Source organism: Argentina anserina, chromosome 2 (assembly GCF_933775445.1).
Source record: "Argentina anserina chromosome 2, drPotAnse1.1, whole genome shotgun sequence".
Taxonomy (NCBI): domain Eukaryota; kingdom Viridiplantae; phylum Streptophyta; class Magnoliopsida; order Rosales; family Rosaceae; genus Argentina; species Argentina anserina.
This window is the reverse complement of record NC_065873.1, coordinates 8,484,538-8,551,760: the sequence shown is the minus strand read 5'-3', so window position 1 is coordinate 8,551,760 and position 67,223 is coordinate 8,484,538. Positions and strand designations below refer to the sequence as shown.

The 67,223-nt window shown below is 39.3% G+C and overlaps 2 protein-coding genes, 1 long non-coding RNA gene, 1 other non-coding gene and 1 pseudogene across 4 annotated transcripts; 3 read left to right on the top strand and 2 right to left on the bottom strand.

The window, feature by feature from the left end:
* Positions 1-8,423: 8,423 nt before the first annotated feature.
* On the bottom strand, positions 8,424-10,619 carry LOC126783923 (auxin-responsive protein SAUR21-like). Its single transcript, XM_050509455.1, has 2 exons — positions 10,604-10,619; positions 8,424-8,689 (listed from the first exon to the last, which is right to left on the bottom strand). The coding sequence occupies exons 1-2, from the start codon at positions 10,617-10,619 to the stop codon at positions 8,424-8,426; spliced, it is 282 nt and encodes a 93-aa protein (XP_050365412.1).
* LOC126782981 (auxin-induced protein 15A-like) lies at positions 9,891-10,181 on the top strand. The gene has a single exon (XM_050508355.1). The coding sequence runs from the start codon at positions 9,891-9,893 to the stop codon at positions 10,179-10,181; it is 291 nt and encodes a 96-aa protein (XP_050364312.1).
* Positions 10,620-23,092: 12,473 nt separating the features above from the next.
* LOC126783922 (uncharacterized) lies at positions 23,093-26,175 on the top strand (annotated as a pseudogene).
* Positions 26,176-38,124: 11,949 nt separating this feature from the next.
* Positions 38,125-39,283, top strand: LOC126782982 (uncharacterized). The gene is made up of 2 exons (XR_007670828.1): positions 38,125-38,369; positions 38,535-39,283. It is a non-coding gene; the product is annotated as an uncharacterized LOC126782982 (long non-coding RNA).
* A 14,279-nt stretch (positions 39,284-53,562) lies between these two features.
* Positions 53,563-53,669, bottom strand: LOC126785562 (small nucleolar RNA R71). The gene has a single exon (XR_007671092.1). It is a non-coding gene; the product is annotated as a small nucleolar RNA R71 (small nucleolar RNA).
* Positions 53,670-67,223: the final 13,554 nt, after the last annotated feature.

Genomic DNA, 67,223 nt, shown 5'->3' with positions numbered 1-67,223 from the left:
GACTAGTGACTCGCGAGTGTCGTATGGTCTCGTGTTTACTTCCCGGGTTAACGTCATTATAAGGGTAAATTTACACGGTTCAACGTTTATAGAATGTTGTATGATTGTTGTGATCCCGTCGTCTTAGTGGGTCGGGGGGTTGCGGTATAGGATGAGCTACGAGCTCTTGGGGTCTAATAACATTAGGTAACGAACGTGGGATACTTTGTCATACTTTTTGAATTATATTTTTGAATTATGTTTGTGGAGTTGAAAGTTTGTGGAGTATGGTGGCTCCAGGTGTTGAGGTTGGATTTGAGTTATTGGGAGTGTCTTTTTGTGTAGGTTGGGTTGGCTACTTTCAGGAAAGACTATGCCGACATTTTCGATATATCTCCTTTCACTGTAGTCCCCGCATGATCTGCCTCGATATTAGGGTATATTTTGGGGCGAGTCGTGTCAGTAACAACTGAACAAAAATGAATCTTCACAACACAAACAACTAACTAACAAAATCACACTCACTTCTCCACAACTTGTAGTTACTAACCAAAAACCCTTGCACTCCTCTCCCTTCAAAACTCACGAGTTTAACCCCAAAACTACACTAATATAGCAGCAAACCGCCGGCCTCACTTCCCAAAACTTAACAACTTAAATAAACTCACTTCCTCAGAACTTCTAACCAACACCAGCCAATATGCTACTCCCAAAACCGCCCAAAACACAAAGGCACTTCATTCCGATCAAACACCAACACAACCGTCCCCTTTACTCAAAAAAATTCTAAACCTCAACAACTCTTGGTCTCATCCCAAATTCTTCTTTCCCACCCACTCAGCCACAAAGACACAACAACCAGCCACTCACCTCCACAAAATCCCCAAACTCTTCAAACCCTCACTCTCACTAACACCCTCCATTTCACAACTAGCACAAAGATTGCTCAAAACCTCAAGGTCTTAACATAAACATTGTAGAATACAACTAGATAGAGATTTCTTTACCAGCCTCCAAGCTTGAATCAGCTGGAAAGTTGCCGGAAAGCTCCCTAGAAGCCGACTGTGACTTGAGCTTCTAATCTCCCTCTTGCAGCTCAATTTGAGCTAAGGGAAGGTAAGAATCATGACCAGCGGCCAAAACCCAGTGGGGAAGATGCACCCCTAAGCTCCGTGTCGACGGAGGCGGCGACGCGTCACACTAGTAACTTGTGGCGGTGGCTGCGCCGTCGGTGGTTGTCACCAGCGTGCAAGGCGTAGCTCAAACGATTGAGATCGTCGAGCCTGTTAATTTGGTAGGTGGCACGACACAAGGCGGCGTCGGACAGTGGAGAAATCGGTCGTAGAAGGTTTTGAGAAATTTGGGCTCGTGTGAACAGTAACCGAGCTGGGTTTGGAAAAAAATCTAATTTTCAGATTTTTCTTAGTTTCTACTTTCCTCTCTTTCCTTTTATACTAATTCCAAAATCGGAAACCAAATTTCCGCTGCTAACAACTTCCACATACGGCATCCGATTAAAACGTACCGTGCGTCTATGAACTCGTATTGACGAATCATACAACTTTCGTGAAGGAAGTTTTCTGAAACGAGTGACAGATTAAAAGTCAACTCTTAAGTCAATTGAATTTAACCCAATATCGACTTATTAGTTCTAGAGCCAATTTCTACTTTGAATGAAGGCTATTTAAAAAGCGTAGAATATGGATATAACTAAAATAACATTTCATTAATCTCAAGAAATTACAAGAAATGTAAATCAAAGTTTGGGTTATTACAAACAAGATATTGAGGAAAAATCCAAAGGATTAGAGTTATCTTTTGAATAGATAACTTACCTATATAGTAGAAATATGTAACTTACATATATAGTAAAAATAGATAACTTACCAATTTAATGTAGTAAAGATGAATCCTCCCTCCGAGGCCGGGGATAAAGATAATTTATTTTTTAAAAAATAACATACCTACATGGATGACCAACGTCATTTACGAAGTTGAAATAAGTTATTTTCATAAATAACGTACATATATAAATAACTTACATATATAGATAGTATGACTAATTAAAATAACTTACCTATATAGTAGGACTAATTAAATAATATACCTATGTGACATAATTAAATAATTTATGTATATAGTAGGTTTAATTAAATAATATACTTATATGGTAAAATTAAATAACTTACATATATAGTAGCTTTAATTAATATACCTATATGGTAGAATAATTTACTTATATAGTATGTTTAATGAAATAATATACCTATATGATAAAAATATTTTTAATTACAAAAGAATACATTACAGCTCATTTAACTTTGGTTTACAAATCTAGATTTCATGACTTTGACACAATTAATAATTACATTAAGGCTACGAATTACAAATTTATGATTAATATTTATTTTAATGTAATAAGCTTTGATTATGAAATAGATTAAGTTAATTATTAGTAAATTAGGTAGGTTACAAATTTGACTTCAATGATAAGTTTTGTAATTTTGAGAGAATACATGTTTTAATATTAATTATGCATAACAACTTTTTGGTGTAAATTGAAATGAAAAAAAAGACGAGTTTAATTGAAACTCTCTTCTTACAATTGAGTGTAAATTAAATTGCCCCTTGGAAAAAAGAGTTCAAACAGTACTAATATTCAGTAACATTCAGAAAATTGAGTTAGCAAGAGTATTATTTCAATTAATTCACTCGCCAATTGCAACGTCGAAGCGACTTAATTACTTGCATATACATTGTGATATGAGTCCCAATAAATGGGTCGTAAATATATGTCTAACTTAACTGACACTGCTCAGCATTTGTGTTTCATAAACTGTAAAGACCCGATTTTTCGGGATCAATTTATTTATTTTTGTAGGAATTAATAAACTTTGTACGAATATTAAAACGTTTGTTTCGCTTTGCGACGTTGAAAAATCGAAAACGGAAACGTATCGGAACCTTAAATTAGAAAACATTAGGTTTCCGCGACGTGAGAATCGACTTTTACTCCGTCGCTCGTTTGTGAAAACTTCCTTCACGAGAGTTGTAGACCTCGTCGATACGAGTTTGTGGACACGTTACGCGTTCTAATCGGACGTCGTACGTAAAAGTTATTAACGACGGAAGTTAGTTTCCGATTTTAGAAGTGGGTATAAAAGGAAACTTTTTAAGAGTAGGGTTTCTATTTTCGGAAACACTCTCTCTCTCACCTCACCCCGCCTCCCTCTCTCTCTTTCTCTCTCTCACCCCGAGTTTCCCCCTCCCTCGGCAAATCTCACCTCCGATCTCCCTCCTCCGGGCGACGTGGCCCTCACCGCCGGCTCCAAGGTCCTCATCAGCTCGACACTACTTCCCTCCGAGCAAGGTACGACTTCCCACGCCGCCGTGAAGCCATGCCGGAACTCACAAGAACCGAGCACAGTCGGTCCGAGCTCTCGGACGAGCTTTGGTGATCCCAAATCGTGAAATAGGTAAGGGTTTGGTTAATTCGATTGTTGATTTGATTGTTGGTGGAATTGTGGTTGTTTTGGAGTGGTTTTGAGGTTGATCGGAGGAGGAATCAATGGAGGACTTACCACCGCCTTAGGCGGCGCGTGTGGGTGCGTGGAGGAGGTAAGAGACAGCAGGAGGCCGCGGAGGAGAAGAGGAAGGAAAAAGGAGAGTTTTTGGGGCGGCGGTGGCGTGCTACGTGTCGGTCTTAGGGTCGGCGCGTGGGCCCCATGCGCGGTCGCCAGAGATGGCGCGTGTACCCCACGCGCCACCACGTGCGGCAGCGCGTGAATAGTGTTTTCGAAACAGTAATTTTGTAAAAATTTATTTTTACGTACAGTAAATGTAAAAGTGATTTACGTACGGTAAATGTGAATTTATTTTACGTACGGTAATTATAAAATGTAAATTACGTACAGTAAATGTAAAAGTAATTTCGGAAGGGTAAATCGTAATTATTATTTACTAAGACAGTATTTACGATTGAATAGTATGTATACGTACAGAAATACGTAAATAGTATGTACTCGTACAGAAATACGTAATGAATATGTATTTGTATAGTAATACATGAGTAGTAAATATGTGAATAGTAACTACGTGAACAGTGATTTCGTAAAAACAAAAAAATGCTGAACAATAAATATTATTACTGTTTCGACATTTATGGTTTTACGTATCGATTCTAAATCTGCTTCTTATCTTTTTAAGGTGATCGATACTTCAAGTAAAAGATTCACATTCGGAATCGTGGAATTACGCTCAGGATTATAAGGTTAGTAAAATCTCACAATGACGAATCTACCCTTGCGGAGATTCAGGAATATGCTAAAGTTTAAAGAATGAACTATGATATGTATTTGATTTAATGGATTGTATATGTGTATAAATGGTAAATATGTACATATATATGGTTTGCTATATTATATACTATCGAAATTTCCGTTGTGAATAAGTTCATTTTGGTGTTGAGATTTATATATTGAGCATGTTGATTCGATTTGTAGAATATAATGTGATGATTATTGTATGTGGTTTTAACATGGAGTTTGTTAAAACGTTTTTGTCTTCGGATGTGTTGTATGTCTTCGGACATGTTTTTGTGTCTTCGGACCAGTCTTTGAATGTGTTGGCATGTCGGAGCCTAGGCTTTGGCCGGACGAAAGTTACGATACAGTTAGAGCTCTAGTCTGTCTGTCGGGGTACTGCATAAGAGGTAACAGATGGGTTATCAGCTTATGAGTACCCATATTTTTGATATTGGATAACATGTGGTTGTCCAATGTCGGCGGCGTATTACATGAGGGGTAACAGAGGTGTATCAGCGCTCATGAGTACCCGGATTATAAATGCATTTGGGTAAACAGAAGGGTTGCCCAACTTCACATGAGCATATATATTTTCACATTATTAGACAACTAGATGAGCCGTCTAATGAGTCATGAGTGCATTTATAATTGATGTTTTGTGGATTTTTCGTATATATGTTTATGCGAGTTGTACTTGTTGTTTTACTCATACGAGCTGCAAAGCTCACCGGGTTTGTGTTTACAATCCCGGTGCACCTATTCGATGGTGTAGGGGATAATTCCGCAGGTGTGGATTAGCGGAAATCGATGGACCACTCTGAGGACTCGAAGTTGTTTTTATCCTATCTGGTGGGGAGGATTTGTGTGGATTTATGTGAGGATTTTGTGAGGATTTTTACATTTCCATTTCATATAATGTCGAATTATAAATTTGGTTTGTAATAATCGATTGGACTGAGTTGTATTTTGAACTCAGTAATGATCCGCTGTGACCTTAAAATGATTTCGAATTTATTGAGATTGTTTTAAAGTTTTTAATGACTTCAAAATTAGAGTTTCATACTCGAAATTTTGGGGTTGTGACATAAACAACTGTGTGTCCATCTAATGGGCACATAATTCGATTTGCATTTGTGGGCACATAAGTATGTTGCATCTGCATTTGATTGTTTGATAGAACTCTCATTGTACGATGTCGCATAATGTCACGATCCCGAAATTTCAAAAGATAAAAATTCGAATTCGAAGTTATAAAATTTTTAAAACAATCTCAAATAGTGTATCAAAACTGAGTTCACAATACGACTCAGTTGACTTGAATAATACATAACCAGTTTATACCTCAAGTATTATAACAAATGTGAATGTAAAATTCACTCAATCCTCACCACAAACAGAAGAAAGAAATCTTCAGAGTAAGCCTTCTAAATCTGCTAATCCCCACCTGCAGAACTATTCCCTACACCATCGAAATCCCGGTAAGCTTTTCAGCCCGTATGAGTAAACAACATTATAACATACATCGCATACAAAAGAAATATAACAGATAACATCTTAAGACATGTGTACTCGTGTGACACTGGCAACCCATATGTTACCCAATATCATTTCAAAATATGTGTAATCATGAGACACTGAGCAACCCATCTGTTACACAAAATCATTTAAAAACATGGGTACTCATGAGACCCAGGTACCCATATGTTACCTCTCATTCAGTACACTGGCAGACACTGGGCAACCCATATGTTATCCAATATCATTCTAAAACATGGGTACTCTTGAGACCCAGGCAACCCATCTGTTACCCCTCATGCAGTACATCGACAAACAGACTAGAGCTCTAATTGATCGTAACTAACACCCGGCCAACGTTTGGTTCCGATTTAATGCCAACAACGTCCAAATACCAGAAAACATTTTAACAAGACTCAATGTTAAAACCACGTACAATCGACAATCAACACATGTTTATGTACTACAACCAAGCGACTTTTCCACAACAATATAATCTCATATTTGAAATAAACCGTAACATTATATAATATACCAACCCATATATATATATATATCGTATTTACCATTTTTGTACACATACACAACCCACTATATTATATAGCTGTCACAGTTCACTCTTTTTAAGAAATCGAAAATATGAGTCACCGCCAAGTGTTGACTCGTCATAGTGAGATTTACTCACATTCACCATAGTGCATAATTATTAAAACCTTTTAAAATAATTTATTAAAATAGTGTTTCACTTACCCATGAACCGTAGATGATCAAGTTCACGTAATTTAAACTAAAACATATTTTTAGAATAATTTTTATAAGCTAGTGATGCAATGACTATGTTAACAACTAAAACTAAATTCAATAATTATAACACTACTTCGATCATGATGATCATTGTGAGGTTTACTCATCTTAGCTCCCGCTGCATCTTCTACTCAAAATAAGGAAGATACTAGCTGCCACAATCACTCCATAACCAAGCAACAAGTACCTAATTCATATCAAGGTTGCAAGTCATTAACAATTGAGACACGACAATAACAATTCAACCTAGAATCGCCAAACCTTTAACAACAACTAATTTACTCAAGAATTAACCTAACACATGAAAATTACATATATAAACGCTAGTATCGACGAGCACATCACAATAGAGTAAACCATTACTCCGACACATGAACCAACACACTACCACCTGCCGCCAACAGTGGCGGCACTACCACTGTTCCGGTGACCACCAATGATCCCCAAAATTTATCACCACAATCTAAACAACATTTCCAACAACTTTCTAGTTGACAACAAAGTCTAAATCCAAGCGTAAACAGTCCAGTCGACGAAGAACATAAAATCGGCACTATTCACAGAGCCTAGAAAAGGAAATCGTTGATTCTCCTTGTGTGTCTCGAAATAGATAAAACTGTTTTAGATGGTTGATATACATCCTACAAGCTTCAAAACATAAGAAAAATCACCTTGATTGGTTGTCGGAGGAGGGAGTTCTCCTCACTTCTTCAAACGGAACAACCGTATTGTTTCTTCAATTCTGGGCTTCAAACAGCTCAAATCTCTCCCAAACACCAACCCAGATCGGTAGGGGACGAAGCGACGGTTCCAACGCCACCGGTCTCACTCAATTCCGTCGTCGGACGACGGAGATACGGCCGGAGAAAGATTCGGCAACAAAAAGAGAAATCGTGTGGACAGTAACCGAGCTGATTTTGAGAAAAAAACTGATTTTTTTATTTTTATTCTCCTCTATTTCCTTTTATATTCTTTAACAACTTTCACATACGACATCCGATTAAAGCGCGTCGCGTGTCTACGAACTTGTATTGACGAATTCTACGACTTTCATGAATGCAGTTTTCTGAGATTCCTAACTGATAAAAAGTCAACTCTTAACCCCTCACGATAACGTTTCTAAATATAAATTGCTCAAACACTTTCGTTTTCTCATTCGTACTATATAATCAGATCACCACCAATTTAAATATCTCCGAATAATAATTCGAAAATAATTATAAATTTCCGGGATATTACACATAAATCCAACAAAATGTGGCTTAACTTCTGTGAAATAATTTGGATGCCATTTGAGAGGCTGAGAGCTAAACAAACACAATAGCTACAATAGTACAATTATGAAAGATTAGATAAGAAAGCGGATGAGCACATAAATGCTTTTGCCTCTTCAAAATTACGGAAGGGTAACAAAGAATTTGATATCTTTGAGTCTAACATTGCATTCAAAACTCTGGTCCAAGGATTCAGATTATTCATGCCACACCACCATTGGTGAACTTTGTACATTTCAAAACTTTCGGTGTGCTCAACTCACACGTAGCTTCAAAACTGTAGAAGATCTCGCGCATAAGGATTGGTGATGTTCAAGAATTGTGATCTTCTTCTTCGTCTTGCTTGGTGAGCTTGTGCATGACACAGCTTTGCATATGACTTCGATCTCATGTTCATTTCCGTTCTGTGCACTCGTTCATTCACTCAAGCGTAGAGTGAGATTCATGAAGGTGTGTTCACTGCATGGGATTGTGATGTCCCCCATTGGATGATCATATCCAAATTCCTCTTCAGATTCACTTCATTGGAGTTCAATAATAAGTACATTCACTCACTTAGGCCAGAAGTCAGTTCAAGGAAAGTGTGCTCAGTGCAGGGGATTGTGATACCGCCCATGGGATGATCATATCCATGTTCTTCTTCAGCTTGGCTCAACAAATTTTGGAATGAAGGATGGTTCAAATACCATAGTGGAATCACAAACCGCTTCTTCTGGTTCTCCCCAACATAGACCGCAAAGTAGCCTTTAGGGATATCTAGTTTCTTTGAACCAGACAGAGATCTAGTTAGACTTCTCTTGGCATTAGCAATTGCTGGTAATCGAAAACCCATGCTTCTGTTTTACTGGTTGAGATGGCACAAGAAGATGAACTAGAAAGACTTTTGGAAAGAAACAAAGCTTAATTTGATACTTGAGAAGGAGAGCTAGCTTGAGTTGGTGATGGAAAACTGGATCCTGTGTGTATATATAGATGAAAGGCTATCTGGAAAAGCAGTTAGGTACGTGAAATAAGTGGTGAAGACTGCAGAAGTGTCGCCTCCGAGATACTTGCTTTCGAAAAATCAAGGATCACATGCATTTGTCTTCCCATTGCATAAATTTCATGTAGGGTTGGGTTGCCTGATGTTTCTACATGAATTTCCTTCCATGTGGCTTTGTTTTTCATATATGTAGGTTGATCAGGGATTCAAGAAAGGCCAATTTGTGGACCTCTATAATTTAACACTGTACTGATTGAAAGGGTGGTTGATCTTCTCCTTTCGAGATACCGCAGACACATTTTCATAATTAGTAGGGTTTTCCTTTGTTGGTTGTCATTCGGTTGTATGTTTATATCTTCAAAGACATATCCATGTGATGATCGAAATGGATTCTTATGTGTCTGGTGAATATCTGGTACACCATATATACACCATGTATATTTGCTTTCTGATTTCTTTCACATAGGCCAGTTATTTGTGTGGGCATCGGCAAAAACACACTTGCATACAATTTGAAGGATCACATGGTTTTGTCTTCAATCATTTCTAGTTCTCAAGGACTTGCTCATCTATAGTTATTGAGTCTGTACATTTTCTGGAAGATATGATGTACGCTTAATACAAGTCTATAGCAGCCACCACCTGACATTTCAGAGCACATAATTTAGGATGGTAACATCTCTATTTGCATTTTGCAAAATCAAGCTAGCTTGGCCGTTCCTTTGTTGTCTGTTATCAATTTGGGGTAGGGAAACAATGTTTCCTCACAAGTATGCAGTTAGGTCAACGGGAAGACAAACACTTGTGATTTTTCAGAAGCTAGTGTCCCAATAATTGCTGCCCAACTTACTGCCTCTTCACCACTCATTTCAACTTTGCATTATATGATTGCAGCGAACTTCATCTATATATACGCACATTATCGATCAAATTTATCATCAACAACTCAACTAATCTCTTCACCAACCATCAAAGCGTTTCTTAGCTTACCATCTTTGAATTAGTCTAGTCTTGCTCTTCACATAAGAAGCCATGGGTTTCCGGTTGCCTGGAATTGCTAACGCCAAAAGAAGTCTCACTAGATCTTTATCTGCCTCAAAAGTTTCGAAGAGCTTAGATATCCCAAAAGGCTACTTTGCAGTCTATGTTGGGGAGAGTCAGAAGCGATTTGTGATTCCGATATCGTACTTGAATGAGCCTGTGTTTCGGGATTTGCTGAGTCAAGCTGAAGAAGAATTTGGATATGATCATCCCATGGGAGGTATCACAATCCCCTGCAGTGAGCACACCTTTCTGGATCTGACTGCACGCTTGAGTGACTAAATAATTGAACTTGAATGCAGGGAATCTGCAATTTAAGTTCATAACAAAATCGGCTACCCGGCCTGATTGCAGAAGTTCTTGCTGACACAAACAAGCTGCATATCTGGCTATGAGCTGAGCACCAAGATGTAAAGTTTATGAAAGGTGAAGAATGCCGTGATCATATATTCATATCTGAAGCCTTTTTGCCGAAAATCAGGATGACAAGTGCAAACTCAAATCATGAAAGATGATTAAGTTCTGTCTTTCTCACACAATGTAAACTTCTTTTGGTCATTCTCCCGGAAATGTCTGGGAATATATATAAACACATATTTACTCATATTTTTGTCTTGTAATTTTTATTTATATTGTTTCTTGTAGCTGCTCTCTTAGAATATTAATCCCCAAATGAATGCATGCTTTTATTAAAGACACATTACAGAATATTATAGCCATTTTATTAATGATTCAAATGTCTAAATATTCTGCATAAATTCAAATGAGAGCTAAAGGGACAACTTTGTGTTCATGAGTTGTTACTCAACATGTTTATATAACAGCTGAATTGTAGAATGGAAAAACAATGTACTACAGAAAGTCAGAAAGCAAAACTAATACAGAAGATGATCGTTTGTGTGTGTGTGTGTCCATATGTGTATGTGCATATACACAAACATTCAAATTTGGTCAATGGCAGCTAGAATCTTAAAAGATAGGTAATTTTGTTTTTATTTTTTTGGCAATAATCTCAAATAGGTTTGATAAAATCCAATTCAGCTAGAATGGCAGTACACATGAAGTGATTAGGAGCAACCATGCCAATCTCTGGTTCAGACCGTTATATTTGGAAGCATACTTCCCAGAAGAGTATATCATCATTTGGTTGCTTCAACCTCTATCATTAAAACAGACCCAAAAAAATGAATATAAACATAAATAACCATATAAACCGGACATCTGTATCTGACTATCTGATATTAGTCTACAGTACGACATCAAATACATAACAAAACATGGTCTAATTCGAGGTCTCCCAATTTGTATAAGCTTGGATATGAGAGTACTTGCTATAGCTAGTAGAATGTTTCTAATCCATTTTTAAAGAGCAAACTGTACCATGAATTATAATATGGACATGTCATTTCTGCAGGAAAAATATTCAGAGGAAACTTTCCATGATAATATATATATATATATACTATATTTTTCTCAAATGGTAGTATGATATATTGAGAGTTGGTAAAGATGATTATAAGTTCCAGACGTAATAAAAATAGTAATGACAACTTGCGTTGTTCTGAGCCTATAGACATGACAAAACTATGTGAAGTGATTTGTCTGGAGATTGGGAGGAGGATCCGTAAGAACTTGAAATTCCAAGTATCACATGCAATGTTTCTTTGAAAATGTCTGACTGGTGATGACAACTAACAACAGAACAGCCTACTTCTAATAACAGATAAGAAACAATCTTGCTGTTAATTCTGCGAGTACAGGACATGCAACTCATCTCCCCTCTAAGAAATATGTCTACAATATATTTGTCACAATCCGGAATTTCGAATGATAAAAATTTGAATTCGAAGTCATGAAAACTCTAAAACAATCTCAAATATATTGAAATTATTATATCATAACAGTATATCGAAACTGAGTCCACAACATGACTCAGTCAACTTGAATAATACACAACCAATGGAAATGTAAAATTCACTTAATCCTCACCACAAATAGCAGAAAGAAATCTTCGACAATCTTCAGAGAAAGCCCACTATTTCTGCTAATCCACACCTGCAGAACTATCCCTTACACCATTGAATAGGTGCACCGGGATTGTGAACACAAATCCGGTAATCTTTGCAGCTCATATGAGTAAACCAACAGTATAACACACATAGTATATAAGAAAAAAAATACTGAAAACATTTAATTATAAATGCACTCATAAGTCACAGGATGACCTATATGGATGGCCAAAAATATCTGAAAATATAAGTGCTCATGAGACATTAGGCAACCCATCTATTTACCCAAATTACATTTATAATACGAGTACTCATGAGACCCAGGTACTCATCTGTTACCCCTCATGCAGTACGCCGCCAGACACTCGACAACCCATATGTTACCCAATCTCCAAAAATATGGGTACTCATAAGTACCTAACCCATCTGTTACCCCTCATGCAGTACACCGGCAGACAGACTAGAGCTCTAACTGAATCGTAACTGTCATCTGGCCAAGGCTAGGTTCTGATACTGCCAACACGTCCGAAGACAAAAAAACACGTCCGAAGACAGAAAATGTTTTAACAAGACTCAATGTTAAAACCACGTACAATAACAATCCACCCATGTTATTGTACTACAACAAAGCGACTCTTGCAATAAATATAATTGCCACAGTATAATTCATTTGGAAATAAGAACGTAACAATATATAATATAGCAACCCATATATATGTATCGTATTTACCATTTTATATACATACACAACCCACTATATTATATACATGTCATAGTTCGATCTTTTTAAGAAAACGTAAATATGAGTCACCGCCAAGGGTATACTCGTCATAGTGAGATTTAATCACATTCACCATAGTCCATAATCACTAAAACCTTTTTAAAATCATTTATTAAAATAGCGTTTCACTTACCCATGAACCGTAGACGATCAAGTTCACATAATTTAAACAAAAACATATTTTTAAAATAATTTTTATAAACTAGTGATGCAACGACTATGGTGACAACTCAAACTAAATTCAATAATTATAACACTACTTCGATCATGATGATCATTGTGAGGTTTACTCACCTTTATTCCCACATGCAACTTCTACGACACCGAAAGTGATTTTCTCACTCGTTTCGTCGGTCACCTAATAGCATGATAAAATGCTTAGAAAACGATACGTAAAATATCAGGTGACGATTTCAGTACAGCTAAATGTTGTTCATAAAACACTGCTCACAAAATACTGTTCATGGGTACTGTTTTTACTAACACTGTTCACATTTACTGTTTTTACTAAAACTGTTCACATTTATGGTCGTATCACTGTTTTATAACACTGTTCATGAACACTTCCATAGTACTGTTCACATGAATGTTCATGACCACTATTCATAGTCACTGTTCACGCGGCGCCACCATTTTCCGACCACCACCGATGACCACTAAATTTCACCACCACAATCTAAATGACATTTCTAACAACTTCCTAGTTCACAACAAAGTCTAAATCAAAGCTTAAAACTTCCAATTTCAGAATTTCCGAAAAACCTCAAATCAAGAACCCAAATTGAAATTTCTTGGTTTGAGTTCTTACCCTTCGATTTAACTCAAAATCTTTGCAGGGGTTGTTGACGACGTTGAGACAAGGAGTTTGAGACTGGTGGTGAATCCTAAACTCGCCGGAGCTTGCTGAAAAATTGAAGAACACAACCGGGTCACCGACGGGTTTCCGGGTCGACTTCCGGGCTTCGATGCATGGAAACCGGCGTGCTACTCCACGATCCACCACCATAGGGAGGCGCACAAGGAGGAGACGAAGTGATCTAGGTTGGCCCGGTCGCCTGAAACTGCCGGAGTCGGCCAGAAAAGTCAGTCGGGTCGGAAGAAAATTTTCGCCTCTAAAGGCGCGGGTGCGGAGAGAGGGGAAGAAAAAATGGGGTTATTACATTCCACCCCGCTTAAAGAAATTTCGTCCCGAAATTTACGCGCACTACTCAGCCACTAATTCTTAACTTCTTCCTAAAACTTCTATTCACCTTGCCCCATAATTTTCCTCTTTATGATACCTCCACAAGGCGATCACAACTCACTTCTCTTCTATCATGGTGTTATATAACTTCATCGTGTCTGAAAATTTACAATGAGCATAATAACACACCTCAAGACGAACCACAACTCAACCATCCATGATCAAATACAAAACTAGATGTTCTACAGAACAAGACCCTAAAGAAATAAGGCGAATCGAGAAACGAACTTCACTATTCAACCGAATTCCAACAGGTCATAACTGTATTTCCTTATATAACACACATTGAGTGAAAGGATGTACAACCTTAGCACAGGCACGTAACATACAATAAGTATCTGAACCTGCTAGCTGATGAAGTTGATATACTAAATTTCCAACCTTGCTTTCGTAGGGTCCAGAGTACCCTTGATGTCAACTTCTCTTCCTACCCACTCCCACCACCCCACTACAGGTGAGCCCTTCAACTAAATGGTCACACGGCGCCACTCTAGTAGTATTTTCTTAAGAGCAAGATAAGTTTAAAGGAACATATTGCACGGTAGGGCATTTAGGAGACAAATGGAAATGTAAGATTCTCTTAATCTTAACCACAAATAAAAGAAATAAACTTCGACAATCTTCATAATAAGTCCTCCAATTCTGCTAATCCACACATGCAGAACTATCCCCTACACCATCGAATAGGTGCACCGAGATTGTAAACACAAACCCGGTAAGCTTTGCAGCTCGTATGAGTAAACCAATAGTATAACACACATCGCGTACAAAAGAAATTACTAATAACATTTAAAGATAAATGTACTCATAAGACACTGAACGGCCTATCTGGTTGTCCAACAATATCTGAAAATATGTTACCCCTCATGCAGTACACCGACGATTACAGGGTAACCCATCTATTACCCAATATCACACAAAAACATGGGTACTCATGAGACCCAGGCAACCCATCTATTACCCATCATGCAGTATACCGGCAGACATACTAGAGCTCTAACTGAATCATAACCGACACTCGGCTAAGGCTCGGTTCCGATTACCACGAACAATATCCGAAGACCAGAAAATGTTTTAATAAGACTCAATCTTAAAACCGCGTACAATATAACAATCAACACATGTTTATTGTAATACAACCAAGTGACTCTTGCTCAATACTATAAATATAGTTGCCACAATACAAACTCATTTGGAAATAAAAACGTAACAGTATATAATATACCAACCCATATATATGTATCGTATTTACCATATATACACATACACAACCCACTATATTATATACATGTCATAGGTCAATCTTTTTATGAAAACGTAAATATGAGTCACCGGCAAGGGTAGACTCGTCATAGTAAGAATTACTCACTTTAATTCCTGCGTAGCAATTTCCACGACACCGAGAGTAATTCTCTCACTCGTTTTGTCGATCCCCTAATAACATGATAAACTGCTTAGAAAACGATACGTATAATTCACAGGCCACGACGCATTACCGTTAAAACAATGTTCATATTTTACTGTTAACGAACTCACTCTTCGTAAAGTTACTGGTGCGCGTGGGGCTCACGCGCCACCCTCTGGCAACCGCGCCTGGCACTCACACGCCACCCGCAATAGCAGCGTGTGGGGCTCATGCGCCGCCCATACCGACGTGCGTGACCTCACACGCAGCGGTCAAAACTCCAACATTTGACTTCCTACGCCGTCCACGGTCGTTAATTGGTTCCTGCCACCTGCTGCTACTCCCACGCGCCGCCAAAGACGGCGGCACGCGCTCCACCACCACCTCCGACCAAAACTCCTCAAATCAACAAACTCCCAACATCAAAAACGTAGATCATAAGGAGAGAGACAGAACTATACCTTCAGTTCATCTCAAGCCGGCCAGAAACCGCTGGAATCGCCACTGCAAGGTCTCGGATCGGGGAGAGGAGATCGGAGCTGAAGCGGCTCGATTCGAACCTCACCGCCGGTGGAATCGTGCCTAGGTGGCCAGAGGAGGGAGATCTTCTGAGGAGCGTGCGGCGACGGGAGAGATAGTTGGGGGAGAGGAGAGAGAAACCAGGGAAAATTGATTTTTTTGGAAAGTTTCCAAAAAATAGTCCTTTTATAGCCTTCCAAAATCGGAAACCAACTTCTGTCGATAATAACTTTCACATACGACGTCCATTTAAGGTGCACCTCATGTCCACGAACTCATGTTGACAAGTTCTACAACTTCCGTGAAGAACATGTTCAGAGACGAGCGACGAAATAAAAGTCAACTCTCAGGTCACATAAAACGTTATGTTTTTTAATTTAAATTTCCGAGATCGGTTTCATGTCCTTTTAAATCGACGAGAAAACGAAAATTGCGATTTTTACTCAAATTCTAAGTTAATAATCTACAATAATTTATACGAATCAAACCCGAAAAAGCGGGGGATTACATTCTACCCCACTTAACGGAATTTCGTCCCGACATTCAAGTGCTCTAATCAATAAACAACTGCGGATATCTTGTCCTCATGTCGGACTCTAGCTCCTAAAAGGCATCGCCCTCATCATGGTGACTCCAAAACACTTTAACTAGCTTCACCTTTTTCCTATGAAGCTTTTTGGTCGATCTATCCAAAATACAAACCGGCTCGATAACAAAGGTGGCATTTTCTTTCACCTCAATGCAGCTGTGATCAATCACATGTCACTCATCTGGTATATACTTCCTTAACACTTGTGAACACCCAACATGATCCTAGGTAAAGCTAGCCGATAGGCCAAATCTCCTACCTTCTTAAGAATCTCGAAAGGCCCAACATACCTCGGAGCTAACTTTCCCTTCTTGCCAAAAATCCTGACGCCCTTCATAGGAGAGACTTTTAGAAACACATGGTGGCCAATCTCGAACTCGACATGTCTCCTCTTTAAGTCTTTGTAGCTCTTCTGTCTAATCTGTGGTGTTTGGATCCAATCTCGAATAATCGAGATCTTCTCCGAGGTTTCCTGAACCACCTCAGGACCCATTAGTGCTTTATCACCAACTTCGGCCCACCAGATAGGTGATCTACATGGTCTACCGTAAAGGGCCTCATAAGGTGGCATGCCGATGCTAGAATTGTAACTATTATTGTAAACAAACTCAATCAATCTCAGGTGATCCTCCCAACTTCCTTTAAAATCAAGCTCTCAACATATCCTCCATCACCTAATTCACCCTTTTTGTCTATCCATCAGTTTGAGGGTGCAATGCTGTACTCATATCAAAGGTAGTACCCAAAGCCTTTTGTAAACCACCCGAGAACTTCGAAGTGAAACGTGTATCTCGGTCAGAAATAATAGAAATAGGAGTTCCATGAAGTCTCACTATCTCATCCACATATAGCTTCCCTAGCACATCCACTGAGTAATTCATTGATACTGGAAGAAAGTGTGTTGATTTCATCAATTGATCGACAATCACCCATATTGCATCGTGACCTTTCTTTGACCTACGCAGTCCTGTCACAAAGTCCATAGAAATTTGTTCCCACTTCCAAAGAGGAATAGTCAATTGCTTCAACATGCCAGTAAGTCCCTGATGTTCTGCGTTCACTTGCTGACAAGGCACTTTGATTCAAACTCTACCACTACTTTCTTCATCCCATTCCACCAGAATTGCCTAGAGAGGTCTTTATACATCTTGGTGCTCCCTGGATGCACTGTATAATGAGATCGGTGTGCTGCACGAAGGACCTCCTCCTTGAGATCAGCACAATCTGGAGTACACAATCTTGTCCCAAACCTTAAACCTCCATCGAATCCAACTCTCCACTCGGATGGACATTCCTTAAGCGAATCTACTACGAAATCTACCAACTTAGCTCGTGAGAATCTATCTTGTGCTTGACCCTGAATGATCCTTGAGATTAATGTAGGCTGCATTGAGACACTACCAAGAAAGATTATTGGTTGTCCATGTCCCATCACAGGTGCACCATGAAGTCTCACTATCTCATCGACATATAACTTCCCTAACACATCCACTGAGTACTTCATCGATACCGGAAGAAGTGTGCCGACTTCGTCAGTCGATCAACAATCACCCATACTGCATCGTGACCATTCTTGGACTTAGGTAATCCTGTCACAAAGTCCATAGAAATTTGCTCCCACTTTCAAAGAGGAATAGGCAATGGCTTCAACATGCCAACGGGTCACTGATGCTCTGCCTTCACTTGCTGACAAGTAAGGAACTTTGATACGAACTCAGCCACGTCTTTCTTTATCCCATTCCACCATAATTGCCTACGAAGGTCTTTATACATCTTGGTGCTCCCTGGGTGCACTGTATAACGAGATCGATGTGCTGCATGAAGTACCTCCTCCTTGAGTTATGCACAATTTGGCAGACACAATCTTATCTGAAACCTCAAACCTCCATCGGATCCAATTCTCCACTCGGATGGACATTCATCAAGCGAATCTACCACTAGATCTACCAACCTACCTCGTGCGAATCTATTTTGTGCCAGACCGTGAAAGATCCTTGATATTAGTGTAGACTGCATTGAAACACTACCAAGAAAGACTGTTGGTTCTCCTGTTGATTGCACAAGATCAAACTCAGCTGCGGTATCAAGCATAAGGCATTCCTGAACCATGAGAGAAGCTATCATACCCCTCGGTCTCCTACTCAAGGTGTCAACAACCACATTTGCCTTTACAGGATGATACTCCAAAGTGAAGTTATAATCTTTAAGGAATTCCATCCATCTCCTCTGTCTCATGTTCAACTCCTTCTGTGAGAATAGATATTTCAAACTCTTATGATCAGAAAATTTGAAATTTCTCACTATATATGTAATGCCTCCAAATCTTTAAGGAAAAAAGAACTGCAACGAGCTCAAGATCGTCAGTGGAGTAGTTCTTCTCATGAATCTTCAAATGTCTAGAGCCATAAGCAATCACACCTCCGTGCTGCATCAACACACACCCTAAATCTTGATGCGAAGCATCGCTATAAATGAGATAACCACCCCCACTAGTGGGAATTGTCAGCACTGGAGCCGTAGTCAATCTAGTCTTTAGTTCGTTCAAGGCTTCCTCACATGTTTCTGTCCACACAAAGTGAACATCCTTCTTGGTCAACTTGGTCAAAGGCAAAGCAATACTATAAAATCCTTAAATGAATCTCTGGTAGTAACCTGCCAACCCAAGGAAACTACGAATCTTTGTAGGAGTCTTTGGACAACTTCAACTCTTCACTGCCTCCATCTTGGATAGATCTACTAAAACGCCATCCTTTGAGACCACATGACCAAGGAGCTTAACTTCTTCCTTCCAAAACTCACACTTCTTAAGCTTGACATACAACCTTGCTTCCTTTAGAGTTTGTAGCACAATTTTTAGATGTACCACATGCTCTTCTTGGGTCTTGGAGTATATCAGGATGTCATCAACGAACACTACTACGAACTCATCCATGTATTGGCTAAAATATTTGGTTCATCAAACTCATAAAAACGACATGAGCATTTGTCAGACCAAAGGGCATGACCACAAACTCATAGTGTCCATATCTGGTCCTGAAAGCCGTCTTAGAGATATCATCCTCCTTCACCCTGAGTTGATGGTAACCAGATCTCATATCAATCTTAGAGAATACTGTAGCCCCTCTAAGCTGATCGAACAAGTCATCAATCCTAGGCAAATGATACCTATTCTTGATGGTCACCTTGTTCAATTCCATATAATCCACACTCAACCGCAGTGAACCGTCCTTCCTTTTCACGAACAACATGGCGCACCCTAAGGTGAGACACTAGGTCTAATAAACCCTTGGTCCAATAACCCATCTATCTGCACCTTCAACTCCTTAAGTTCGTTTTTCCCCATCCAATAAGGTGCATTCGACACAGGCGTTGTACTGGGTACAACATCAATGCATAAATCAACAACTCTCTGAGGAGGTAAACGCGGTATTTCCTGAAACACCTCACTATACTCGGACACCACAACAATGTATGCGATAACTACCTCCTTATCCACCGACTCCACATATGCCAAGACTCCTGTCCTTATAGCATTATCTGACTTGAGGTGCGATAACGAAAAGCCGTCTCCCCGGGACTATGAAAAAACACTACCATGTCAAAACAATCAATCAAAGCATGTTGTGGCCTCAACCAATCAATTCCTAAGATCACGTCATAGGTGTGGTCCGGAATCACTATCAAGAAAGTAGAGAATTTTCTACCTCCGATCACAATAGGACAAGCCTTGCAGATTGTCTTAAGCTCAAGAAACACTCCAAGAGGTGAAGTGACACATAAAGAGCTTCCAAGAGATGTAGGGATCAAACCTAACACCTCCACTACCGAACTGGCAATAAAAGAATGTGATGCTCCCGTATAAAACAGTACTCTAGCAAGGTAGTCAAAAATAGATAAGGTATCTTCCACTCCTGTGTCCCGCTGACCCACTACAAACACTCTAACTTGGCCCGCAGGTAACTGCTTCTGCTGATGTTCATGTATACCCTGCTGAGGTCGGATGCAGTCCCTAGCTATATGTCCCGTCTGCCCACACCGGAAACATCCCTCCATCCTCGGCTTTCAAGCAAGCTGAGGCATAGTGACCCATTTTGCTGCAAATGAAACACTTCACTAATGACAACTGTCTGACAGGTGCAGCCCTAACAGATGGAGATGTCGTCTTAGCTGGAGTTTAGTAATAGGTCCTCGGCCTCTTCCAAGATCTACTTTTCGGTCCCGCAGACCCACTGCGTGCACTGATTGCCTTCCCTTTTCCTCTAGTATCCCTAGCCTCTACATCTCCTCCTCGAGTCTTATTCGACTATTTCAAATTCAGGGCACTCTCATACATCAGCTCTGTGGTAGACAGACAAAGTGCTGATATGATGGTCTTGTACTCTTGCCTAAGTCCCCGTAGGAACTTCTGAGCCAAGGAGGTCACATTCATTGGCCTAACAGATTCTCCTACAACACGAATTGAATTTTTGGTGATTAAGTATGGACGATCAGTTTTCATATATAAATAACATAATGAAAGTCAAGATTACATAAGTGGAATCAAGATCAATCATTGTATATTAATCTATCAAATAACTCCAGTGGAGGATTACAAAAATGTTTTACATGATGTTAATAGACAGATGTTGACGGTCATGTAATTCAAAATTGGATTGAAAACTTCTGTTTTCAATGGATCCAGAGAATTAGATACTATACAATCCTTTTTCTGCTTCCAGGCAAGAGTTGATAAATTTCCTCGTCAGCTCTCAAGCAGCTCCTAACTACAGCATATTTCGATCAACACGAGCAGCTCCAGCTAGACCCGGCCCATGACTGAATTAGCTTCATTTTGCATATGAATTGGGATCTCTTTAATTTGCACTTTCAATAGTGTGCCCTTATTCACTCGAGCGCGAAGTGATATCTAGGAAGGTCTGTTCACTGCATGGGATTGTGACGCCACCCATTGGATGATCATATCCAAATTCTTCTTCAGCTTGATTCAACAAGTCTAGAAAAAGAGGCTCATTCACGTATGAGATTGGTATAAGAAATCTCTTTTTCTGGTTCTTCCCAACATAGACTGCAAGGTAACCTTTTGGGAAATCTATGGTTTTTGAAGCAGATAGAGATCTAGTAAGACTTCTCTTGGCATTAGAAATCCCAGGTAAACGGAACCCCATGGCTTATATATTTTCTTCGGTGGAAGATCAAGGAAGAAAACTGAATCTGTGCAAAGAGGAAGAGTTCTTTCTTTTGTCGGGAAGGAATAGATCGACTTGAGCTGCTGATGTTGGACTTCATCACCAATGCATGGTATGAATAGATGATGAAGGAGTATGCTGAAAATCCCAAGGTATATGGAAAGGAGTGGTGAGGAAATTAGCATTGGGTCCTATTGGTCTAGGGACATTACCTTGTGAATCATCACATGCCTTTGTCTTCCTGTCGTGCACATAATTACATATCAATGTCCATACTATATTCCCTATCTAGCTAGCTCTGCTGGATTAGACAGAGGAGCCAAAGTTCAACGTAACAAAATCAAGAATACCACAAGATGTGGTTTCAAAAACATATGTCTAAATCATGTTTTGTAGAGTACGTATACCAGATTCCTAGTTAAATCAAGAATACCACAAATTAAATCTAATCGTTTCAACAAATCACAAACATATTGTATTGCCACATGGAATCATATTCGACGACCTTATGTATCATCTAAGTTATTTTGTTTTGGCTTATATTTTTTTGTCACAAAACTTTAAGAATCAATGATTATCTTTTTCAAGAAGTCAATACTATCCATGTTCTTCAATATGTCTATACTGATGTTGAGACCTTGTCAAAATTGAACGCGTTTGATACGTGGTGTTGGATTTAATTGAACCATGAAACTTTGGATATCAAGAATAAAAAATAAAGCAGAGGAAGCGAAAACACATCTTATATGTAGATCTAAAATATCAGTATATAATATTTGAGTTTTGGATCAGTACCTTTGTGGTGTGTTGTCAAGTTTCAACCCAATCAGTACCTTTAAAATTTTGAATTTTTGAGATCTACCATATCTCTTGTAGAATTACTCTAAAAGAAATCCTTGGAGATGAAATGGTATGAGAGATGAAAAGTAGGAGTCTACACGCTTTATATTCTGTAATGTGCTGTTAATTTTTGAAATGAAAAAGTCGATTCTGTTCCGAGTTAGGGTTTGCCTGTTTTGTTATCGATTCGAATTCTGCACTGAATTGTGTGTTTTTCTTTTTCTGATAGATGATCATGTCCTATACAGAGGCTTGTTAGATAAGTTAATGAAAAGCTGCGTAACGATTAATATTTTTTACACTAGTTTGTTGATGAAGCCTGGGGTTTGTGTTTCCAAATTCTTTTTTTTTTTAACAAGTTCATGAGCTTGTCATAATTTGTTCCTGATATGAATGCTGACTGCCGACTCAAGAAAATATGTCATACTGTCAGTCTGTCACTGTTTTCTCCTTAATTATCTCAGTTAAGCTCAAGAGTTGTTAGTGCTGTGTGTGTAACGGTTATTGAAAATGGACATCATTTCTAGAATGAGGTTATGGACTTATCGTTAGTGATATGGATAGCAATGATAAATTTGTAAAGTAGAAGATAACTGTAAATGGGTTCTCTCCGTATCCACAATGACAAGTTGCTGTCTGTATGCAGAGATTATAAATATCTATTTGGCTGTGCAAATGGTGGAACAATCAAAGGCAAAATTATCCTCTACTGATCAGAAGAAAAAAACTCATTTCTAGGTAGTCTCTTTGTTTCCCTTAACTTAACCTTTTCCATTTGATGCTACACGTATGTAGAACTAGAATACCAGCCTTGAAAATTTCATTGAAATTAGTTGCTGAACTTAATGCCGCTGTTCCTTCTGGTTACAGATGAGGAAATTGGTGATGATTTCCTTGGCTCCTGGAAACCAATGTCAGTATTGAAAGATGATGGGATGGATTTCAGCTTTGATAGTGGGGCCAAAAGCAAGAAAAAAGTGTTTGACTTTGATAAGCTGTAAGTGCTATAAATTCTTCTGTTTAACAAATACTACACATACTTCCATTTGATTGTTAAAATCTATTGTGAGAGTTACTTTGATCTCTTGTGCTTTAACTGGTTGAATCATTGAAAGTCCTAAAACAAGATACGAGTTTGGGTTTAAATGTTTTCTACAATTTGTTTTTTGCATATTTTCCCCTGTTATGTACATGTGTGGGTCCAAATTCCAGACGATGGTTACAATCTTTCTGTTCAGGGACATGGATTTCAATCTAGACAGTGACTTCAGCAAGATATCATCTTTCAAGATGGACATGTCTGATTTTGACTTATCAAGCCCTCACAAAAAAGATGGAAAAACCAAGGAAGGTTTCATGTCAGGCCTTGAATTATCAAGCCCTCCAAAGAAAGCTGCAAAAACCAAGGAAGTTGACATGTCAGACCTTGATTTATCAAGCCCTCCCAAAAAAGCTGCAAAAACTAAGGGAAGATCCGAAGAACCTTCCAGAGGAAGTGTTCAAGGGAAACAAGACCATTTCAAATTCTCGTTTGATTTCAATGAGTAAGCTTGATGTTCTTACTTGTAGTAATTCTATGTAATGTGTAATAACTCTGACTTTACTAAAGTTACCTGACCTCTGACTTCTTGTTAATAGGTTAGATAGTTTTGATCTCGATTCAACTTTGTCCAGAAGAGATAAGAGTTCTAAGAGCCAAGATAGCAGCAAAGAGGTTGTTCCTGATGGAGCTGGGTCTGAAGGCTCTAAAGTTGATCTAGCTGAAAGGATTAACACACTTGATGGTCTATCTGAGATAATGGCCACATCAAAGATTGAAAATATGTTAGTTGATCCGGGGAATACTGATTCCATAAATGATTGTGCATGAGAGTCAGAGAGCTCTAGGAATCCAGAATTGCCACCTGGTCCAAGATGTCAAGAAAAATTAATGTCTAAAAGCACAGAAGAGTCAAATCAACAGAGTGATTTACCTATGAAGGCGTCCATAGAACCTTACGTTGAACATGCAAAACATGACCTGACTGCTGAACTTGTAGGAGTTCATGATTCAAATGGGGATGCTGGTGTAGATGGAAAGAATGGTGGTGATCCTGAGATCGAAAAGGTAATTGCCATTTCAAGTGAACAAGAAGCTGATAATGACAAAGTGATGATAGGAGATGCTCTTAATCATGAAGACTCACCTGTCGAAAATTCATCACCACTAGACATTGGTAGTTTGGGGAGAAGTGCTGATAGGAGTATCTCAGCGAGTGATACTTTGACAGAAAATGATGAACCATCGAATGGCAATCGAGATTATGGAGAGAATTCGACTTCAGTAATCTCAAGGAAGATGCCACATGACATCAGAAGTATTGAGGGAACTAAAAACTCAACTTTGATACTTCCTTTGTCCACACAGGCCAGGTTAGAGAAATATGTGAACAGTTACAAGTTGCAACCCTTTTGATATTGATTATATTGTTCAAAACAATCACTTTGATATTGTACTAGGAATTTTTTGTCTTTCATATGCGGGTCATGATCACATAGGCCATTTCACCATTTTTACGTCTGAATTAATTAATGTAGAACTTTCACTTTTCTCTGAATGCATATGACGAAAAGAGTCAATATCGCATTCAGTAAGTATGTTCATGATGTGTAGATAATATTAAATAAAACATCATGTTTGAGGAGTAGTATCATAGCATTTGATTATGTTTTTCCCTCTTCACTTGCTGCAGTGATTCCACAGCAAATAAATTTGCTGTGAGAAAGGAAAGCAGAGCTGGAGAACACTGCTCGAAGATTTCTAAGAAATTGGAGGACACTGGGCCTCAGCTATGTCAGCCGCCGTTAATTGGAGCGAAGTCTCTGTCTGGAAACAAAAAATTAGGTTCCATATATGTACGCCATGTAATTGAGAAAGGGTAAGTAATGCTCTCCCGTAACAGTTGCAGTAGTTAATATTTAAGCTATAAACTGTTTCATTTACCTTTGACAGGGAGAGTGTTACTACTAATGATGCACAATATGGAAGAAATTTGCTAAGTAGACCGGTGTTAGTTCATGAAGAAAGAAAAGTCAGACCGGTAATAACTGAAAGGTAAAATGTTGAAAGAAACAAAATAGTAGATCGGTTGAGGATTTGTTTTTTTTTTTTAAGAATGAGTGGATCAGTTGAGCTTGAGGCACAACATTCCCATAATCTTTACATGGAAAATATTCTGGAGTTTTGGGACATGTAGACTTTGTGGACCAGGAAGTAACTATCGCAGACATTGTTGTAGTATCTGAGTATAGTGAGGTGTTTCATGAGATAACTGGTTTACCTCATCGGAGAGTTGTTGATTTCGGCATAGATGTTGTACCCAATACCGCACCTGTGTCAAAGGCACCTTATAGGATGGGGCAGAAAGAGCTTAAAGAGTTGAAGGTGCAGATAGATGAACTATTAGACCAAGGGTTCATTAGACCTAGTGTCTCACCTTGGAGTGCACTGGTTTTATTCGTGAAAAAGAAAGATGGTTTTCTGCGGGGTATGTGGACTACATGGAATTGAATAAGGTGACCATCAAGAATAGGTATCCTTTGCCTAGAATTGATGACTTGTTTGATCAGCTTATAGGGGCTACGGTATTCTCTAAGATTGATTTGAGATCCGGTTACCATTAACTCAGGGTGAAGGAAGAAGATATCTCAAAGACGGCTTTTAGGACTAAGTATGGACACTATGAGTTTGTTGTCATGCCCTTTGGTCTGACGAATGCACTGCTGTTTTTATGAGTTTGATGAACCAAATCTTTAGCCCGTACTTGGATGAGTTTGTCATATTGTTTGTGGATGACATTCTGATATATTCCAAGTCCCAAGAGGAGCATGTGGTACATCTGAGAATTATCCTGCAAACTCTAAATGAAGCAAGATTGTATGTCAAACTCGAGAAATGTTGAGTTTTGGAAGGAAGAAGTTAAGATCCTTGGGCATGTAGTCTCAAAGGATGGTGTATTAGTAGACCCATCAAAAGTGGAGGCAGTGAAAAGTTGGAGTAGTCCAAAGAACCCTACAGAGATTCGTAGTTTCCTTGGCTTGGCAGGTTACTACCGGAGATTCATTGAAGGGTTTTCAAGTTTTGCATCGCCTTTGACCAAGTCGACTAAGAAGCGTGTTCAGTTTGTGTAGACAGAAACATGTGAGGAGGCCTTCAACAAACTAAAGACTAGATTGACTACAACACCAGTGTTGACATGTTACGTCATTTATAGCGATGATTCATATCAAGGCTTAGGGTGTGTGTTGATGCAGCATAGAGATGTTGTTACTTATGGCTCTAGAGAGTTATAGGTTCATGAAAAGAACTACCCCACTCACGATCTAGAGCTCACTGCAGTTGTTTTTGCCTTAAAGATTTGGAGGCATTACTTATAAGGTGAGAAATTTCAACTCTTTTCTGATCATAAGAGTTTGAAGTATCTTTTCTCACAAAAGGAATTGAATATGAAGCAGAGGAGATGGATGAAACTTCTTAAGGATTACGACTTCACCTTGGAGTATCACCCTAGAAAAGCAAACGTGGTTGCCAATGCCTTGAGTAGGAAACCGAGGGGTATGATAGCTTCTCTTATGGTACAAGAATGACTTATGCTCGAAACTGCATTTGAGTTTAATCTTGTACACTCACGAAGAGAACCAATGGTCCTTCCTGGTAGTGTCTCAGTGTAACCTACATTAATCTCAAGGATCATTCAAAGTCAGGCACAAGATAGATTCTCACGAGCTAAGTTGACGGATCTTGTGGTGGATTCGCTTGAAGAATGTCCATCTGGGTGGAGAGTTGGATCCGATGGAGGTTTGATGTTTGGGACAAGATTGTGTGTTCCAGACTGTGCAGATCTCAAAGAGGATGTCCTTCATACAACACACCGATCTCGTTATACAGTACACCCCGGGAGCACCAAGATGTACAAAGACCTCTGTAGACAATTCTTGTGGAACGGGATGAAGAAAAACATGGCAGAGTTCGTATCAAAGTGCCTTACTTGTGAGCAGGTGAAGGCAGAACATCAGCGACCAGCTGGCATGTTAAAGCCATTGAGTATTTCTCTTTGGAAGTGGGAACAAATTTCTATGGACTTTGTGACAGGATTGCCTAAGTCCAAGAAAGGTCACGATGCAATATGGGTGATTGTCGATCGATTGACGAAGTCGGCACACTTTCTTCCAGTATCAATGAAGTACTCAGTGGATGTGCTAGAAAATCTATATGTGGACGAGATAGTGAGACTTCATCGAGCCATTGTTTCTGACCGTGATGCACGTTTCACTTCGAAGTTCTGTGGCGGTTTACAGAAGGCATTGGGTACTACCTTGGATATGAGTACAGCATTTCATCCTCAAACTGATGGACAGATAGAAAGGGTGAATCAGGTTATGGAGGATATGTTGAGAGCTTGTATTCTTGATTTTAAAGGACGTTGGGAGGATCACCTGAGGTTGTTTGAGTTTGCCTACAACAATAGTTACCATTCTAGCAACGACATGGCACCTTATGAGACCCTTTTACCGTAGACCATGTAGATCACATATCTGTTGGGCCGAACTTGGTGATGAAGCACTAATGGGTCCTGAAGTGGTTTAGGAAACCTCGGAGAAGATCTCGATTATTTGAGATAGGATCCGAACAGCATAGAGTAGACAGAAGAGCTATGGAGATTTAAAGAGGAGACATGTCGAGTTCGAGATTGGCGACCATATGTTCCTAAAAGTCTCTTCTATGAAGGGCGTCGTGAGATTTGGCAAGAAATGAAAGTTAGCTCCGAGGTATGTTGATCCCTTTAAGATTCTTGATAAGGTAGGAGATTTGACCTATCGACTAGCTTTACCTACGAGCATGTCTGGTGTTCACAACATCTTCCACATTTCCATATTGAGGAAGTATGTACCAGATGAGTGACATGTGATTGATCACAGATAGAGGTGAGGGAGAATGCCACCTTTGTGATTGAGCCGGTTCGTATTTTGGATAGATACACAAAGAAGCTTCGTAGGAAAGAGGTGGAGTTAATTAAAGTGTTGTGGAGTCACCATGATGAGGGAGATGCCTCTTAGGAGCTAGAGTCGGAAATGAAGACAAGATATCCACAATTGTTTGTTAAGTAGAGCACTTGAATTTCGGGACGAAATTCCTTTAAGGGGGGTAGAATGTAATACCCCGAATTTCGGGTTGGCTTTGTATGAATTCATGTAAGTCATTAAACATGGAAATTTAATAAAAAACAAATTTTCGTTTCCTCGTCCATGTCAAAAGAAATGAAACCAACTTTGGAAAATTTAAATTGAAAAACGTTACGTTTCTGTGACTCGGAAGTTAACTTTTATTCCATTGCTCGTCGATACAAGTTCGTGGACACGTCATTCACCTTAATCGGACGTCATATGTGAAAGTCATTATCGATAGAAGTTGGTATCCGAATTTGGAAAATGTATAAAATGATGTTTTTGGGAAACCCTAGTTTCAGAATTTAGAAACAGTCTCTCTCTCTCTCTCTCTCTCTCTCGACCCTCCCTCTCAAAATCTCCTCTACCGATCTCGCATCTCCGGCCACCGTCGCTCTTACCGCCAGTCCTAAAGGCACCGCACGGTCTCCAGCTCCAACCTTTGAATGCTACACGCCGCCAGTCGCCGCATCAAAGCTTGATTGATGACTTGGACTTTCGGAAATTTGCCGTCGTCCAAGCTACGTCTCCGACGACGCAAGCACTCGGGGATACCTTCTCTCCACCGATCCTCACCTCCGGTTCCACCTGCAAAAAAAATTAAGGCTTGAATCGCGCCGCAACCACGTCCTCCACGAATTCAACCACCGTCGGCATCTCGAGCTTCTCTGGCAACTTCCCGGCGGTTCTAGGGTCCAATTTAGGTATGAAAACGTCTCTCTCCGTACGATCTACAATTTTGGTGTTGAATGTATTGAGTTTTGATGATGTTTCGGAGGAGGTGGAGTTGGTGCGCGTGCCACCACCTAGGGCGGCGCATGGGAGGATATGAAGTAGCGGAGAGACTGCATTACGCTGTAGAAGGGAGGAAGAGAGGAGGGGAGTGAGTTTTGGGTGGTCGTCAGCAAGCCACGCGCGATTGAGGTGGTGCGTGAGCACTACGCGCACCCACTTTGGGTGGTGCAGGAACGCCACGCACGGATGTCGGAGGATGGCGCGTGAGCCCCACGCGCCGCCACATGCGGCGGCGCTTGAACAGTAATTTTGAGCAGTAAATTGTAAAAGTAATTTCTTAATAGTAATTACGCGAACAGTAATTACACTGAACAGTGATTTGGTGAACATCAATTACATGAACAGTGATTACGTAAAAACCGTAAATTGTTGAACAGTAAACACTGTACTGATTCGGCATTTGAGGTTTTACGTATCGTTTCTAACCATTTTATTATGCAATTAGGTGACCGAAAAAACGAGTGAGGAAATTACTCTCGGTGTCGTGGAAATTACACTCATAAAATAAGGTGAGTAAATCACACTATGACGAGTCTACCCTTAGCAGTGACTCATATTTACATTTTCATAAAATGATCGAACTATGACATGTATATAATATAGTGGGTTGTGTATGTGTATAAAATGGTAAATACGATACATATATATATGGGTCGCTATATTTTATATTGTTACGTTCTTATTTCCAAATGAGTCTGTACTATGGCAACTATATTTATATTACTGAGCAAGAGTCGCTTGGTTGTAGTACAATAAACATGTGTTGATTGCGATATTGTACGCGGTTTTAACATTGAGTCTTGTTAAAACGTTTCTATTCTTCGGGCGTTGTTAGCAGTATTCGGAACTGAGTTTTGGCCGGGCGTTATTTACGATTCAGTTAGAGCTCTAGTCTGTCTGTCGGTGTACTGCATGAGGGGTAACATATGGGTTTCCGGGGTCTCATGTGATACGACCCGAATCTTTTACGATTCGTTGCGATAATAGTTTTATCTTTTACTCGGAACGAGAGTCGTACTAAGTGTGACGACTTTAAAAGTTGACTTTTTGATGCGTACGTTTTTGACAAAACCTCTTTCACGAAAGTGGTAAAGCTCGTCGATACGAATTCGTGGACACGCGACACGCCTAAATCGGAGTTCGTATGTAGAAGTTACGAATCAAGAACGTATTTGGGCATTTTTAAGAAATAAGTATAAATAGGGGTAAAAAAATCAGGAATTGTTACGGTGCAATTTGAGCCATCAATTTTGATCGATTAATCTCAACCATTTGATCTAATGGGCGGGATATATACACAGAGGAAGAGAAAAGAAAAAAAGGAAAGTAATGCAGGGTGAAATAATTGTATATTATTGAATAATATGGGAGCCTATATATAGGCATTTACAAAACCACAATCCTGTAGGATTCGGAGTCCTAATCTATTACGGAGATGCTAATCTATCTCCTAACAGGAAACCTATTAGGCTAAGACACACACAAAGGTAGAATAGTAATTCTCCCGGAACACTCCCCCTTGTGTCGCATGCCTAGGTTGCATGACGCACAACGTTGCCTCGGTAAAAACCTTGTCAAGAAAAACAAAAACTCTTGGGTAAAACAAAAGCTTGATCGAAGGGAAAAAGAGCACAACGCACCAACTACTTAAGGATCTTAACATGTGATGTAGACTCCCCCTGAAGTCTATCAAACTCTAGTGTTCCGATAAACGTCGCATGCCAATGCTCTTCACATGTTTCACAAAAGTAGATTTAGGCAAAGACTTGGTGAACAAATCCGCAACATTGGATTCTGAACTCACTTGATTGATCTGAACATTCAAGAACTTCTGTTGTTGAACATTGTAGAAGAACTTAGCCGAAATATGCTTGGTGTTGTCTCCCTTGATGAAACCTAACTTTTTCTGCTCTATGCAAGCAGCATTATCTTCATAAATGCACGTAGGTTGATCAGTTGTAGAGACTAATCCACAAGAATCACGAATATGGCGAACAAGTGATCGTAGCCAAACACATTCTTTAACTGCTTCATGGAGAGCGACGATCTCCGCGTGATTCGAAGAAGTAGCAACAAGAGTTTGCTTAGTGGATCTCCATGATATCGCCGTATTCCCAATGGTAAACACATAACCGGTTTGAGAATGAGCCTTGTGAGGGTCAGAGAGGTACCCTGCGTCGGCATAAGCAACTAACAAGTTGTTTGGAGTCTTTGCATCGGGGGAAAAGAGCTGCACGGGACCGGTTCCTGCTCTCGGCACCGTGCATGGTCTCCACGCCATGGCGACCGGCGGCGTTGCTGCGGCGTATGGCGGCAAGGCCGGGGTCGGCGACGGCGGTGGTGTGGGGAGATACCGTGGCGGTGTTCTCTCTGCAATAGGGGTAGAATAATCCCATGTCAAGGGAACCTTTCAAGTATCGAAACAAATGCTTGATTCCATTCCAATGACGTAGCGTAGGCGCAGAGCTAAATCTAGCTAATAAGTTCACTGCGAAAGATATGTCCAGTCTAGTGCATTGAGCAAGATACAATAGTGCCCCAATCGCACTAAGGTATGGAACTTCAAGACCAAGAACTTCTTCATCATCCTCTTTAGGACGGAAGGGATCCTTCTTGATATCTAGACTTCGGACGAGCATGGGAGTAGACAATGGACTGCATAGATCCATATTGAAACGTCGAAGCATCTTCTGCGTGTAATTTGACTGATGCACTAAGATGCCGTTGGCCCTATGCACAAGCTCAAGGCCGAGACATAATTTCGTCCTCCCTAGGTCTTTCATCTCAAATTCCGACTTCAAATAAGATACGGTCTCTTCAATCTCATCAACGTAGACCGCAACGATGACGAATCTGGAATTTGTCTTTCGTATGAACACGCATGGGCATAGTTCATCATTCTTGTAACCCCTTCTCACCAAGTATTGATGCAACCGATTGTACCACATTCTTCCGGATTGCTTTAACCCGTACAATGAACGACGTAATCTGACTGCATGAGCACTCCGTGGTCTGGAGGCACTTGATGGAGGTAAAGGTAGTCCCTCTAGAGCTTTCATGTATATCTCTGCGTCAAGATCCCCATAGAGATAAGCTGTGACCACATCCATAAGCTGCATGTTTAGTCTTTCGGACACTACCAGACTAATAAGGTAGCGGAAGGTAATGATGTCTATAACAGGAGAATAAGTCTCTTCATAGTCAATACCAGGTCGTTGTGAGAATCCTTGCGCCATGAGTCTTGCCTTATAGCGCACGATCTCGTTCATCTCATTACGCTTACGAACGAAGACCCATTTATGTCCAACAGGTTTGACATCTCTTGGAGTCAATTCAACCTTTCGGAAAACATCTCGCTTCGCTAATGAGTCAAGTTCTACCTGGATTGCTTCCTTCCACTTCGGCCAATCTGCTCTGTGTTCGCATTCAGCTACAGAGCGAGGTTCAACGTCGTCTTCAGATATGATCTCATGTGCGACTGAATAAGCGAAAATGTCATCAATGCGTGTAGTGGCTCGGTTTCGGACCGACTGCTCACTTGTGTAGTTCACTGAGATTTCGTTGTTCTCTGGCATCAAACAAGGTTCCATAGGGTCCCACGGTAACACTTGAGTTGATTCATGGACATAGCTATAATCAGAGACAACTTCATACGATGGTGATTCATCGTTGATGACGCGCTGTGCCTTAGTCGTTCGCTTCTTTCTAGGTTTTGAATCCCTAGAGTTTATCGGTCTCCCCCTTTTCCTTTGAGGAGCCGAGGCCGAAGCTGCTCCATGCCGGGCCATCTCGGCCACAAGGGGCGCCGGCAACACCACGGCGTACGGTGGTGCCGCCGTCGGCATCTGTCCCACTGTCAGGGGCGGTGCCAACATTGCTAGGTCCAGGAGCTTGTCTTCCACACCCGTATTTCGGGACATCCAACCGTGCCGGTACGTTCGCAGCGGGTATGTTCGATCTCGTCACTTTAGCAATATCTACAAAGCCGTTGGGCATCGAATCCGCGACTTTCTGGAGGTCGATGATGCGTTGCACTTCTAACTCGCTTTGAGCAGTGCGGGGATCATAATTAGATATAGTGGGGACACACCACGTCAATTCCTGACGTTCATTTGGAATGATAACATTCCCATCTCCCCCTAACGACGGGAAGCATGTCTTATCAAAGTGACAATATGCAAATCTTGCAGTAAAGAGATCTCCGGTGGTTGGTTCTAAGTAGCGGACAATCGTTGGGGAATTATAGCCAACATAGATACCTAATCGTCTCTGAGGACCCATCTTAGTACGCAGGGGAGGCGTAATAGGCACATAAACGGCGCAACCAAAGATGCGTAAGTGTGAAATATTAGGTTCGTAACCAGTTACCATCTGGTACGCACTAAACGCTTAGTTAGCCGCGGGTCGGAAATGAATAAGTGTCGCTGCATGCAACACTGCATATCCCCATGCAGAGACCGGCAGGTTAGTACCCATAACCATTTCCCGAGCAACAAGCTGAATACGCTTGATGGTAGCCTCTGCTAGACCGTTCTGTGAATGAACATGAGGAACGGGATGTTCAACTTCGATCCCAATAGACATGCAGTAAGCATCAAAAGTTTTGGAGGTGAATTCTCTAGCATTATCCAAACGAATGGATTTGATAGGATAATCGGGGTGGTGAGCCCGGAGTTTGATGATCTCAGCTAATAACTTTGCAAATGCAGCATTCCATGTGGATAGCAAAGCGACGTGTGACCAACGCGTCGATGCATCAACCAATACCATAAAATATCGAAAAGGTCAACATTCTGGTTGAATAGGTCCACAAATGTCACCTTGGATACGTTGTAAGAATGGAATGTTCTCGGTCGAAGCCTTAGCAAAAGAATGACTTCCTTGAAATTTTAGCAAGAGAACAAGCTTTGCAAAACGAGCGATGGGCATCAGAAATTGCCATGGAGGTATTTGAAAGCACGGGAGGCATCACAAGCTCCTGTGAAGGAGGGGATGCCGCCACCGATGGCATGAAATCCGTGGAGCTGCCGAGTGAGGCATGCTCGGCCACACCATGCGGTGCATGGGTAGGCACGGTCTCACCGTGTGGAGCACGAGTGAGGTGATCCTCCAATCGCTTCCGGGACTTGCAAAATGGATGACCATGTGAATTCTTAAGAATTCTAATCATCATATCACGTCCAGGGTGCCCGAGACGGGCATGCCAAAGCATATAAGAGTCCGAATCACAAAAGTTGCGTTCAACCGCATATGATTCAAAGATCCGAATGGAAGTAAGATACAAACCATTCCCAAGACTCTTCATCTTCTCTAAGATGCGGCGATGGCCTGCTTTCTCAGAGGTAACACAAAGATATTCCTCCATTCTCAACATAAGTATCGAGGTGAATACCATTGGCAGGTATGTCCTTAAAACTTAGGAAGGTGCGGGGAGACTTCAGCGCATAAAGAGCGTCTACGACATTAAGAGTCATACCATTAGGCAACATGAAAGAAGCAGTGCCTCTTCCTTGAATGATGGATTTCGAGCCAATCATTGTAGTCATCGAAGAAGTCGAAAACACTAGATCCGTGAACAACTGCAGGTGCCGTAGGACAGTGTGGGTGGTTCCACAATCAGCTAGACATTCGATTTCACCGCGGGACATCTACAAAATGACAATTAAGAGAGTCAGCGACACGGGAACAATTCTATACAATACCCCGTAAGATATTGTAAGAATGGGAATCGGAACAAAGGTCGATCCCATCGAATGTATCACATGGAAATAGTACTATATTCTTCAACTAAAGAGTTGGAAATCATGGTATTGAAGCAGTGAAATACCAAACAATAAACTAGGGTGGTAGAAACCATCCAAAAATGGTGTGGGAACACACACAAAGAGTGCCGGTGAGCAATATAACGGACTTGGAGAAAACCGGAAAAAACGAACCGGAAAACCATGTCAAAAGAGCTCAAAACCGGGTGAATTTTGGACGAGGAAAACGTGGCAGCAGGGACTGCTGAAATATGCTGGAAGAATGACGAGAAACGATGAAAAAATCGTCGAAAAAACTCGTTGGAAAACCGGCGGCACCGATTGCCGGAAAACCGGTCGGCGGTTGTCGGAACTGGCCGGTATGGACGCCGGAACTTCAGGTCCGACAGGGGACGCCGGCAGGAACCGGGTGGCGGTGCCGGAAATGCCGCGAAAGGGCCGGAAGACGGCGAATACGCCGGCAAAACGTGCCAGAAAAGCTGGAACAGTGTCCGGGCCGGCCAAGGGCCAAACGACGTCGTTTTCGACGTTCTGAGGTTCGTTTTCCGAATTTTAAGTTCCAAATTCCCAATGTAGTGCTATTGGGGTCCCATGTAACCCAAAAGCGTCCAATTTAAAAACCACGTGAGTTGCACACGTTGATCATCATGCTAAGTGTAAGGTAAATAAAATTCTCAAAGAGATCGTCTTGTAAGCAAGAGAATGAGAAATTTTATTGAATGCCAATCTTTAATACATCACGCATGAACTTCTAATTCCAAAATCAAAAGACTATTAGAAAGTCAATGAAAATAACAATGGCGGTTGGCCATAACAATACTTGAATCATAAAGCTAAAGAAGCTAAAACGACTAATCAAAGTCGGGAGTATCCATGGTAGCGGCCGGAGGCCTAGCCTTAGAGGCAAGGGGCTCAGGTTTCATGGAGATATGGTGAGTCTCGATCTCATGGTCCTCATCCACATGATTCGATTCGAGTTGTAGAAACTTCTTGTAGGCGGAGTAAGCCTTGATCATCTCTTTGCTAGCGCGACAATCGCGATTAAAGTGCTTAAAGGAGCCACATTTGAAGCATGGAGACTAACCATTACCGGAAGTGGAGGCATGAGGAGGCGCACGGCCTCCTTGAATGTTGGGACGGGGATGGCCTCCCCCGGAGGGTGCGGCGCCGTCACCATCACGAGTCCAAGTATTGGATCGAGGCCGAGACCGGCCTTGTTGCCTCCCACCACGAGAGTTGTTGTTTTGGTGCTGATATGGAGCGTTCCTTGATGGATTCTTTTGCTTAAGAGCTTTCCCATAGTTAGACTGTGGCGTAGAAATTCTTTTAGTGCCAACAGGTCTATTGTTGTTGTTGAGGAGGATCTCAGAATGTCTCTCCTTCTTAGCTAAGAGCGCCATTAAGTCGGCGAAAGACCAGATCTTCCCTTCCTCTACATGAGTGCAGTACGTATGAGCTTGAATCTCATGGTTGATTGGAAACGTGTCCAATGTCTTATTGAGAAGATCTAGGTCGGTCTTAATGACACCAATGGTGCCAAGATCGGATTGCAAGCATAGCATATCATGATTGAAATCTTCCAGTCTCTTATAGTCCAATAGACAGATGTTATCCCATCTAACGATCAATTCAGGAAGAAGCTTATCATGAACGTTGTTGTACCGCAAGCGTAGTTTGTCCCATAATTCTTTAGGATCTTTTACGTTCAAGTATTGCCTCTTGAGAGTTGCATGGGTGTGACGTCTCATAAAGATAAGAGTCTGAGTCTTAGCCATGGGTGGGAAATCAGCAGGAGGGTCGGCAAACATGCCTTCGATCCCTCGGCTCTCGAAAGCGAGCTCCATGTCGGAAACCCAGCGGTGGTATTCCTTTCCTTCTAGATCAAGAAGGCCAAATTCCGGTCGAGATGGCGATGACATCTACAAAACGAATACGAAATCGATTAGATTCAAGTATAATAGGAATTAGAAGGGGTGACGTATTTGGTCACAAGAAAAATCGATGCAAGCGGCGATACTCATGATCGCACCCAAAACAGCGGTGCACTCAGGCGACCACACGAAAATTGATTAACTTCCCTTTTAAACAATCGTGACTCCCCCAGGACCGTCACACAGAAAACATTGACCAAGAGGGGAAACCCATCCCTCTATAGTCTCATCGGTGTTATAAGAAAGGCCAGAATTAAGACAAGAAGAAGGCTAATAGCACCCGATATATATATATATCTATACGTTCAAAAGCGGGAACGTTTATGAAAAATTTACCTTTGAAGGTTTGTAGTATACGGGAGCAGCTTCTCTTGAGCGAAGTCCGTGCTTGTGAATCTCACGTTTCTTACGTGAATATGTGGGAGGAGAAATTTTGAATGCTTTGATGTGGGGACTTGCGTGCAGGGGCTACGAGGCTGGCTGCATGGGTCACGAGCGGGACTGCAGGGGTCGCGAGCGAGGCTGCAGGTGTCGCGAGCGGGGCTACAAAGGTCGCGAGCGGGGCTGCAGGTGTGGCGAGCGGGGCTGCGTGCGTGGCTAGGAGCAGGGGCTGCGATGCGGCGGCGAGCAAGATGCGCGCCGGCGAGGAGATGCCGGAGGCCGGAATCGACGGCGGCCGGCGGAGGAAGAGAGGAAAAAAAATTTATGGCTCTAAAAATTTCAGGGTTTTAGGGCAACGTGCTGATAACGTGATGCAGGGTGAAATAATTGTGTATTATTGAATGATATGGGGGCCTATATATAGGCATTTACAAAACCACAATCCCGTAGGATTCGGAGTCCTAATCTATTACGTAGATGATAATCTATCTCTTAACAGGAAACCTATTAGGTTAAGACACACACAAGGGTAGAATAGTAATTTTCTCGGAACAGAAAGAAAAAAAGGGGGGGAACAGATTGAGCTGCTCCCCGACGACCCAACGACTTTCCAACGAGACTCCGCCGTCGTCAGGCCATATCCGGCCTGCGCACCAGCTCCATCGTGACCGCCTCCTCATCGTCGTCCTCTCCATTGTTGTATCTTGCTCTATCGGTGCCTGAGAAGAGAGAATCGAAGCGGAGAAGCACCGACTGTTATGCGCTTTCCTCCGGCGACTTCGCCGCTCCTCACGGCGTCTCCGGGCACCAATTGGGTAGATTCTGGTATCAATCTTCACCTCCTATTCGTGCTCTATCAACTTGTGTTATTAGTTTTGTGATTCAGTTAAGTTTTGATAAATTCCATTTCTGGGTTTGTGTTCTTCGACGTCGGGACGAATTTGGCTTCTGGCTAGATTTCTTCCTTGCAATCTGTGGTTGAGTTTGAAGTGGATTAGTTGCTGAACTCCAAGGTTCCTTATTTAAAGTGAAGCTAGCAGAGAGTTTCTTGCCATCAATTCGTTGAGGAAGCTGCTAGTTTGAATACAAGGTAATTAAAGAAAATTCCAGCTTTGAGTGAAAAGCAAGTTTAAATTGTAGGGCTGCTATGAAATCTAGGTTGCTGAAATGAAAGTGGTAATGGAATTCCTAGAGTGTAGAATCTGTGAAGTTGGTTGATTCCCTGTAATGGAAATTAATGGATTTGCTCGTATATGATGTTCTTGGATTTCAGAGAAGTGAATGTGAAGTAAAAATTCAGTTTTTAATTGAACTGTGGAAATCAAGTTCTTGTGATCATTGTCTTCCAGTTGATTGATTTGGAGTTGAAAAGGGCTTGGTAGGAAATGTTGGTATTTCGTGAAGTTTAAATCATTGCTTGATTACTATCAATTGTCATTCTATATATTAGAGAACTAGATTGAAGTTAGATTATATATCTATGAAATTTTGGGTTTTTCCTTATGCATGGGAATCAGTTCTCAAGTTAGTAATTGAGATAATATTGTGATACACGGTGGAAGATGTAGACGGGAGGACACTTGGGTAATATACAGCAAGTTTGTTGATTTTGTTTGAAAACCTGGACAGAGAATTGAATTTTAATTCCTATTGGAATCATGCTAGTAGTGTAATGGGTGACCTTAGCAATTGAGTGCACCTATTAAAAATTTTTATCTAAGGAAAGGAAATTGTGGAGATGGGTCCGTGTATATATATATATGGTGCATTTGATATTGATCAAATCTTTTTTTTTCTTTTTGATAAATGGATTGATATAATTAAATGTATTGTTGTATCATGGTATGAAGAAGAATCATGACTTTGGATCAAGTGGGATTCCAGTATGAAACCATGATCAGGAAACACGATTGAGTTCTTGTTCACTTATTGATATATTGAATTAAGCTCATGATTGAACTTATGCAAGTGTACATTGGTTTAGAAATGAGTGATAAGGCAAATTTGGTATGTCTTGGGTGCCCATAGTAAATTTATAGGTACAAAATGAAATGAACTCGGTAAATGTAGTGTATGAGTATTGGTCGATGTTGCATTCGTTGAAAACGTGTTTTTGTCTTAGTTGGTCAATGAAGGTTAATTCTTAGAATAGACGATTTATTACTCGTCACGGGTGTATAAACGTATCATTAATTTATTAATGACTGTTATGTCGGATTATGGACTTTAGCTACTGAGAAACGAACAATTTGTCACTCTCGGGAGACGCGAGGAATGTTTCAGGCATCATCAGGCTTAGGCCTTAACTTGTGAGTTGAACTACGAATGGCTTGATCCCTCGTAGAGGGTACGTAGGCAGCCCAAACAAGGTTTAGGTGCAGCCACAATTATTTTAGATTAGATTTCGGTCTGTTGGTTTTAATGCGTAATTAGGTTAGTTTTGGGACGGGTCGTCTCATCATGAGTACCCATATTTTTTTGTGATATTGGGTAACAGATGGGTTGCCTGTTATCTGTCAGTGAGTAGCATGAGGGATAACAGATGTGTACCCGGATCTCATGAGTACCTATATTTTAAATGTAATTGGGTAAATAGATGGGTCATCCAATGTCTTACGAGTAGATTTATTTTTAAATATCATTGGTATTTTCTTTAGTATGCGATGTGTGTTATACTATTGGTTTACTCATACGAGCTATAAAGCTTACCGGGTTTGTGTTTACAATCTCGCTGCACCTATTCAATGGTGTAGATGATAGTTATGCAGGTGCGGATTAACAGAATTGGAGGGCTTTTTCTGAAAATTGTCGAAGTTTATTTATTCTATTTTTGTGGTCAGGATTGAGAGTATTTTACATTTCTATTTGTTATAATACTTGAATTATAAACTGGTTTTGTAATAATTAAATCGATTGAGTCATACTTTAAACTCACTTTCGATACACTGTGAGTATAAGATGATTTCAAAATAATTAAGATTGTTTTAGAATTTTTCATGGCTTCAATTTCGAGTTTTATCACTAGAATTTCAGGGTCGTGATAGGTTATGTATGTGTATAAAAATGGTAAATACGATACATATATATGGGTTGCTATATTATATAATGTTACAGTTTTTATTTCAAATATGATTGTATTTTTTTTTATTAATTGTGGTGGATGAGACCGGAAGGGAGATAACGTACCTTCCGGTATAACGGATTATTGGAGTGAATATATTTATATTGTTGTGCAAGAGTCGCTTGGTTGTAGTACACAACCATGTGTGGATGATTATATTATACGTGTTTTAACATTGAGTTTTGTTAAAACGATTTCTGGTATTCAGACGTTGTTGCCAACAACTCATAACCAAACCTTGGCCGGGTGTCGGGTACGATCAGTTAGAGCTCTAGTCTGTCTGCTGGTGTATTGCATGAGGGTAACAAATGGGTTGCCTGGGTCTCATGAGTACCCATGTTTTAGAATGATATTGGGTAACAAATGGGTTAGAGGTGGTTTAACGAAACTTTTCGTGATAAGCATTTCTAACATTATTGGTAAGGGAGTGGTATGGTGTTGATGCATCCTTAATGTGGTGATGCAATTATTGAGTTGAGATTCACATTATGTCGCTGTTGTGTTTCAACTTATTTTGGTTGGGCCATAACAATTGCTGTTACTCATTGTTCTTGGCTGACCAAGAAATTTAAGGTGTTGGGGAAATTTCATTTATTGCATCATGATTTAATTATTTTGCTAGATGAGCATTTAATTAAGAACGCTAATCTGTCGTGAAATTAATCATTTGTCTAGTGTTGACAATTTGATCGTAGCTATGTCACTGATCCAAATAAGACGCAGTGGCGGTGAAGTAATTATATTGAAGGTAAGGAATGAGATGACCTTAGCTTAGTGGTGTTTTAACGAATTTTTCGTGACGAGCACCTTCTAACTTTGGTAAAGGAGCGGTTGAGAACTGAATTCTTGTTCCAAGTACAAGTGGTGTTTAGTCTTGGAGACTTGGAGGCTCAGTTCTCTCCATGCATCAGGTTGTTTATTGTTGGATAAGGAGATGTCAACTCAAGAGTTCAACAAGGGCTAAATTTTACAATAAGGGAGTGATTATTTAATTGCTGCTTGCAGAGTAGTTATTTTAGTCAAATGCTTTGGCAATTGAGCAGGAGCATTTGGCTTCTCAAAATAACTAGGTGGCCATTAGGGGTTCTTGATGAAAGTAAAGAAACAATTGTTTAGAGTGGTAGTGTATCGATAATTCTGGGTGAGTCTGGAAGAGGTAGTGGACCCAACATCATGTTTATATTGAAGTTGTTACTGAACTTATTAGTACTACAACTATAGGGAAACAAATACTTTAGATGGTGCCACTGTGGTGTTTGTATAGGGCCATGTGTCATGCCTTTGAGGCATGCATGAAGCAGGGGAGTAGGGTATGTCTCAGTTGTGGTCGTGTTATGATTTGTGCTGGAAAGTCCACCTAATTTTCATGTTCCACTATCAGGAGATAAATATCTTCTTTGTTTGTCCTGAAATTGTGGCATACCACTCATAGAAACATGTAGTTGTAATTGATTTGTAGCTATAATTAATTTACAACTGTAAGAATTGTTGAGGGTGGTAGGATGCGTGAAGCGTCTCTCTTGTAGTGGTGGTAGAGGTTATCTACTGCCTTGTGTGTGTGTGTTAGTTGATTTTCTGGTGAACTGTTCGAGAGTAATTCTTATTTCAAGGTGGTGTTCTGTTGTGGTCCTGGACTCATTGAGTTAGGATTCTTATCGTGTTGCCTTTACAAATAAGGTGTTTGTGTGGGCATCATGCACAACAATGTTTGTGACTTTATAATGAGAGGATCATGAAAGGAGATTGTTTTGTTGGTTGGAAAGAATGGTAAGTTTATGGTTCTAGCGATGCATTGTGGTGAAGTCATGAAGGTACTATTGTGGATAAAGTACAATTTCTTTGAAAATCATTATCTGTGATGTAAGTAGTAGGCATGTGTTAATCATTGATTTGAGTCATGTTAGATGTCGAGAGTTTGCGACCATGCTTAGAGGTAGGAACTATTTAGGCTTGGATTTAGACTGTGTTATCAACTAGAAAGTTGTTGGAAATGTTATTTACATTGTGGTGGTAAAATTTAATAATTATTGGTGGTCACCGGAACAGTGATAGTGCCACCACTGTTGGTGGTAAGTGGCGGTGTGTTAGGTCATGTGTCGGAGTAATGGTTCACTCCATTATGATATGCTCGTCGATACGAGCGTTTAAATAGGTCATTTGCATGTGTTAGGTTACTTCTTGAGTAAGTTAGTTGTTGTTAAAGATTTGGCGATTCTAGGTTGAATTGTTGTTGTCGTGTCTCAAGTGTTAATGTCTTGCAACCTTGATATGAATTAGGTACTTGTTGTTTGGTTATGGAGTGATTATGGTATCTAGTACCTTCCTTATTTTGAGTAGAAGACGCAGCAGGAGCTAAGTTGAGTAAACCTCACAATGATCATCATGATCGAAGTAGTGTTATAATTATTGAATTTGGATGGAGTTGTTAACATAGTCATTGCATCACTAGCTTATAAAAATTGTTCTAAAAATATGTTTTAGTTTAAATTACGTGAACTTGATCGTCTACGGTTCATACGTAAGTGAAACAATTTTTTAATAAATGATTTTAAAAGGTTTTAGTGATTATGGACTATAGTGAATGTGAGTAAATCTCACTATGACAAGCCTACCATTTGTGGTGACTCATATTTACAATTTCTTAAAAAGAGTGAACTGTGATATTTATATAATATAGTGGGTTGTGTATGTGTACAAAAATGGTAAATACGATACATATATATGGATTGCTATATTATATAATGTTACGGTTTTTATTTCAAATATGATTGTATTGTTTTTGATTCATTGTGGTGGATGAGACCGGAAAGGAAATAATGTACCTTCCTGTACAACGGATTATTGGAGTGAATATATTTATATTGTTGTGCAAGAGTCACTTGGTTGTGGTACATAAACATGTGTGGATTGTTATATTGTACATGTTTTAACATTGAGTCTTTAAATGTCATCTGCTATATTTCCTTTGTATGCAATTTTTATTATAATGTTGGTTTACTCATACAAGATGAAAGGCTTACCAGGTTTGTGTTTACAATGCCGGTGCACCAATTTGATGGTGTAGGGGATAGCTCTACAGGTGGGAATTAGCAGATTTTGAGGGCTTACTCTGAAGATTGCTGAGGATTTCTTTCTTCTCTTTGTGGTGAGGATTGAGTGAATTTTTAAATAATATTGGACAACCAGATAGGTTGTTCAGTGTCTCATGAGTACACTAATCTTTCAATGTATAATGATTAATATTAATGTTAAAAATACTTAAAATAGTCTAAATTCACATAACTTAAGTAGAAAGTGCATAAAAATATTTGAAGAAAAGATAAATAATGAAACAAATGCAATAATATTAAATCTCAATTTCTTTCTCTCCAAATTATTTCCTAACTCATTAAGTATCAGACTCAAACTTAATATTGATATTTCTTTCTTCTTATTCTGTTGATAAGATTCAGTTTTCAGAAAATGGACAAATAGTGAGAGGTGTGGCCTATTTTAGGATTTTTTTTATGTCAAAATGATAGTTGACCGCCTCGGACTGAATAGGGCCGCCTAGGACCGCCTAGCACTGATATGACTGAATAATGCCGCCTAAAACCGTCTAAACTAATATATACATGTGATCAACCAACTAACACATAAACATCACCAAATACAACGTTACAAGTAGCTTCAAAATCATAATCTCATCCTATGCAAACACCAAGCCTTAGCAAACAAGTATTGAGTGAACAAACAACAACCTGATGCTGCACTAGGTTACTTAGCGCATCTCTAACTCGTAACATGGCCTGGTAATCCTATCTTAGCGCTTAGAAATTACAAGGTAACATGTTATTCTCAATCTTACCACTTTATAGATAACAACGGATCATGGTTAATTCCAAGTGATTACTAACAAGTCAAGCATGTCACTTACATTAACAAGTTAACAAAAACACTTAAGAATCCTATATGAAAAACTAACTTAGCCCCTTGAATCACATATAGTTAACGCACAAGAAAGAAAATCATTCAATCATTGAATTATAAACTCATGACATCTACATAAAAATCATAGAAAACAAAATTAGAACTACTTTATAACATCTTGCAAAATCGTAAACTACATATGAGTATTCCACAAATTCAGAACTAGTGAAAAATAGAAACACAATATCACACAAAGAATCCAAACCGAACTAGCCAAAAACGGAAAACACAACATACATCAAGCCGTGTTCATGTATTTTTCTCTTTTTCTTCTGACAACATCTTTCTTTCTTTTTTTCATTCTTTTCACACTTTTCATACAACAGAAATATATACATAGCATAACCCACACTTGAATCGAATCATCACTCCATATTAACACCAAGAAATCAGCTCTGCCATGCCTTAAAGACAAGGTTAGAGGTATAACTACACTAAACAAGGATATTAACATGATGGTAATGAAAAAAAAGGCTTAACATAGGCTCAAGGGGGTTCATACTAAGGTGTCCCAAGCAGGGCTCAAAGAAGGCATACGGCTTTTTGGCATAAAGTGATGAAATCCTAAAAATATCCAACAATCGATTTCAAAATCAGAGTATATTATGATAAAAGTTTTGAAAGTTCTAGCATTCTCTAGTTCATTGCAATTCTATGGCATAAGAATAGATCAAAATAAATGTAATGAGGTTATATAGCCAAGAAACGATAGATTAAATTCTCCATAGAAAGGCACATACATGGCTCGAAACTAAAAAAGTTACATGAATCTAAACAAGTAAGGAACATGCTCATTCTGTACCTAAGTTTCAAAATCCTCATCTACTACATGTTTGTACAATCTCTACACATCGATTAACCATCAAATAACAATGAAGTCAATTCAATATCATGATCATCTATCAACAAATCGTCCAAATATCATACTCATCCTAGACAGTTAAAGGCATACTTGTGACTCAAAACAAAACAACAAATACAATTGTTTTTATTTTATTTTATGACTCTAACATGTAAACATTCCCCCACACTCGAATCATGCATTGTCCTCAATGAATATAAAAAATAAATAATGCAATGAAAGACAAAAACATAGTGGAAGAAAACAAATACAAAAATAAAAACATGGGAAAAAGTAGAGAAATGATGAGAAAAGCTCCCTCATGGCGCGGTCCAACAGCCTGCCTTCCATGGTTCATAACGTTTGAAAATAATCTCTAATTAGTAAGACAACAGAGGGAATAGAAATCTGATGTTTCTAGCTTTCCATGCATATAAAGTATGTTTGCTAACTCCAAATGAGGAGAAAGTTATGCCCTTGCAAAGTTATCAGGAAAAACAGGTTCATAGAATCAAAAGCTGGAACGACCTTTACCTATTTATACCTGATTTCCGTTGACCTAAACAGCCGGAATGGAAATGTGGCCTAAATTAAAGTTGATGATAACACAACAAGCTTTCAATCCATATATGGCACGACTGCCCAGTTAGGCTGGAAGTACTCCCTGTTTTGCCATTTTTGGACTGCAACTGCACGAATTCTGAATTTCTGACACGACCTTGCTGCCTTCAAATTGCAACTGGGAATGATGTAGACCTCTAAATCCAGTTCTGTAAAAGATACAGAAACCAGACTCGATGTCCGTTGTTTTTCATATAAAGCACACATTCCAACTCCCTGTGAGCTGGTAGATACAGTCGGCCGAAGTCGACGGACTGTTTCTGCCAGATTTTTGTTGAACGAAAATGTTTTGCTCCTCTTCAATTTTTTTTTCGAAAACTAATTGACACAAACAAAAAATACATAAAAAAACAATAAAAACAATAAGCAAAGAAAATAATAAATATAAAAGAAAACAAATTGGGTTAACTCTCAACAAGCTCTTAAGTTTAAAGTCTAATAGCGTAGACCGAGTTTTCCTTTCAATCATTTTGTAGGTTACACATTATGGGGTTTCTCCTCCGCCATTTTGTTATCCAACCTTGTATTATATTCACGAGCTCATTGTTGGTCACTTCACTATAAATATGTAGAATCTCAATTAAAATCATTAGTGAAAGTGAGAACCTACCAAACATAACATAGGACGTGAGGTCCTTAAGAGACTATGTTCCTCTAGTCATATGATATTTTGTGGAATTTAAAATGCAACATGAATGAGATGCAAAATGAATGCAATGCAGAATGAATGAAATTAGAATGAGATCATTAAGATGCAACGCAAAAGTTAGAGAAGACAATTAGGAAGTCATTGATATATATATACAAGTCACAAACATGTTAAAAGTCATTCAAATATAACAAGCACAAGTTAAGGGGAGAAAAGAAACAAAAACTAGCTTAACAACCAATCCAACATATTGTCAAATTTTATGTTTAAGTTCGTTTTAATTTCTCAACTCATAAATGTTTTTAAAACTTTTTTTTGACAAATTACTGTTCAATTGTTTTCATGCTTTAACATTCTTAAGTTGTTATTCGAACAATTAAATGATCGATTGATTCTAAGTTGTAAACCAAGGTGGACGTGCGACCTAAGTATAGATGCCTAGACACAAGTTTGAATCGTTGTTTCAGAAGGCCGGATAGCTAATTCAGAGATAGTGAACATGGTATGACTCATTTGTTGAACTACGGAGGGCAAGCCCCCTATGGACTCTATTACCAAGATGTATGTCAGTCAATAGTTCTCTGAGATCCGATTTTGGTCCCATGCACTAGGTTATTGATAGAGCGTGCTCCTTACATAGCTGGAAACCAACTTGGGTGTTTGACAAATCTCCAACTGTTAATAAAAACCGCCCTCAACCTCATGCAAAAACTTTGGAAGAAAACATGAGGGGTTAAGGCTAATATTAACAAAAATGACTTTACCTATTCCATTCGATTTGCAACCTACATAAATCATTCATTCAATCATCAAAAATAACAACCTAATCTAAAATTACTATATGTTAGAACAAAGTAAGAAAAGAAAACATATACAAATTTACAATATGAACATTGAATTCGAAATTAAAAGATTGGGATCCATAATGATGGATCCCCGGCAACGGCGCCATTTGATCAGTTCGATTACTCGAGATCAATATTAACCTTGTAAGCATCGTTAGTAGTATAAAGTAAGAGGGTATTGTTCACAAACTAGGGATCCAACCAGGGTAAAGAATCACAAACATTTAACAACGAATTCATAAGAGATATAAAGATTTGATATAGGATCGGATCAAGAACATAAAAATAAATCCTAAACTAATATATACAAGTGATCAACCAACCAACACATACACACCACCAAACAAAACGTCACAAGTAGCTTCAAAATCATAATCTCATTATATGCAAACACTAAGCCTTAGCGGATAAGTATTGAGTGAACAAACAACAACCTAATACCGAACAAGGTTACTTAGCGCATCCCTAACTCGAAACATGGCCTGGTAATCCTACCTTAGCACTTAGAAATTACAAGGTAATATGTCATTCTCAATCTTACCACTTTATCGATTCATTTCTTATCTAATTACTTAGCGCATCTTACTTAACAACGGATCATGGTTAATTCCTAGTGATTACTAACAAGTCAAGCGTGTCACTTACTTTAAAAAGTTACACTTTATAAATCTCCTTGGCGGTACCAAAAATAGAAACACAACATCACACCAAGAATCCAAACCAAAAACATAAGTGAAGAAGTAACGAGTTACACTTTATAAATCTCCTTGGCGGTATCAAAACAAGGCAGCACGACTTCAACTTGAATGGCAATCGTAGGCGTAGCGCTTTGGATCAAATGGAATGAAAGGAAGATGGTGTTTTTGGCTTCAATGGCTTTGAGGATGATGAGTAGTGTTTAAGACAGAGATTTGGATGGTCTTGTGAGCAAGGTTGATGATGTTTTTATGTGGAAATGAGGTGCTATATATAAAGGAAGAAACCCAAGAGAGGCTGGCCACAAAGTCTACAAAGTTAAAACCAAGTTGGTTAAGGTTTCCTAGATTTTCTCAATTCGGTAGATCTGACCTTTGTGACTTGTTCTGGCCATAACTTTCTCTAGAAAATAGATATTGAACTGATTCCAATGGCATTTGAAAATATACTCCAATAGATTTACTTCCATAAATCATGCATTTTCGGAATTATTGTGAGATGTCCAGTGGAGCCCGTCAAAGTTGGATGACTTGCACTGCCATAATTCTGATTTCTATAAGGATTGAACATTAATTGCATATCTTCTTCCTTCTTTAATGTTGATTTCTTTTGCACCAACTTCTTCGTTTGAATTAGGGAGCCAATAAGAATCTTAATTGTTGCAACCATATTTGATTTTTCTTACCTCTTCTCATTAATTTGCTGCATGCCTTCTTTGACATTCTTCGGTGCAGGAATTTATGGTGATTATGATATAGATTTGTGCTCTATATGTAGAAGAAACAAGGTCCCAAATTTATCTTATAGCCTTTGAATCAAAAGCAAATCAATGGCTGAGATAATTCTGCCGAGCTCACTGGACCTCCGAGTAATGATTCGGTCATATCTCCCTGTAGGAATAAGATATTGATTTGATTTCAAATCCTACATAAACTAGACTCACACAACTTTCTATCCATATATGGTACATCTTCTAATTAAATCGGAGTCGTCCAGAGGAGCCCGTCGAAATTGGACTACAAATCTTGACAGCATTTTGACTCTTGCATGGATTGGGCTTTTAAGTGCATATCTTCTTCTCCTTATTCCTTGCGCAACTAGGATTTCTTTCCTTCTCCAACATGGATTTGTATTTCCTAATAAGAATAAGTACGTTAGAAACAAAGAAATAGGGAAAGATGAATCTTACTCGAACAAGGAATCATATCTCAACACGGATTCTTAACATTTAGCACGATTTCATCATCAATTCACTCATAATCAATATAAGCTCTACCTAGACACTTATTCATACAAAAAGAACTACAACATACTAAATAAGAGGTAACATAGAGTAAGAATAGAGCATAAACGCATTAAGAACGTCACACGTTGTGCTCCTATCAGGGGTTCACGCGCCGCTCATAGTAGCCGCGCGTAGGGCTCACGCGCCGCCCAAACAGGCGCACAAGACCTCATACGCAGCCCCTAAAACCAGTAATTTTTCTTCCCGCACCGTCATAGGTCGATTGCCTAGCCCTTGCCGCCCTCACCTACTCCCACGTGCCGCCATAGACGGCAGCACGCGCACCACCACCACCTCCACCCAAACTTCACCAAATCAACAAACATCCAACATCAAAGATGAAGATAGTTCACCCCAAGCCGGCCGAAAACCTCTGGAATCGCTGCCGCAAGATATCGAACCGGAGGTTGAAGATCGGGATTGAAGCGGCTTGATTCGAGCTTCACCGTCGGTGGAATCGTGTCGATGAGGAGGTGGGAAGACTTGTCGTCGCAAGCTTGAACCCCAGCATCACCGGCGACGTTGAGTTCGACATAGCCATTGCTGTGCTTTGTCGAGGGCGGCTGAAACTCCGCACGGGGTGGATTGCCACAACCACAGATCGACGTGGCTCGGCCGTGCGGTCCCAACGACACCGGCGGTGTCGTACACGGTGGCCGGAGGAGGGAGATCGCCGGTGGAGAAGTCGGCAAAGGAAATGAGGGTTGGGGGAGGAGAGAGAGAAAGCTGCGGGGAAAATTTTATGATTTTGGAAAATTTCCAAAAATGTCATTTTATAGCCTTCCAAAATCGGAACCAACTTCCATTGATAATAACTTTCACATACGACCTCCGATTAAGGTGTGCCATGTGTCCACGAACTTGTATCAACGAGCTTTACAACTTTTATGAATGAAGTTTTCAGATATGAGCGACGGAATAAAAGTCGACTCTCAAGCCACTGAAAACGTAACGTTTTCCATCTTAAATTTTCAAAATCAGTTTCGTTTCGCAAAACATCGACGAGAATGCGTAAAAATGCGATTTTACTCAAATTACCATGCTTAGTAATTTACAAGAATTTATACGACTTTAAACCCGAAAATTCGGGGTATCATAGGTTGACTGCGTACATTAGTACCTTCATGGGTTTTCTGGGTGGTGCACGTACTGGTGCTTGGGGTTGTTTTTCTAAATGGTGCAAAGCTGTGTGCTTTTAATATCAATATCCTGTATATGAGATAGTTAATGTAATGAAAAAATGAAATTAAAACTGGTATTTGGCTTTCATGACATTTTATGTTTACAATTGAAATGGGACATCTTCTGTAACCAAAAACCGAGAATTTCCATTTTGTACAATTTCCATTCCACTTTTTCTATTTACTGGTTCAACATTAACAATAAAGTTAGACAGGTCTTTCAAACATTGTGGTTGCTATCAGCAGTTCAGCACCAATGGTGGGGAAAAAGTAAGCATGCATGAGACTGAAGAAATAATGGACTAAAAAGTAGGCCATGTTTCATTGAAATAGTTATGAACAGAAGAAATTAAAATAATGTATGAGCCAGATAATTAAAATTGTCATTCCAGGACGGAAGAGGCATTGAAATATATTCTCATACTTTCCAAAACAAAGACATTTACATGGGCCTGAATGAGAGTTTGGCTGCCTTTAAGTTCAAGATTGCAGTATGATTTCTGGTACGGAGTTCATGATTGTAGAAAATTTTCTGCTGCGTGTAGAGAGTAGACTACTCCATTGTGTTGGCTTCATTGATTTGGAGACTTCTGCTCAACTCCCAAGTAGCATAGAAGATCATTGCCTTTACCTTCATATGCACAAGACATGATCCGACTCACTAGTAAGCCAATCAGTATCTTCTTCATCTTGTAGACGACTCGTGAAGCTTTGTGACATGAGGATTCTTATGATATGAAAGTGGATTCATATTCTGTCACACACTTAAGCGAGAACTGAGATCGATGAAGGTGTACTCACTGCAGGGGATTGTGATACCGCCCATGGGATGTGCATATCCAAATTCTTCCTCAGCTAGACTCAGCAAATCCCGAAACACAGGCTTATTCAAGTCTCATATCGGAATCACAAATCGCTTCTGTCTCTCCCCAACATAGACTGCAAAGTGGCCTTTTGGGATATCTAAGCTCTTCGAAACTTTTGAAGCAGATAAAGATCTAGTGAGACTTCTTTTGGCGTTAGCAATTCCAGGCAACCGGAAACCCGTGGCTTCTTATGTGCAAGAGCAAGTGTAGACTAATTCAAAGATGGTAAGCTAAGAAACGCTTTGATGGTTGGTGAAGAGATTAAGTTGAGTTGTTGATGATAAATTTGATCGACAATGTGCGTATATATAGATGAAGTTCGCTGAAATCATAATGTAAAGTTGAAATGAGTGGTGAAGAGGCAGTAACTTGGGCAGCAATTATTGGGACACTAGCTTCTGAAAAATCACAAGTGTTTGTCTTCCCGTCGACCTAACTGAATACTTGTGAGGAAACATTGTTTCCCTACCCCAAATTGATAACAGACAACAAAGGAACCGCCAAGCTAGCTTGATTTTGCAAAATGCAAATAGAGATGTTACCATCCTAAATTATGTGCTCTCAAATGTCAGGTGGTGGATAGACTTGTATTAATACATCATATCTTCCAGAAAATGTACAGACTCAATAACTATAGATGAGCAATTCCTTGAGAACTAGAAATGATTGAAGACAAAACCATGTGATCCTTCAAATTGTATGTAAGTTTTTTTTCCGATGCCTACACAAATAACTCGCCTATATGAAATAAATCAGAAAAAAATATACATGGTGTATATGTGGTGTATCAGATATCACCAGACACATAAGAATCCATTTCGATCATCACATGGATATGTTACCCTTGGCGGTAACATGATTGAGAGTAAATTTTGATGGCTTTGTTCATACATGATTTGTTTGGTGATTGCTTATGTATTGGTTAGTTGATCACATGTATATATTAGTTTAGGTTTTATTTTCTGTTTTGATACCGATCCTATATTCCAAAATCCTCAAACTCTTATGAATTCGTTGTTAAATGTTTGTGATTCTTTACCCTAGATAGATCCCCTGTTTGTGAACGATACCCTCTTGCTTTATACTACTAACGATACTTACAAGGTTAATATTGATCTCGAGTAATCGAAGCGATCAAATGGCGCCGTTGCCGGGGATCCATAAAGATGGATCCCTAACTTTTAATTTCGAATTCACTGTTCATATTGTATATTTGTATATTCTTATGATATTTTGTTGTAACATATAGTAAATATATATTCTTATCTTATTTTGTTATTTTGGTGATTGAGTGGATAATTGTTGTAGGTTGTAAATCAAACGGAATAGGTAAAGTCCCTTTTGTTAATATTAGCCTTAACCCCTCATGTTTTCTTTCAAAGTTTTTGCATGAGGTTGAGGGCGGCTTTTATTAACACTTGGAGATTTGTCTAACACTCAAGTTTGAGTCCAGCTGAGTAAGGGGCACGCTCTTTTATTACCCTAGTGCATGTGACAAAAATTAGATCTCAGAGAACTATTGACTGACATACTTCTCGCTGATGGAGTTGATAGGGAGTTCGCTCTCTGTAGTTCAACAAATGAGTCCTACCATGTTCACTATCTCTAATTGAGCTATCCCATGAATCATCTTCATGCATTGCTTTCACTCCAACTATTGAAGCCAACTTATCTGTTCTGGTTCAATTGCTTGGGCAGCTGCCTAAGTATTCTGGTTCCTCAATCGAAGACCCTAATGTTCACTTTAGGGAGTTCTTGGACATTTGCAAGCTCCAATCGATTCATTATCTGTCTCAAGAAGGCTTGAGGTTGCTTTTGTTTCCATTTATCCTTAAGGACGATGCTAAACGTTGGTTGTACTCTCTGTCTCCGGGAATCATCACCACATGAGAAGAAATGATTAGGAAGTTCTTGAAACAATTCTTCCCTGCTCAACTCACAAAAAGACTAAGGAGAGAGATTCAAAACTTTACTCAAAAGGATGGTGATGCACTCTATGAGGCATGGGAGGAATTTCAGAAACTACAAAGGAAGTGCCCTCACCTTGGTGCTCTTCTATGAAGAACTCGACACCACTAACAAGAGTATGGTGGATTCGGCATGTGCCTGCACATTCACGAACAAGATCAGTCAAGAAGCTTACACCTTGATTGATGACTTGGCCGACAACAATCGTCAATTTAGTTCTAAGGAGAAGAGATGAAACAAGAGCCGTGGGGTGTATGATGTTGATGCAAGAAATCATATGGCTACTTTAGAAAGAAAGCTTGACATTCTAGTCAGGGCACTCAATGGTTCGACCATCAACACTAAAGCGTGTGCCATTTGTTCACTCAAATATCAGTCAACCGAAAACTGTCCAAAGCAATGACAGAAGAGGAGTTGAACTTCATGGGGCAACAAATGCCTAGGTATGATCCTTACTCGAACACATATAATCCTGGACTTACAGATCATCCCAACTTTCGTTGGAACAACAATGCTCAACCATCCAATGCTCAAGGTGAAAGACCTCGTCCTTCAGGTTTGTTTGTGAGGCCTCAGGTACCTCAAGGTTATGTTCCTTTAACTCTAACATTCATGGTTCGAATAATGTATCTTGTTGGGTCATCCCTTCATGAGGACTGCGCGAACTAAAATTGATATGTTTAGTGGATCACTTACATTTGAGTTCGACGGTGAAGTGATTAGCTTCAACATCTTTGAAGCCATGAGGTATCCCCTTTCAGAATTGAGTGATTTTTTTTCAGTTGACATTCTTGATTCCCTTGCAGATTACTATATAGATACCCTGGCACATGAGGAGTTGGCACTCACTATTTCCCAAGGGGCCGGATTTACAAGTGATGGTTCTAACATTTCTGAGTTAGAAGCTAATGATGTTGTGCCATCTTTTGTTCTATCGAACGTGACCTCTCTTGAGGTTGCACGTGAGGTAAGTTATGTCTCTCCTAGTCCAATTCTCTTAACCACTAACAAGATTCTTCCTTCTGTGGTGCAAGCCCCAAAGCTTGATCTTAAGATTCTTCCGGACCACTTGAAGTATGCGTTTTTGGGAGATGAGGATACATTACCAGTGATCATTTCATCTGCATTCAACGAGGAACGAGATGAGAGATTGATTGAAGTGTTGAAGAGACACAAGACGGCCATAGCGACATCAAGGGAATCAGCCCTACAATGTGTGTGCATCGAATTTTACTTGAAGATGGTGCTAAACCGACCAAGGAGAGCCAGAGACGTCTTCACCCACCAATGATGTAAGTTGTCAAGGATGAGATCACTAAGTTACATGATTTTGGCGTCTTCTACCCTATTTCGGATAGTAGGTGGATCTCCCCCATTCAAGTTGTGCCAAAGAAGTCCGGAATCACGGTGGTGAAGAAAAAAGATAATGAGTTGCCATTCATTGATCAAATGCTTGAGAGATTAGCTGGTCATTCTTTCTATTGTTTCCTTGATGGATATAGTTGATACAATCAAATTAGTGTTGCAGAGGAAGATCAAGAGAAGACTACATTCACATGACCTTTTGGTACGTTTACTTATCGTCGCATGCCTTTTGGTTTATACAACGCTCCAGGTACGTTTCAACGTTGTATGTATCACATTTTCTCTGAGTATATTGGTTCTAAAATTGAAGTTTTCATGGATGAACAAGCTACAACAGTTTGTTTCTTATTTTCCAAGAAACCATGTTTCCACCAACAAACACACAATAACCTGTAGTACTTTTTCTATCAAGAACATTTCTAGCCCAGTCTGCATCAACATAACCAAGTACACATGTATTTCCATGTTTCTGAAAAAGAATGCCTCTACCAATAGATATTTTCAGATATCTTAGAATACGCTTCACTATGTTTAAATGAGCAACAGTAGGAGCATGCATGAATTGGCTAACAATGCTAGCACTATAAGAAATATCAGGTCTGGTGATAGTGAAATAGATTAATTTTCCCACTAACTTTTGATAATAAGTGAAATTATCAAGAATATTACTAGCATCATCATCAAGTTTGAACTTACTTGAAAGAGGAGAATTTGCTGGCTTGGAATCCAGCATCTCAGCATCCTTCAACAAGTCAACAATATACTTTCTCTAGTTTAAGAAAAGACCTTTCTGAGAAGAGGCCATTTCTATACCTAAGAAATATTTCAGTCTCCCTAGATCCTTGATTGCAAACTTCTTATGCAAAGCACACTTCGAAGCAGTAATTTCATCCGAGCAATCACCCGTGATGATTAAATCATCAACATAGATAACAACCACTAGTCTCCCAGACTTGCAATTTCTCACAAATAATGAAGAGTCTGCATTGCTACTGCAAAATCGAGTGGCTTCTAACACTGAGCTGAGCTTGGCATACCAAGCCCTAGGAGATTGTTTTAAGCCATAAATGGATTTTTTAGCTTGCAGACCAAATCAAAGTTATTAGCTTGTGCATGACAAGGTGGCAGGCGCATATAGACTTCTTCTTCCAAATGACCTTGTAAAAAAGCATTTTTGACATCCATTTGATTAAGTTGCCATGAATGATTCACTGTAATTGACAATAACACTCTTATAGTGTTCATTTTGGCTACAGGAGCAAAAGTCTCCTTGTAGTCAATGTCATAGGTCTGAGTGAATCCTCGAGCAACATGTCAATCTTTCTTCCTCTATGTTCTCTCATCAGAGTGGAACTTAGTTTTGAAAATCCACCTGCATCCCACAGTCCTTTTTCCTTGAGGAAGGTTGACAATTTTCTAGGTATGATTATCATGCAGAGCATGTAGTTCATCTGTCATAGCATCTTGCCAATCTTGTGCTTACTTGCTTCTTCATAGGTATGAGGATCATCGATACAGTCAAGGCAACTCAAGAAAGAAATATGAGAGGGTGAAAACTTTTTGTGATTGAAAGAGTTGTCAATGGAGTGCTTGGACGACATCATCACATAGTCTTTGAATTTTGCATGCTTATTCCTAGCCCGACTAGGATTTCTTCTAAGAACAACTGAATGATTCTCAGCATGAACAACTCCACCATTGTTCACCTCAGGTTCATTTGCAACATTTTGAGGATCAACATTACCAAATTCACCAGATTGATCATCATTGTTAACAACATAATTATGATCAAAATGAGGCTAACATCTGCAACACTATCATCATTGACATTCTTATTTGTCAAGAAATTTAGAAAGGGATTTAAATCACCATAAATTACTCCCTCACTCTCACACAAAATTTTACTTGTATAGAAAGGAGTGGATTCTTCAAACTTCACATCCCTTGACACAATAACCTTCCTTGTAGCTGGATTGAAGCATCAATAACCTTTCTAAGTAGCAAAATAAGCCAAGAACACACATTTGGGAGCTCTTGGATCAAGTTTGTCTCTGTGAATAGTTTGAATGTGAACAAAACATACACATCCAAATGTTCTCAAATGAGAAATGTCAATCTTCCTTCCCTTCAACTTCTCCAAAGGTGATTTAAACTCCAGAACTCGACTAGGTAGTATGTTGATCAAATAGATAGCAGTAAGAATTGCTTGTGACCAAAATTCTTTTGGAATATTCATCTGAAACATAATAGCTCTAGTTTTCTCAAGAATATCATGAATTTACCTTTCAACTACTCCATTTTGTTGAGGAGTACCAACACAGCTAGTTTCATGCAAAATGCCTTGAGAACTTATTGTTTCATTTTGTTGGACATATACTCACTTCCATTATCTGACCTCAAAGTGACAATTTTACTGGAATACTGATTGGAAACAATACTGTGAAAGTCTTTGAACATTTCAAACAATTCACTCTTGCGTTTCAAAACATAAATCCACATTATCCTTGTAAAATCATCAGCAAAAGTTACAAAGTATTTGAAACCATCAAAAGATTTCACAACATGTCCACAAATGTCTGAGTGAATGATTTCAAATGGATAACTGACCCTAGAGAATGTGGAACTTGTGCTTAAACGTTAGGAAAAATGTCATTTCATGGTTACACAAGGTATCGTTTAGGCCATATTGTTTCATCTAGAGGAATTGAGGTTGATAAGTCTAAAATAGATCTTGTGCGTCAAATACCCCTTCCCACAAATGTGAGGGATGTTCGATCGTTTCTTGGACATGCAGGTTTCTATCGTAGGTTTATCAAGGACTTTTTCAAGATTGCGAGACCATTGAGTTCATTGCTTCATAAGGACATTCCCTTTTACTTTAATGATGATTGCAAGCATGCATTTGAGACTTTGAAGAAGCTTTTGATGTCGGCACCAATCATGGCACCGCCGGATTGGTCCTTGTCATTTGAGTTGATGTGTGATGCCTCTGACTATGCAATTGGAGCCGTGCTAGGGCAGAGGAAGGATAAGCAGCCATATGGCATCTATTATGCCTCACGAACGCTCAATGATGCTTATTAGAACTACACCACAACCGAAAAACAACGTCTTGCTGTGATCTTTGCTTTAGATAAGTTTCGTTCTCACTTACTTCAATCCAAATTTACTGTTTACACTAACCATGCAGCTTTGAAGTACTTAATGACGAAAAAGGATGCCAAACCGAGATTGATTCGATGGATTCTCTTACTCCAAGAGTTTGATCTAGAGATCAAGGACAAGAAGGGAAGTGACAATGTTGTGGCGGACCATTTGAGCCGTTTGGTGAGAGATGCCGAGCCATCGGCTATTCAAGAGAGTTTTCCGGATGAGTAACTCTTTCGAGTTGAGGTAAGTGAGCCATGGTATGAAGATATTGTGAATTATCTTGTTTCTAAGCAATTTCCAGATACTTTATCGCATTCTCAAAAGATTAGACTCAAGGCCTTAGCTAAGTATTATATTTGGGATGAACCATACTTGTGGAAACATTATGTTGATCAAATCATTAGGAGGTGTGTCCCTGAATCTGAACATCATTCTATACTCACTTTTTGTCATTCTGAGTCTTGTGGAGGACATTTTGGTTCACGTAGGACTGCTCTTAAGGTGTTAGAATGTCGTTTCTTTTGGCCTACGATTTTCAAAGATGCATATCATTTTTGCATGACTTGTGATAGATGCCAACGCATGGAAAATTAGGATCTAGGAATCAAATGCCTATGCCACCGATTATCTATGTCGAAATATTTCATTTTTGGGGTTTTGATTTCATGGGACCTTTTCCTAACTCGAATGGTTTCTTGTACATGTTTGTGTTGATTATGTTTCGAAATGGGTGAAAGCAAAATCCATTTGTACTAATGATTCTCGAATTGTTGCATATTTCCCTCGTTCTAACATTTTCTCTAGGTTTGGTATGCCGAGAGTTATCATTAGTGATGGAGGATCTCACTTTTGCAACTGGACAATTGAGGCGTTATTGAAGAAGTATGGAATCAAGAATAAGGTTGCTACACCTTATCACCCGCAAACAAGTAGACAAGTCGAGCTATCTAATCGTGAGATCAAGAGAATTTTTGAAAAGTCTGTTGGACCATCACGCAAGGATTGGTCTCAACAATTTAATGAAGCTCTTTGGGCCTATAGGACGGCATACAAGACTCCTCTTGGCATGTCACCATTTCGGTTAGTCTATGGCAAGGCGTGCCATCTTCCAGTGGAGAACATCGTGCATGGTGGGCTGTGAAGAATTTTAACATGGACATTGATGAGGCCGGATTGCATAGGAAGTTGCAGTTGCATGAGCTTGAAGAGATTAGGAATGAGGCCTATGATTCGGCAATGGTTTACAAGGAGAAGACTAAGACGTTCCATGACCGTATGATTAGGAAGAAACACTTTGTAATACCCCGATTTTTCGGGTTCGCATTGTAAAAATTCTTGTAAGTCATTTAACTTGAGAATTGAATAAATCGCATTTTTTTCGTTTTCCCGTCGAGGTCAAACGAAACAAAAACCGACTTCGGAAATTTAGAAGTTAAAAACGTTACGTTTCCCCAACACGGGAGTTGACTTTTACTTCATCGCTCATTTCCAAAAACTTCCTTCAGAAAGGTTGTAGAGCTCGTCGATACGAGTTCATGGACAAGTTATGCACCTTAACCGGACGTCGTATGTGGAAGTTATCGTCGACGGAAGTTGGTTTCCGATTTTGGAAAAAGTATAAAAAGTCTAAAATAGAAACCCCCATTCTCTCTCTCTCTCTCTCTCTCTCTCTCTCCCCCGCAGCCATCCCTCTCTCTCTGGACCCCGACCCCTTCTCCCTCAAATCGCCTCCGGCCACCGTGTCCCTCACCGCCAGCTCCAAAGGCACTGCACGGCCTACAACACCAATCCAGGGACTTGACACGCCTCCTCGCGCCGCTGTGAAGCTCGAACGACGATCCAAGCATCCTACAACTTCCACCGCCGTCCAAGCTCTTCGCCGGCGAGACCAGAGCACGGGGACTAGCTTGTCGTTGCCCATCCTCGCCACTGGTGCCATCTGCAAGCAGGTCGAAGCTGGATTAGCGTGGCCACCTCACCCCTGCACGAATTCGACCGCCGTCTGGGTTTAAGCTTCTCCGGCGACTTCCCAACAGTTCTAAAGTTCAATATAGGTATGGAAATGCTTTAAATCGATTGATATGCATGATTGTGTGAAGTTTGTGGCAATTTGTGGAGAATTGGAGGAGGAGGAGGGAAAGTACGTACCGCCGCCTAGGGCGGCGCGTGAGGGCGAGTGAGTGGGGCTAGAGATGGCATTAGGCCGTGGAAGGGTGGAGGAGATGAGAAGAGAGAGTTTTAAGCGGTGGTAGGCATGCCAGCCACACGCGCCGATTTAGGCGTTGCGTGAGCGCCACGCGCGGTTGCCGGATGTGGCGCGTGAACAGTGTTTCCGAACAGTATTTTTTTCAAATGTAATTTCTATACAGTAAATTGTAAAAAGTAATTTTTGTACAGTAAATTGTAAAAAGTAATTTTCTAAATAGTAAATCGATAATTGGTATTTACTGGCACAATAATTACAATGAAAAGAGTACATTGGTGTACAGTAATACATAAACAGTATGTACATGAACAGTATTTGCGTGGACATAATTACGTAAAAACCGTAAATTGCTGAACAGTAAACAGTAGTACTGATTCGGCATTTGAGGTTTTATGTAATGTTTCTAACCACTTTATTATACACTAGGTGATAGACAAAACAAGTGAAGGATTTGCTGTCGGTATTGTGGAATTACGCTCAGGAAAATAAGGTGAGTAAATTTCACTATGACAAGTTTACCCTTGCCGGTGATTCACAATTATCTTTTATTTAAACGACCGAACTATGATATGTATATGATATAGTTGGTTGTGTATTTTTATAAATGGTAAATACGATACATATATATGGGTTGTTATATTATATACTATCATGTTCATATTTCCAAATGAGTTTATTCATATCACCAATATTTACTTTATTTGAGCTTGAGTCGCTTGGTTTTGTACAATAACATGTGAGGATTGTATTGTACGTGCTTTTAACTTCAGTCATGTTAAAACATTTTTTTGTCTTCGGACCTGTCTATGGACGTGATGGCATATCGAAACCTAGTCTTGAACGGGTGATGTCTTCAGTATTTTATATTGTTGTTTTACTCATACGAGATACAAAGTTTACTGGGTTTGTGTTTACAATCCCGGAGCACCTATTCGATGGTGTAGGGGATAGTTCTGCAGGTGTGGATTAGCAGAATTGGAGGGCTACTCTGAAGATTTCGAAGTTTCATTATTTTTATTTGAGGTGAGGATTGAGAGAATTTTACATTTTCATTTGTTATAATGCTTGAATTATAAACTGATTTTGTAATAAGCAAATCGACTGAGATGTATTATGAACTCAGTTACGATACGCTGTGACTATAAGATGATTTCGATTTATTTGAGATTATTTTAGAGTTTTTCATGGATTCGATTTTCGAGTTTAACACTTGAAATGTCGGGGTCGTGACACACTTTGTCGTTGGGCAGAAAGTTTTTTTGTTTAATTCTCGACTTATGTTGTTTCCTGGTAAATTACGTTCTAGATGGATAGGTCCTTTCATTATTACTAACGTTTTTCCTTCTGGTGCTATCATGATAAAGAGTATGGTGAAAGGCACCGAATTTCAGGTAAATGGACAATGCTTGAAGCCTTATTTTGAGAATATAGAGAATCACGTGATTGAGGAGATGTCTCTCCTTGATCCTTCGGCAAGCAAGTGATCTTTTTGAGATAGTCTAGGGCATCTAGGCTATAGAATCTAAACTTAAGCCGATGAAGGAGCCATCAACGAGTGTTTGCTTTTTCTTATCCCTTATATCATTTTATTTTTCGCTACTTATCATATTGTACATTGAGGGAAATGTAAGTTTTAAGTATGGGGTTGGGTATACATCATTCGTTGTATTCTATTGTTTGATGTTTATGTATTTCGATTTTGTTGTTTTGATTTTGATTTTCGATTTCTAGTGTTATTTTCGGTTTTGTTTTTCGATTTTAAGTTGTTTTGATTTTGTTTTGAGTGCTAGGTATGCCATTAACTGTCTAGGCTGAATTGATCTTGAATGATTGGTCGATAGATGATCATGATATTGAATTGAACTTCATTGTTATTTGATGGTTAATCGATGTGTAGAGATTGTACGGACATGTAGTAGATGAGGATTTTGAAACTTAGGTACATAATGAGCATGTTCTCTACTTGTTTGAATTCATGTGACCTTTGTGAGTTTCAAGCCATATATGTGCCTTTCTTTGGAGTGTTTTATTCTATCGTTTCTTGGCTATAACCTCATTAGATATATTTTGATCAATTCATATGCCATAGAATTGCAATGAACTAGAGAATGCTAGAACTTACTTTGTGGAACTTTCGAAGCTGTATGTCATAATATATTCTGATTTTGAATATGATTGTTGGATCTTTTTAGGAATTCCACCACTTAAGCCAAAAATCCTTTTGCCTTATTTGTGCCATGCTTGGGACACCTTAGTATGAACCCCTTTGAGCCTACATTAAGCCTTTTATATCATCACCAACATGTTAATATCCTTGCTTAGTATAGTTATATCTCTACCTTGTTCTCAAAGCTTGGCAGAGCCGATTCTTGGTAATAATGTGGATTGATGATTCAATTCAAGTGTGGGGTTATGCTATTTATGTATTTGTACCGTATGAAAAGGTGAAAAAAATGAAAAAAAATAGAAAGATGTCGTGAGAAGAAAAAAGAAAAATACATGAGCACGGCTTAAAAAATGTATATAAAGAAGTTATGGCATAACTATGATGTGAATTTGGAGTTGTGATGTATTTGTTGAATGCTCAATAATGTTGTACTTTAGCCTCTGTTCGTTTTCACAACGTTTAGAGTGAAGAATGGGTCCAACATGATAAAATTTGCCCTTGTTTTTTATGGAGTATGGCGACATAAAGTGGATGATTATTGTTCTACCAAGGCTTACTGATGACTTTTGTGATTCCTTTTTCCTACAAAATGATATCCTTGCCGAGCCTAAGTCTACCTTTTATAAGATCTGCATGATTCTTAAAATGAGTAGCCCTTGATCTGTGGAGTTTGTTTCATGAATAAGCATATGGTTTGGGTTCATTTGTGCATATGATTGGTATCTTTCATGAGGTTTTCGAATTATTCACTATGTGTTCATAACTCTTATGTGTGAAAAACTTTTAAGCATATGTCATATTCTTGAGAGAAAAGATTTGGAGTGCATATCCCTTGTGAGTTGAATCTTTAACTTGTTTTGAACATGTCGAGCTTAATATCACCTATGTTTCTGCCTTGTCTTACTTGTTATGCGAGATCTCATGTTTATTAACCATTGAATTCATTATATCTATTTCGATTAAGTGTTATTCTAGATGCTATGAGTTTGAAGATCTCTTAGACAAAATGTTGAAGGCATTATAGTTAAGTCGTTAGTTTAGTTGTATTGATTTTTGTTTTATGTTTTGGTTTCCCTTTCTAGTGTTTTCTAAGGGACTAGCAAAGTTTAAATGTGTGGTTGTTGATAGGAGCACAAAGTGTGACATTCTTAATGCGTTTATGCCTTATTCTTACTATTTGTTACCTCTTATTTAGTATGTTTTAGTTTCTTTTATATGAATAAGTGTCTAGGTAGAGCTTATATCGGTTATGAGTGAATTGATGATGAAATCGTGCTAAGTGTTAAGAATCCTTGTTGATATATGATTCCTTGTTTGAGTATGATTCATTATTTCCTATTTCTTTGTTTCTAACGTACTTATTCTTATTAGGAAATACAAATCCATGTTGGCGGAGGAAAACAATCCTAGTTGCGCAAGGAATAAGGAGAATTATCTCAGCAATTGATTTGTTTTTGATTCAATGGCTATGAGGGAAAGTTGGGACCTTGTTTCTCCTATATTTGGAGGCATGAATCTATATCAGAATCATCAACCTTGCTCACAAGACTAGCCAAAGCTCTGCCCAAACACTTTCATTCACCAAGAACCACAGAATCTGAATTACCACCCTTCACCATATTTTATGCCCAAAGCTTGGGAGGCTAGGATACCATACTCTTGAAAATCTCGTGCTACTTTTGTAACGAACCTTGGGAGGAGAATTATAAAGTGTAACTCCATGATTCTCATGTTTAGTTTTCGGGTTTTTATGTTCTTGTTCTTGGATGATTTCTGTTTAGGTTTTGTTAAAGTTATTTTTATTCTTGTCTATGAGATATTTGTAACTTTCGAATGACATGATGAATTAAGATTTTCGATTTTAATTCAATGATTTAGGTTTTATGCCATGAGTTTATGTTCATTTATGTTCTTGATTAATTTTCGGTGTGTTCTTATATTGCATGTGTGATTAAGACAAATAGTTGATGTTACGTATGTTAATCATTCAAAGTTGAAAACGATTTTGATACAAGTAGTTGATTAGTTGTTTGTTCTTTGTTCTTCCACCGATTATGATCTTATGTTCGACATTGGATAGGTGCTGAAACATGTTGATTTCTCTATGTGATACGTAATTGCATGATGAATTGGTATATTAGATTTCGTAGCAAGACAAGTAGTTGAACCGAATGTATCCATATATTAGGAACCAAGTAGGGACTTGATGCATAATCGAACTTAAGATAAACTATGATACTTACGGCATGAACATGATTGAGAGTAAATTTCAATGGCTTTGTTCTTACATGATTTGTTTGGTGATTGCTTATGTGTTGGTCGGTTGATCACATGTATATATTAATTTAGGTTTTATTTTCTGTTTTGATACCGATCATATCCCAAAATCCTCAAATTTTTATGAATTCGTTGTTAAATGTTTGTGATTCTTTACCCTAGATGGATCCCCGATTTGTTAACGATACCCTCTTGATTTATACTACTAATGATGCTTACATGGTTAATATTGATCTCGAGTAATCGAAGCGATCAAACTACCAAAAGGGGAAAGTGATGGAGACAATCTTGTTTCAGCAACTTTAGTTTGAACTTGAATATGCACATAGTGGCAATCAAGTGTTTTATCCTTTCATTTCAACACTATCCTCCTTCTCCACCTCCATCTTAAGTCCACAAATCCGGAAAATCCAGCTCCTTCGCCTTAACCCTCTCCTACCCAGATCCCTTCTCCACCCCTTCCCTAACTTTCCAACCATTAAACTCACGACAGAAAACACATCTTCAAAAAATTTATTCTAGGGAAACTTGCCGCCACTTCCCAACATGGCATTTAAGTTTTCTTTCATAAAATAGGAAAGTTTTAATTTGTTGTACGTACCACATTTCTTCTCATGCACCGAGTATTCCGAGTTCCCTCTTTCCTTCTAGAAATTTCAACTAAGTTGCACAGCAGAAGATACCTAGAGTACGTACATCCGTGGAGGCAAATTTTCGCGCATTGAGGGGGCAACATTTGAGCCATTGGAGCTAAAACGAATTTGGCACATGCACAGGAAAAAACTGATTATACAATACAACTAAACAGTCTTGTTGTACAAGTATATTTCATATTATCATCTTGCATCAGTAGCACCTAGTGCAAGATGCGACATGATCCTACAACAAAAACAAGAACTAAAGTTGTCTACATCTTGGACCTTGAACAATTTTGAGTTCAATGTTGGAGGGAGTTCTGTCGCCATTTTTTCATTAATCATACAACCGAATATTTCTATCATAGTTGTGTGACAAAATCTAGAAAATTATTTTTCAGAATAGGGAAAATGTCCTCCAATATATATTAATTACTTTGAGTTGTGCATGTAAAAATAGTTCAGTCACTCATACAACGGTGAACTTCCAAGTATTTGGGTATATACATGTGTTGTGTATTGACGTGTTTGTAGTACGGTATTTACGTTCGGCGCATTGGTTGAGTTGAAGAATTAGAGGAAGATTAGTCGTGTCATAAAAAAATGGACTGAACTTGATACATATACAGTATACGTACCTATTCCAGAGAAAAACAAAACGAGATAATGAACATGCAAGTTTTCTTCTGTACGTACGTACGTAACAACTAAAGCGAGTTTACATTTTGGGGTCAAAGGACATGCAGATCGAACTTGATTGCAATATTCAAAGTTGGAATTAATCCTGATTGCAAGAAGTGAGATCAAGGAAGGTTTGTTCACTGCTGGGGATTGTGATACCGCCCATGGGATGATGGTATCCGAATTCTTCTTCGGCTTGACTAAGTGTTAGGGGCAAATTCTTGTAAGGCGGCAAGCAACCTTGTCCAAGGTCATGAGTCATGCCTATGGCCGGTTGCTTGCATGCTAGTGACAGTATTGTAATTTATAATTTCTGTAATTTATTTTCTTTAGAAGGTTCATGGTGGGAAGGTTCCATGTTTCCCCCTGCCAAGTCTAGTTTTTCAAAATATGCTATAAGAAAGAGGGGTTCCTAGTCGGCGACAGTTGGACTACGGAACTAGTATAGGTAAGCGCATGTACTTTTGCCTCCCTTACCGTCTTACCATCAATAAAGAGAGGAATTATTCAATCGTCTGTGCCTCGTGAGATCATTTCTTGTTGCCTACTCGATAATTCACTTGTTCATGAGATTGTCCCTTACAACTATATAAATTGTGTTCTCGCTTGTTGCTAGTACTATATTAATATCGTGTGGTTTCATTGTCCCTTGCAAGATACTCATTTGGCTAACTTGCTTCTCATTCAACGATTAGCAAGTGCCGCACGGTCCTACTTGTGCTTTGCAAAGTCGGCCCGTGACAGTTGGTATCAGAGCCGGCTTGGCTCAAGGCTCTTACGATGACGGGAAGAATGACCAACCAACAACGATTCAATTTTTATGATCAGCAACTCGGTGAACTTGCGGGAGTCCCGGATAGATTGATTGACATTACCTCCATGCTGGAGCGTGTCGACCTAGAAAGGTTGGTGACACGGGTGGAGAACCTTGAGGGGTTAAAGGACCGAGTTGCGGCCCTAGAAAATGTTAAAGCTCCCAGGGGAGGAGCAGGAGAAGGTTTTGAAGAGTTGGAAGCACGGGTTACGGCCCTATAGATGGAAACGCCCAAGAGAAGGGCAAGATATGAGGAAGAGCAAGGCGCTGCCTCGCTGAAACAATTGGGGGCGATGAGTGATGTCCTCGACACTTTACGTGTGACGATGGACACTATGGCGG

Excerpts from the sequence above, each read along its gene's own strand:
- LOC126782981 (XM_050508355.1), top strand. The coding sequence starts at position 9,891 with ATGGGTTTCCGGTTGCCTGGAATTGCTAACGCCAAAAGAAGTCTCACT.